Source organism: Fundulus heteroclitus, chromosome 17 (assembly GCF_011125445.2).
Source record: "Fundulus heteroclitus isolate FHET01 chromosome 17, MU-UCD_Fhet_4.1, whole genome shotgun sequence".
NCBI lineage: Eukaryota > Metazoa > Chordata > Actinopteri > Cyprinodontiformes > Fundulidae > Fundulus > Fundulus heteroclitus.
Genome location: NC_046377.1, coordinates 16,658,048 through 16,729,230, shown reverse-complemented (window position 1 = coordinate 16,729,230; position 71,183 = coordinate 16,658,048). Strand labels below are relative to the sequence as shown.

At 38.4% G+C, this 71,183-nt stretch overlaps 4 protein-coding genes across 7 annotated transcripts; 2 read left to right on the top strand and 2 right to left on the bottom strand.

Annotated features, from left to right (window-relative positions):
* Positions 1-22,336: 22,336 nt before the first annotated feature.
* On the top strand, positions 22,337-27,640 carry rad51ap1 (RAD51 associated protein 1). Of its 3 annotated transcripts, XM_021322175.2 has the most exons (10): positions 22,337-22,614; positions 22,698-22,744; positions 23,842-23,977; positions 24,510-24,607; positions 24,684-24,770; positions 24,837-24,965; positions 25,119-25,304; positions 26,931-27,071; positions 27,154-27,301; positions 27,378-27,640. In XM_021322175.2, exons 1-9 carry the CDS (start codon positions 22,592-22,594, stop codon positions 27,279-27,281), a joined length of 975 nt encoding a protein of 324 aa, XP_021177850.2. In that variant the 5' UTR covers positions 22,337-22,591; the 3' UTR covers positions 27,282-27,301; positions 27,378-27,640. The 3 variants fall into 3 exon arrangements, with proteins under 3 accessions (XP_021177850.2, XP_036004770.1, XP_012729226.2); XM_036148877.1 differs by having other exon boundaries at positions 26,934-27,071; positions 27,154-27,640; XM_012873772.3 differs by having other exon boundaries at positions 27,154-27,640.
* Positions 27,641-29,910: 2,270 nt separating this feature from the next.
* Positions 29,911-41,956, top strand: LOC105933991 (probable polypeptide N-acetylgalactosaminyltransferase 8). Its single transcript, XM_012873793.3, has 11 exons — positions 29,911-30,446; positions 30,784-31,027; positions 34,560-34,726; positions 35,909-36,092; positions 36,172-36,369; positions 38,446-38,560; positions 39,684-39,869; positions 40,023-40,160; positions 41,351-41,446; positions 41,521-41,688; positions 41,759-41,956. The coding sequence occupies exons 1-11, from the start codon at positions 30,248-30,250 to the stop codon at positions 41,930-41,932; spliced, it is 1,869 nt and encodes a 622-aa protein (XP_012729247.2). The 5' UTR covers positions 29,911-30,247; the 3' UTR covers positions 41,933-41,956.
* ada2b (adenosine deaminase 2b) lies at positions 41,720-55,597 on the bottom strand. 2 transcript variants are annotated; one of them, XM_021322187.2, is made up of 10 exons: positions 55,376-55,597; positions 54,663-55,033; positions 50,495-50,714; positions 50,200-50,410; positions 49,979-50,106; positions 47,647-47,737; positions 47,438-47,546; positions 45,340-45,497; positions 45,057-45,259; positions 41,720-42,139 (listed from the first exon to the last, which is right to left on the bottom strand). In XM_021322187.2, the coding sequence occupies exons 1-10, from the start codon at positions 55,576-55,578 to the stop codon at positions 42,052-42,054; spliced, it is 1,782 nt and encodes a 593-aa protein (XP_021177862.2). In that variant the 5' UTR covers positions 55,579-55,597; the 3' UTR covers positions 41,720-42,051. The 2 variants fall into 2 exon arrangements, with proteins under 2 accessions (XP_021177862.2, XP_036005051.1); XM_036149158.1 differs by lacking the exon at positions 55,376-55,597 and having other exon boundaries at positions 54,663-55,300.
* On the bottom strand, positions 55,572-67,248 carry atp6v1e1b (ATPase H+ transporting V1 subunit E1b). Its single transcript, XM_036149159.1, has 10 exons — positions 67,105-67,248; positions 66,914-66,975; positions 63,527-63,592; positions 61,016-61,125; positions 60,732-60,798; positions 60,533-60,622; positions 58,395-58,463; positions 58,164-58,258; positions 57,980-58,067; positions 55,572-56,249 (listed from the first exon to the last, which is right to left on the bottom strand). Exons 2-10 carry the CDS (start codon positions 66,944-66,946, stop codon positions 56,187-56,189), a joined length of 681 nt encoding a protein of 226 aa, XP_036005052.1. The 5' UTR covers positions 66,947-66,975; positions 67,105-67,248; the 3' UTR covers positions 55,572-56,186.
* Positions 67,249-71,183: the final 3,935 nt, after the last annotated feature.

Sequence of the window (71,183 nt, the reverse complement as noted above, 5' to 3'; positions counted from 1 at the left end):
CCTACATTGCTTGTGGCAAATTCCAACATTTCCCACACTTTCTGTCAGTCGGACAAATTGGTGGAACGGATGGTAAAATACGTGATTAGCTAGTATGTGGAGGGCCTTTATATTAATACAAACCTTTAAAAAGTTGTGAAAGCCCAGATGATGCATTGCCCTTTTAAGCCTCTGTTAGCAGAATTCACAACATTCGATTTAAATGGAGATGCATATGTGAATGTATTTCAAGGCAACACCTTAAACATAACGCCTCTTTGTGTGACATCAATGGAAAATTCCAACAAATAAGGGAAGATATGTGAAAGATAATTTTGCAGGTCTCCAAAAATTAATTCCTTTGTACAATTTCGAGGTACGTGACGGTGTTCAGTTCAGTTTAGTTCTCTATTGTCCCACATGGGGAAATTTGGTGCACAACAGCAATTAGAGATAATCAAGGTATAATCCACACATGTCAGCACAAAACCACACTCACCCCACTCATCTGTTCAAAAGTATACGCAAGTATAAACAGCAGGAGAATGCTCAAGCTGCTAGGAAAGTGTCGTTATCCACAGTTAAACAAGACCTGCACCAACATTAGTTGAAATGCCACTCAAATACAAAGAAGCCATTACTTGAAAAAGCAGCATAAAAAGCCAGATTGAAGTTCACAAATGCACCAAGGGACAAATGCCCTCATTTTCAGTCCGATTAAACCGAAGTGTTTGGCAATATCAACCATTGCCACATTTGTAGAAACCAAGAGAACACATTGAAGCCTGAGAGCACTAAGCAAATTGTGAAGTACGGGCCATTATGTGGGGTGTTTTGCTTCTGGAGGAACAGGTGCACTTACCCCAAATAGATGGTGTCATGAAAAAAAACCAATGGTATGTGGAAATATTGAAGCAACATCTTCCAGAAGAGGCAGGAACACAGGGTGGCTTAGAAGAGAGTGGGTAGGAGCACACAGGTGGGTTACATCTTGTGTAACTACAACCACAGCTAATGCTATCAGGGAGACAGGTAGGAGAGTACTCGGTATATCTTCTAGAAGGAAAGTTGACAAGGAGACTTGGTGGAGGAACGAGGAAGTACAGGAGTGTATTCGATGAGAGAGATCAACTAAGAAGTGAGACTCTGTGAGGACTCAAGACACCAGGACCAAGGGTAACACCAGGAGTGCAGGAAGATGAAACGTACAGTAAAGGTGGAGGTAGCCAAGACCAAACAAAGGGAACACAGTGACTTCTATGATAGGTTGGACAGTAAGGAGGGAAAGAAATATTTATACAGCTTGGCGAGGCAGAGAGAAAAACATGGAAAGGATGTTCAGCGGGTTAGGCAGATTAAGGATGGAGGTGGAAATGTACTGACAGGTGCAACAAGAGTGATAAGAAGATGGAAGGATTACTTTGAAGAGCTGATGAATGAGGAATATAGGAAAGAAGAAGAAGTAGTGACCATTGTGAATCAGAAAGTAGCAAATATTAGTAAAGATGAAGTAAGACGGCATTACAAAGGACGAAGAGTGGAAAGGCAGTTGGTCCTGATGATATACCTGTAGAGAAATGGTAGTGTCCATTTTTCAACTAGGCTGTTCATTGAAATCTTTGAGAGCCAGAAGATGCCTCTGTGCTGATACCAATTTCCAAGAACAACAGAGATGTGCAGAGTTGTGTTAACTACAGAGGAATAAAGTTGCTGAGTCATATAATGAAGCTATGGGAAAGGGTAGTGGAAGCTAGACTGAGGTCAGAAGGTACCATCTGACAGCAGCAGTATGGTTTCATGCCAAGAAAAAGTACTATAGATGCAGTATTCGCTTTGAGGATGTTGATGGAGAAGTACAGAGAGGGTCAGAGGGAGCTAAATTGTGTTTTTGTAGATCTAGAGTAAGAATATGGCAGGGTGCTGAGAGAGGAGCTGTGATAGTGCATGAGGAGGGATTGTGAGTACATTGGTAGCAGGATGCTAATGCTTGAACAGCCAGACAGGAGGCTGAGAGGAATACCAAAGAGTAAATTTATGGATGGAATAAAACAGGACATAAAGGTAGTTGGTGTGAGACAAAAAGATGTATAAGATAGGGTTAGATTGAGACAGATGACTCGCCCTGTGGTGACACCTGATAGGGAAAAGCCAGAAGAAAAAAAAAAGGTATTAAACTTTAAACCAGAGCATGGAGAATAAATTTAGCAACCTATATAGAGCAAAGTAGTCAGCGTTAAGTAATAGGATACAAAAAGATACAAAGGTCTTTCCTCCACTGTTTTATTTATGTGGGCTTCAAAATGAAATATTAAAACAACAGCTGGGGAGACACACAGATGAGAGGGGATTTCTCTGGCACGAGATCAGAATCACGACCATGAAGAGTCAATAATAATCACCCCCACTGAGCAATAATTCATGATCCTGCAAAGCTGGACAGACATACGCCTGCAGACACAGGGTAACAGTTTATGGTAGCAGCAGTGACGTCTGTTAATGACATAATATTTAGGTCATTAATCAAGGCTATATATGAAAATGTCATCCTAGTGAGAGAAAAAACAACTAGATGTCAACTTAGATGCACCGAGCTGATACAGCTGAACCTTCCAGACCAGTTCAAAGAGTGTGAGATCATCTCATTAAATCTTTTTTTGCCACAAGAAGATTAATGAGAGAGTAGACAAAGTCATTAAAGTGATTAAGCAGCACAGTGTAACTGTAAGCCACTAGGGGGCGCTATACCTGTAACCCCCAGGTTTAGCGCCCATGAAGGCCACTGGCAACACTGCACTGTCGCTATATTAAACAGTCTCCCTCCGTGTTTTGGAATCCGATAGCAGACCAGTTTGGACCAGTAGATTGAAAAGTCACTGAGTTACTTGTAAAGACAAGTCCACATTTACCCCTCTAGATTAAATCCTATATCAAAGAACCAAAAATATGTCTGGTCAGGCAAGTGTCATATGCGTTTGATTTTGTTGTTACGGCAGTCTGAGCAACAAAGTGTGCTGTATGTTGACCTGAAAAATGATTTAATCTATCTCAAATTAAGCTAATACTTTGGTCAAAACTTACATGGTACTGATTTAAATGTAGAAGCATACCGATTGATTCAGTCTATAATGGGGTTTTGTATGTAGTTATTTGAAGTTTTAAATCAAAACAGTGTTTTTTATGTACTTAATTATTTTAAATAGGTTTAAGATGTTTCATTTGTTTTAAAATTAACTGATTCACAGTGAATTGTTTTTACGAAGTAAAAAAAACATTTGCGAAGAGTAAAATTTGATTGAATAAATTAACATATTTATGTTTATGCACGACATAAAGATACAATTGTGTTTACCCCATCCATCCTATTACAGCCAGTGCATAACAAAGTTAATAAATTGCTACAAAACTATAAAGAAATATTCTAGGACTGCACTAAATAACATATATACTGAAAATCTAACTAGATGTTACTAATAAATGGTCCATACAATGTTTTTATATATTTTATAGTAAACGTTCTGCCAACCACAATATCTGTTAATGTGATTTAAAATATTTAGTAAATAAGTAATAAGTATAGTAATAAGTAAATAGGTAAAATCAATCTTAGCAAGACCTGACTTGGAGAAACTAGTCCATGCTTTTATCACAGTTGGTTTTGATTACCGTAATGCACTGTATATAGGCATTAGCAAGACCTTTCTGGCCCGTCTACACCTTATGCAGAACTCTGCTGCTAATTTTTTAACTCAGACCCGTAGACGCGAGCATATTACTCCCATTCTAGCGTCCCTTCACTGGCTCCCTGTGTGCTACAGAATTAATGTTAAGCTTTTGTTATTTGTTTTTAAATGTTTGAACAACCTTGCTCCACCATATTTATGTGAGCTGATTCAGCCTTACTGCCCACCCCGACCTCTTAGATCAGCTGATCAGCTGCTGCTGACGGTCCCTAAATCTAGGCTGAAGCTCAGAGGTGACAGAGCCTTTGCTGTTTCTCCCCATAAGTTATGGAATAACTAACCATTGAGTATCAGACTGGCCTTCTCTTTTTCTCTTTTAAAAATGTGCTTTTATTTACTGGCTTTTAATACACTGTGATCATGTCGTGTCATTTTAATGAACAGCACTTTGGTCACCCATGCGTTTTTTAAAATGTGCTCTAGAAATAAAGCTGATTGATTGATTGGTCTAAATAGTAATAAGAAAAGTAAATTAAGTAAAAAACAATACTATATGTGTTCTTTAGTTGCATTGTTTTGTTTGCTTCTTTGTTTGTTTGTTTCTCAATTAAAGATCTACGGTCAATTACTGGAATGTACTGTAAATGAATTTACCAAAGAAAATCTATCGATCCGCCAATTGATCGTTCTTTGCTTAATAACTCACTCTAAGAAGCCTGATTCAGCATAGTTTCTCAAAGATCTCTCCTCTGGGCTATGGGAGCATTTATGACAAATTTAAAGGCAATCTAAAACAAATAAAAGCTTTATTCAAGTGTTACAATTTCTGGTTATTGGGTAGTTATCTGATGACTGATGCTAAAGGAGCAGGAGCTCGTAAAAGACTAATGTACCACCATGAAAGAAGCTTAGGGTTCAGGTTTGTGCTGAGCCAGCTAATGAATATTTCAGCAGCCAAAAACTGCAGATGGTGTTCCCCCTCTTGCTGTATGAATTTGTGACACAAGAAAACGCAGCCAATCTAGCTGGAGGGTGAAACTAGTAGACACTTAATGATAGTAACCCATATGTGATTTTATTAAATATACATGAAAGAAATCTGCTTCTGTCGTTACCGTTTTTGTCAAAAGTTGAGCTGCAAAAGGAAGACAAAGAGCAGGCTGTGACGGGGGAGGCTTCCCAGTAAAAATACCTCATCAAGGGTACAGCCTGTGCACCTTGCAGAGTAAGATGTGGCTGCTGCTAAATCGGGCCGAGAGTGACTAGGGGGAAAACAGCCAGTCAGAGGTGACTTTAACGGCAGTTACAAAATCCGGCAAATGACACAGCAGATTTTATGCTCAACGCAGTAAGATGCTTTAAAACAAAAGGAAAATAAAAGCTGTCCTTGAACTGACTGAATTAATTTAGCCAATGAAAGTGTAATCCTTCGAAAATAACAAATGCAGCAACTCCAATTTTGTTGAAATCTACATGAACATATCTGCTTTCAGGTTAAGTACTTTATTTTGTTTAAATAAATGCACCTGAAGTCCATTTTGTATGCACAGTCTTACATTATGTTCTGAAAAAGCATTAAAGAAATCATATAAGAAAAAAAAAATAAGATGCAAAAATGACATGCTAACAATAAATTGGTTAAAAAGGTTGATCAGATTACATTTGAAGACTTGCTCCTGACTGAATATGTAGAATTTTTTTTGGATTCTCTTGTGATATATATCTATATATATCTATATCTATCTATCTATCTATCTATCTATCTATCTATCTATCTATCTATCTATCTATCTATATATATATATATATATATATATATATATATATATAAACTAGTGCTGTCAAACGATTAAAAATTTTAATCGCAATTAATCGCATAATGTCGATAGTTAACTCGAGATTAATCGCAAATTAATCGCATATTTTATCCTTTTATTTCTGAAAGTGTAATAGCCTGTTTGGGCATTTTAATATGCAATTTTGCAATAAATGACACTAATAAAATACATGCTTGTACAAAAAATATTTTTATTTTGTTATTTTTCAAGCACTTTTCAGAATTGGAATGAAAACATCCTGGTGCCAAATGTTAAACTCTGGACTATAATGGCTATATGACTAATCATGATACCCTGATGTTTACACAATGTGTAAACAAATGTGTAAATAAATACCTGTTTTCATGCCGATATATATTTTTTTGCCTCTTAAACAAAGATAGACATGGTATTCTGCACCATGTAATCTACTTTCAGCAGTTATCACCGGTTATTGCACCGTAAACTGCAGAAAATACGTGCAGAGTTGCTCTGTCTGCCTTTACTACCGTCGGCTCCTATGGCGGAGGGAGATTTCAGCTGGATACTCAAATGTAGTGCAGGCAGGCCTCTTAATAACCCCTATTTCATCACCTATTTTAGAGCCCAAATAAGCGATTTCACTTTCAGAAACCTGCCCAAAAAAAAAACGCAACCCGTGACTCATGAAATTTAGAAGCGCTTTTAGAAAAAAGCCCAAAGTCGCATGTGTCCGAGGGTAAAAGAAACTTTGCGCTCACGCGCAGCGCGGGTGTGTTTTGCTAGTTTTCTAGCACTCTTGAAACTACGGAAAGCGCCGAGGGTAAAAGAGACACAGTCCGGAGAGCGCGGCGGGGGAAAAAACATTAGGGAACGGTGTGTGTGTTTTGACGCGCGATTAACGGCGACAAAAAAATTGTCGGCGTTAAATGGGTTTACGTTAACGCCGTTAATAACGCGTTTAACTGACAGCACTGATATATATATATATATATATATATATATAAACATACTGTAACAATATAGTCGACACATACCTTCCTTTTCTGACACATGCCCTGTTGCCAAATTGAAGTATTTGGCTCTAACTACCATGTTAACATTTGAATGAATGATGCTGGCAAGCCTGAGAACAACATCTGGACTGTGAAGTACGTCAGTGGCAGCATCATGTTGTGGGGTTTTTACGTGGAAAGTGAAATATACAATTTTCGGTTCCCGTTTTGTGCGTATAAGCGTTATAAATGAAGCCCCTGGTCCGGGTAGCCATGTTCTGTTAAGGTGTGTTCACACCGAACGCTAGCAAGGCAAATGGAGCGACATTTACATGTTATCCCTATGTAAAGGTGTGTTCAGGCGCAAATCAGCTGTCGGCGTTCAAACGACGGGTTTCAAGCAATGAGAATGGCATGAATTGGGTGGTTAGAGCAAAGCGAGACTTTTTGCTCCAGGTCAACAGTCTGAACTTTTCTGTGAATTCATGTGGCGTTAAGGGTTCTCCTTGTCCCTTTATTTAAGCGTGAAAATGTTTCGATGTCATGCTATAATTCTATTGAGCAGTGATTGATTTGCTGACCAAAGACAGATGGACAGGAGCTCTGCAGCAGGGATGGAGCGGCTGTAGTTTGTGTCCTGGAGGGTAAGCCGTCCCCAATGAGGGACAGCAGGTCCTCATGCAGATGGTAGCTACTCGCCGAATCAGGGACGCCGTTTTTTGGCTTTCCACATTACATACAGCCCCGTGACTCACTCGGTAAAATCTATAACCGGCACGATGAGTTGAACAGAGAAGAGGAACCGGCAAGTGGCGAGGCTATCCTCAAATTTACACGGTGAAGCGAGCTGGGTGACATTTCGCCACGTTGTCCGTGCAAAACATTTGGGATAGAGAGAGGCGACAGGCGTCATTCGCATTTAGTGTGTCCATAACTCTCGTAGGGATGCAGCAATATTCCAGAAGAATATTGTGTGAAGAGGTTTGGAAGGATAGCTAAAACATTTGATCCACGTCCTGCAGTTTAAATTCCAACTATACCAAACACTAAATACATTTTTGCAATCTTCTGAATCAGAAGAAATCAAAAATAAAATGTTCCCTTCCATTGCTCTGGCTATGATAAATGACCCAAACAAGAATAATAATGTTATTTTTCTTTTTTCTTTTTTTTTTTTTTTGCATTGTAAATATCAAGTTTAACTGTACAACATCCCACTCGTTGCAAAAGAAATATTTAAATAATGTACGGCAAAGGTTTCCATAGTCTCCATTGATCTTTTTTAAGCTCACTAATTAGACTGTTTCCCCAGAGAGCTGAAAGAAGCGAGAGGTCTGTTAAACCAGCTCTGATCAAACTGTTTTGCAAGCTTAACGCCAGAGCCATGTTACCTTGAAGAGTGCAAGCAAAGCACTCTTAGTGTGAAGATAGCTTCTTAGAAAAGACTTTAAATACTCAGCTGGTTGAATTTATAAGAAAGAAATTAATCTAACGAAAGATAGATCTTGTTATTTTTAACATATCCTCAAAGTTATACTACAGGACTTACCTGTAGTAATAACGTTAAACTTTTTTTTAAATATTCAGAAACCATGAGCATTTATATAAAAAGGAGACATTGATGAATTTACACTTGAGAATCTAACTCCACCCTTAGAGATTTTCTTTAATAAAAGCAATACTCCTACAATTAATCTAGAGCATCTAGAAAAACCCTTAACAAAACAGGAAACTGAACAACTTTAAAGAATCTGCAAAAATAATACATCAATTTTACATCTTTAAAAAAAGATCCTTTTTCACCATTGTTGTTATTAGTATTAAATTAAGTTTTCCTCTAACATTTTAACATGCAAGCATTTCACTTTTCTACAAAAAAGACAAAGACCACATGGACCCTGCATCTTATTCTATTTAATGTAAACAATAAATTATTATGTAGCTTCATCATCATTCCTCAAGATAAAATTAGGTTTGTTAATAATAGACATGTTGCTTTTTTAGTGTTAGAAGATTATTAAATATTATCCATACTCTGAAAAAAGAAAATCTGTGAATTTTACCCTCCTTAGATATGGAAAGAACATTTAACAGGGGATAACAGTCAGATTACTGCTTATCAACCCTGAAAAAGTTTGGATTTGGCTCAATCTCTTATAAAAATTATTATATGGCAAACTGAAAATATGCATTCAGGTTATTTCCCCCTTGCATGCTCATCTAAAAAAGGTTTGCATTGTTACGTTTTATTATGCTATTGAACTCCTGGCTCTTTTATTACATGCAATGAAAAAGCATGTCGGAAAATCAGAACATAAAGTTTCTTTGTGTGCAGACAATCTTTTAATGCTGCTGCTGACTCTGTTGCAGTAATAATGGACATTTTGAAGGAATCTGGGACAATATCGGGATACAAATTGCATTTATCAAAAAGCGTGTTATTTCCAATCAGTCTATGGGTAAATTAAAAAAATGTTCATTTTTCACTCTCAACCATATTTAACTATCTTGAGATAAATATTACTCTGGAATATTGCACGCTCTTTCAGACCAAATCTAAATTATATGAAGAAAACAATCTACCAATCTCATTAGCAGGGCAAATAAATGATATTAGTTTTAAGTCCATTGATAAGTAATCACCCATTTCCTCCATCCATGTCAAACGTCTTTTATCAGTGAAGTTGGGGATTTGGGTATCTAAAAATGTATTAATCTAAAATTAGGCTTTTCCAGGTTTTACACATTACAGTGCAAGTTATATTTGGAAAGTAAATATTTCTTTAAATTTCTGCAGGTCCAAAGCTGTATTAGCAGCCAGTTCCCATCCGTAGCTAATTGACCCCCAAGCTCCACACTGGAAATTATGCTTTGATCCATGTTGAAGGGGTTTAATAGCAAGGATCTATATGTTCTCACAGGAGGACTCAACACCTAAATTAGACCATCTGAAAAGGGCCTGGCAGGAAGAACTAGGAGTGAACATAACTGAGGATCAAATTGTTAAAAGCCCACGCTTCTACTTCTGTATCTAGTATAGCTGGACGTTTGCAGTTCAACGTTCTACACAGATAGCTTTTATCCAAGTTTAAATTGTCACCAATGTTTCCTTCTGTTGATCCTTCTTGTGATGGATGCAGATTTCCAAAATTTAGAAAAAGCAGTTTAATTCAGGTCCAATTTTGTCTCTATTTGGCGTGAGGCCAGTTGCTGTCCAGGACAATACGGTACGACCTTGATGACAGAGACGGATTCTGCTGTGTCCCCCTCACATTTTTGATAAAAGACATACTGGGACGTTTAAGATTTGAGAAAATTAAATCTTTTTTAAGGGGTAAAACTGGATATTTTTGGTCAAACATAGAAAACGTATATACTGTATGTTATTTCAGCAAAATCATATAGTTGATTTGTTTGGTACATTGGTGTATAGGATGACCTGTTGTGTATTTTTTTTTCTCTTCTGCAATTGATTGTGTTTTTTTTTTGTATTTTATAATAAACAGTTTCAATAATGAGAAGTTGTAAAAAACTATAAGAATACATTGATGTTAACTGGAGAACAGAGCTGTGGTTTTAGACTCTAATAAGGCAGATATTTAACCCTTTAGTGTGGTAGGAAGTCTTTCTTTCCTCTCGCTGTAGAAAACAGCCACCTGGGAATCCCAAGGGATTGCCTGATGCTGCATACTAAACCACAACAAACCACTCAATCCAGATAAAAAGCTTGGCATATGTGACTGAGGCCACAAAGAAAAGCTATGCTTATGCGGCCACCATGCTGAAAACTCAGACAGGTTGGTTTATGGCTGTAGGAAGAGATAGAGATCAGAGGAGGTGTCAGCTGCTGAGTCGACTGCCGATTCCTCCGGCTCCTCTTCCCCCTCTCCCAGGAACCCAACACCAATCCGGGCCACCGAGGCCGAGCGGGGGAATGTCAGGAATCCTCTCGGCACATTTGCTCAGCGCTTTGCTCATTCTCACCCCTGTGAGATGAAAATCGTGCCGCTCCGGCCCCGACGACGAGTCCACCTTTCTCCGCAGCGGGCGAGCGGTGCGGCGGGCGAGAGGCGGCAACGAGCGGGAAGATCAAGGCAGATTGGCTGCCGGGTGGAGGAGAGTGTCAGGCATGGCAGACCGCTGAGAGTGAGTCATCTTGGACAGGGCCGCGCTCATTCTGCCAGCACAACAAAGATCAGATCGTTTATTTTTGTCATGGCCCCCCGCCGGATGAAATATAAACCCGTAAGTAGTTGATCAAAGGTTCTGGTGTGGTGCCTATCCTGGAGAGCAACTAATAACAAATGACATTCGGGAAAGATCCAGAAGAATCCAAGACAAGTTGCGTTGGACTGTGACCAGTTTGCCTTTATAATAAAAGTGATTAACAATCTGTAAAACACTCAGGACCTGCAGGTTTTAATTAAATCCTTTAAGGAGCAAACAGATGCACTTTTCCCTAATTTGACATTCAGCCAGGGCCTAAATAAAGACTTTGTTTCAGTTTTATCAGTTGGCTTCATGGTACCCACTTTGGCCCAGATGTCCCCCTCCATCCTGAGGAAGCATGGTTCCACATTTATACCAAAATAAAACATCACAAGGCAATCAATGTAATCAAAAATATGACAGGTTGTAGCTGCAAAAGCAGGAAAGGGAGGGTATCACTAAAAGGCTTTCTGATTGGTGAAAAGTCAGCAACTCTGTAAGCAGATGAGTGGATCCGGTCCACTGATCTCTGTTTATTCACTGGATTGCTGATTCACTGTTGGTAATACACATAGCTGTGAGCCACCAGCTGCCATATTGGTACTCCCTATTTTCCTTCAGTAACTAGGGAATACGTGCGCTACAGCATCGAACAACGATGATTTTCTCAGGTTCAGGGGGGTGGGGGCTGAACATATAAATATATATATATATATATATATATATATATATATATATATATATATATATATATAACATGAAAAATATTTCAGCATGTGACTCTCTCAGTAGTTGATAGTGTTAGTACATCCACTGACTATAAAGTTACCGGTGAACGTTTTCCCTCAGCCAGAAAACTGCTTTGTTGTTACAGCTAAATCCTGTGGGATTCTGTGAGAGTAGGGAGTAGCAAGATGGCGGCCAGTGACTTCAGTTTTTCAGGCCTGTCAGCAATCCAAGTGAATGAATAGAGATCAGTGATCCGGTCACATTCCAACACAAAATACTCATCAGGGACACCTGGTGGACAGGTGTGTAACGACAACACCAAGAGAAATGAACTGGTGTCAAAACGTTACAAATCATTAAAAATAGATTTTTCAGAAATTCAGTGCAAAAAATAGAAGCTCATAGGTTGTAGATTCATTACACATGCATTCTTAGCGTTTATTTCTGCTAATTTAGAAGGCTATGGCATCCAGTCGCTAAAGACCCAAAATTCAATTCAATTACATAAGTTCAATGAAAAATATGTTTTAATGCAGAAATGTGGGCTTACTGAGAAGTATGTCCATCTCCTGTAAAGTGTATGAACTCAGTATTGGTCTGGAGCCCTTTTGCATGAACCATATCAGTCCAGCCTGTCGCTGAAGCCTGTGGCACTGCTGAGGTGTTGAGGAAGCCCAGGTTGCTTCATTGGTGGCTTTCTGTGCTTCTGTGTTGTTGGGGCTGGACTCGTTTTCACAATCCTCTCAAGGCTGTGAGTAACAGCGTTTTCACCACACCTTTTCCTTCCACTTAATTTCACACTAACATGTTTACACAGTCAGCTTCTTTACAAACGACTTATTTTCTGGATAACTGTCAAGTCAGCAATCCTCTCTGTGATTGTGTACACCAAACCCTGGCCACAACATATCATTTCTGTATTAAATTAGCTTAGATTTGTTTTAGGTAAATCTAATTTTATGGGAAATTGAATTTCCTATAAAGATCAATATCAAAACAAATAAAAAGTGTATCGACATATTTTTAATACCAGACAAAGATGATATATTATTTATTAAGGGAAAAGGCCATCCTGTCCCAAATTTAGTGAATCTCCTGTTAAATAATGAATTGAAAGTGATTAAACTTTCTGTATTTCTTGCAGGACTGCTTAGTTCAGTTGTATAGCGAACTCAAGCCTGTTCACTACCAGACATTTAGAGTTGAGAAATCACTTAAATGGATCCTGTATGACTACGTGAAGTATTTGTTAACATGCATGTTTACACATACTTCACATCAACACGTTACACATAGTTAGCCCTATAACTCCAAAATAATCATTTATTATAAATATATTTCTGAGACCTCGACCTCTTCGAGAAAGTCAGTATTTTTCTGAGCATACAATTTACAGCATACAAATCAATATATTTTGCAAATCCTATAAAAAAAATGCAAAAAACATGAGGAAAATGTATTTTTTGTTCCACCGTAAAAATAAAAAAAAGGTTTTCAAGACTTTGCAAAAAGCCAAATATACTGCTGGCACATAATGATATCGCCCTCTGGTGTCACACAGGGGTAGGACACTCTGACTGGCAATAACTCACCGCAATGCAGCATTTGAAAGTTGGCAAATGCTTGGACTTACAGTAAAAGATCAATAACTCTTCACTGAAAGTCCTCCAAAAGTTTTTAAATGTGAAATATTTGGATTTGAAACCCTCAATATAATGGATGGTGATTAAAAAAATATATATATTTGCTTTATAAGATGCAGCATTTCACTCATAAAAATGAAAAAAAAGCTTTGCAATAATCTGCATTGCAGGTAATATTAATTGATATTAAACAGAATTATGCCCGTCATCCTCTACGTGAGATCATTAGCTAATTAATGCAACATTTTATGACGATATTAAAATGAGTTGCTGTTAAAGAGTTAAAGTCTCTAACCTTAAACAAACAGAGAGCCTGTTGCTGTAAGCATTAGGAGGACTCTGGTAGAGATTGCTCTGTTTTGTACAGTCAGATACTTTGCTGCGGCAGCTGATCTTTCAGCATATGAGCCCCGAGTGATATCGCTGCTTCCCAGGCACGATGGGAGCGAAGTCACTGAGGGATCGTGTTCTTGTGGGCCACAGCCAGTGACCTGCCTGTTAAAAGGTTGTCCTAACGAGGCTGCTCCTCAGTTACCCTTCAAGTGTCACCGTGCAGCGCAGCAAACAATGCTGTTTCGAATGGCGTCACAGCGCAGAGTTGGCAATGCTTTGAAGCCCTTTATAGCTTTACCATGTTGTCATCGCTTATAATCATCCGGCCTGGTGACATCTAGGACCGTATATTGCAGGAACCAGCTCAGTGTTCCAGTTTTAGGGAAGACTCTGAGAGCATCAGCACATGACTTTAAACTACTTGTGTTATGTGGTAAGTGATCAAAGTTGGAATCGTGATTAAAGCTTCAGGTATGGATCTTAAGGTCAAGGCTTAATGCTGCTCGGCCTTTCTCCTGACATCACAGCGGACCATTTGTTCCCTTACAATCTTATAAATTTAAAAAAGCTCACTGTGCTTTTACTCAAAGGTTTTAAACCACTCAGGATTTCTCACGCCTTTTCATGAAGTCAGGCTTCTTTTAAAATAGTTTTGATCAGCGGTTCCTCTTTCATTCTGAAAGCCTTATTTTTTATTTATTTATTTATTTTATTTTTTTTACTTTGGTTGAGTCAGAGTCTGAGAATGAGTACTGGAGCTGCAAAAACACAAAGAAATAAAAAAGTGTCACCTGAATGAACTTAAACCTTTTAGCACCACTTGGAAAATATAAAACTGAGGAATGACTCAAAACTTGACAAATGAAGTCTGCTACTTAAGCACACTTTAAATAATGTAACCACTCAGTTAAATGTGCTTTAAATGAGTAGTTGTGCCTCAGCTTATATTTAATATTTGGAAACTTTTACTTTTATCGTCACTGCATCCCTAATTACTTTAAATGTTTAGGTCCTGTTCATTTATGTTTTTAACACTTGCCATTACCACCAAGGCTAGCATCACTTCTGGAGTTGTTTAATAGTTATTTAAAATGTCCGTATTGACACAAAACAAACCTGCAGTCGAAACTTAATATTTGCACACCCTGTATGAAATACAAAATAAATTAAATTAGATTAAATGTCTCCTGTTTCAGGTCAGCTGAGACTACCCACATTTTTTCTATTTGCTAAGTGCCAGAATAATGGGATATAATTACTGTTTCTTCTGTATTTTGTAGACGTTTAAACTCTAAGACTTGGGTCAGATTTTGTTAGCTTCCTTCTGCAAGTCTCTCGCTGTAGTTTTCTGTTACCTTAGCCCATTCCTCCTGACAGAACTGTGCATACAAAATGACAAATAAAGTTGTATAAGTCTAAGAACTGCTGTAACTGGATCAGATTTGTGAGAAAATTGCTCACATAAAGTTTCTATTGGACTGAGATTGAGGCTTTGTGACGGCCCCTCCGCAAAACTGACCTTGTCTTAAGCCAGTTTGTTAATTAATTTGGCTGTGTGCTGAGCATCATTGGCCTATTTGGAAGATCGGTTTAGTTTTCTGGCTCACGTCTTGAGATGTTGCTGTAAAATTTCCACATAGTTTTTTTTTTCTTAATGGTGCCATCTGTTCTGTGGGGTGCGTCGGTCCCTACGGCAGAAAATCACCCGCCGCCTCTGTACTTCCCAGTCAGGATGGTGTTTTCAGGGCTCTCAATCTACCAATGTAACGATGGTCATTATGGACGAACAGTTGTATTTTAGGTTCATTAGAGTACAGGGTATCATGTCTCCTGAATTCTTCCTCTCAGAGCGGCCTTTCAGCCCATGTTGGTGCAGGACTCGTTTCACTGTGGACTTGATTCACTTTCTTCACCAAAACACGTGGGGCACAGAGAACGGCACGATGGCTGGACATCCCAGTGGCGTTTACACTTGCATTTAGTTGTTTTAACGTGTGAATGTGTCACCTTCAGGCATCTGGAGATTGTATCCCAGGATGAACCAGAGTTTTGGATGTCCACAAATCTCTCCCTGACACTTTGCCTCATTTCTTTTTGAATTTCCCAGCATATTACACGAAGAAGCAGCATGCTGAATGTCGGTAATTGGCCTTCCAGCAGCTTCCTCAGCCAGGGTTTAATGATGTGAAGTTTCCATTTTTTCCTTGTAATCCACAAGATGTAAATGTATTTCTCTGACAAAGAGAGGAATGGTTTAGTCACACGTTAACGATGTACAAAATTTAATTTAAAATCACACCACGGAAATTTGCCCAATTCAAATAGCTCACTTTATTCAAATAAACTCCCCAAATCAAATTTTTCTGCCTTTAGTTACCTTTCTATGTAGCTGAAACATGAACTGAACAGAAAGTTCAGCGAAAGCGAGTTCTGCTGCTGGACAACAGACTCCGGAAGCCACTGATTGACAGATTTGTCTGCCCACTCTGGTTCACCGGCTGCTGGTGCAGGGCTGCGGTCGGCCATACTCCACGCCTGAAGGCATCTGGCCTGAGATTACAAAAACAACAACGCCACGCCGGATATCCGAAGCACTACAAGCTCATTAGGGCGCCCTCAGGTTGAGGCTGGTAAATAACCCCACGCCCCAACCAGAGAGCTTTCACTTTAAGGTGGCATTTTGTCTTCAAGAGGAGCTAAAAATATACCCAGCTCAAGATTTAATAACATTCTTTATGCACAGGGGCAGTACATAGTATTTTTATTGCCTTACTTAAAAAAAAAGTGCATTTTATATCTGTAAGAGTTGAAAATGTCCGTTTATTGCGCAACGTCAATGTCACAGAGTACATTTCTATCCTTCCAGGAATGTAAATAACAACACTGACGTCTCCGCCTGCGGAACAACCAAACATGGACACCTGCACTGCTCCTAGAGAGCCTCACACAAACTACCACTCTGAGACGGTACACACAGCATAATGATGGCATTCACATCAGCGGTTGAGGAGGAAGACAGCCTCCTGACCACTTCCAACAAACAAGCTCAATTTAAGACCACTGATGAGCTCACAAAAGCCAAGTAGGCTAGTAAACCAAGCTGCTTGTCTTTTCAAGACAAATTAGTGCCTGCCTGGTTGAATAAACATTTATTGTAGGGGAAGAATCGAAATAAAACCTTTGTCCTATCATTTAATACAACTAAAATACGCTACTGAAGGGTTCCTTCCCAACCCAAAGTGTTTGATAATAGTCCAATAGGAGTATTTGGTTATATATTATGGCTAATCCAGATGCATAGCCTTTGCAGCTACACAAAAATAAATATATCAGATTATACAGTAAAATACATTATGTTTGCGAACACTGTATGTATTTATATCCTGTTTCAGCTCAGTTAGGTTTACCAAATATAAATAGTTTGCTAAATAAATAGTAAGAGAGCATTTTATTTTGACTTTCTTCAGGGTCAGAGGTTAATATACTAATGTCAAAACGGTTTTAGAAAGTCCATCGTGTCATAGATCCAATCTGTATAATCTGATTGAATTTGACTTTGGAAAGTGCGATGAGATGATATGTATCATGAATTAGCGCTATAGGAATAAAATTGAATTGAATCATAGCTGTCACGGCAAATTAACATGTGTCGGTGGAAAATGTTTAAATCAACAAGACATTATTCAAAAAGCTACTTAAAGCGACCAGATTAGAGTTTCCAAAAACACTCGGGAAAGATTCCTCGCTGTATTGTGAGTGAGACAGGAGACAACAGTAACAGTGGTCTTCTTGAAGATTTATTTTCTACCTTGTAACGAAGATGACTTTTCCACATCGGGTGACTTTTCAACTCCCCTAAAGATAATTTAATCGACATTAACGACTGAAAAGGGTTTAAAAAAATTACAAGAAAGGAGCCTTTTCTGCGTTAACAAGACACCTTTCTGCCTTTTACACGGATGTCTTTATGTAGGCGTCCTTTCAAAATGTGAAAAAGTTGGCTTCGCCTCACTGTGAGCAAAAATCTCTTGTGTGTATCTTAAAGAAAATTACTTTTTATTTTTTCAACGACATTTTGGCATAAGAAGATTATTTTTCCAGGATGTAAAGATCCCTTTTAAATCCACTTTTAATGGCTCAACAGTAATCATAGAAAACATCTGTCCAAGATGTTTTTTCTACATTGAGCATAATTAGCCTTTCTCTTAAAGACATCTTCGTATACATATCTTTTTGTGCTATAATTGATATACTTAATTTTTCACATTTCTGTTTAGCTATTTATAGGTGGAAGCAAATTAATGCTTTTAAGGCGAATGCAAACAGTGGATTTAAGCTACACTAATTTATATTAACAAAATTTAATGTGTGATATTTAAAGACAGATGTCACTTGCAAAAATGTTTTTAGCTCACAGAAACTCATAAAGTATAATAGTTATAATTGAAGCGGGTATGTCTGCTGTTAGGGAAAACATAATTTAAGATTAGTAGTCTAAATGTAAATCGTTTTTTCAGCTGTTAAGGTTTGTTGTTGAGACTTGCCACCTCATGATTACCTTATTCCGGCAGCCGAGTCTCCCGTCCTCATTGCAGCACAATGTAAACAGAATGTAAACATCTATATGTGTGATCAGAAGTGTAATGTTGTAACCGCAGTGTTTGCATGACTCGCAGGGATATTTCAGTCGCAGCTGTAGGCAGCGCTGGAGGAGTTTAGGAATGTGCGACCACAAGACCTTTTGGCCCCAGCCTGCTTGTCTTCCTCCCTTGTCTGGGTCCGAAGACATGGACCATCGTGTCCCCGAGCGTCTGCCTCAGGTCCACTGTGTGACAAACCACAGCTGACAGCCACCCACTCACAAAGTAGAAAATGACAACCTTTGGTACAGCAGCTGCTGTCTTGGAATGGCTGTAAAAATGGAGAGATTTTATTTTCGACCCACTTCAGAGGGAGCAGGGATCGTTTCCGGTGCGAGAGTGGGCGACTGGGCAGCTGAGGACGTGTCAAACTCATGTCAATCAGCTGGTAGCCGGACTGTGTAGTCGACCCACACTGCCACCTGCTGGATAAGCTGTGTCAGAACACTGCAATGACCTTTAACCTGGTTATATGGTAGTTCACTGCTATTGTTTTCATGCGCGCCGGACTGGTAGGCAAAAGGCGAACACAATGGCGGACGCAAACAGAGAAACTGACGAGTTCTCCACGTATTTTTCTTCTTTAGATAACGTATCACAAGATCGTTTTAAGAGTAGGTTGATGGTTGATGGTATCATATTGCCAGATCCACACAGCAAAATCCTGAAGGGACGGAGCGAGTCTGTGAAATGCTGGCCAAGTGTTCCATATACAGCTGCCTTATAAACACGCAGGCCAGTACAGACGAGAGAGCATTAAAAACCATGAAATCACTGGACGGCTAAAATTATTTTATATCGGGAAAAAGGCGCCAGCAACGCCCGCGGCGCCATGAGGGAATAAGCGGGTCAGAAAATGGATGGATGGATGTTGTTCACACGTTTGTGCAACAGCACAAAGCGGCATCGGACACAGGCCGCGTCTCAGCAGAGAGGAAGACCCGCCCGGTAGGATTAAAAAAACATTGTTTACTACGGATTTATTTTGGTGTTTTTGTCTTGTTAAAATGGGTGGGGGTGTCGGCGACATTGCAGCGTAAACACAGACGTACTAGCGCCCGTGAACCGGGGCGTAATGGAGCCGCTGTCTGGAGCAGCCGCTTCTCCGGCCTGTGTAGCGATCGCCACCTCCCCTCCGCCGCTATTTAAGCAGATCAATGACTAGAGCAGAATTAAGTTGTATTTACCGGAGATGAAGTGTTGACTGCAAATTCTGTCGTAGTATGATGGCTCCCCCAGTCCATTGGGAGTGTCTGCCTGCGCTCTTTTCATTGAAAATATCCATTTCTTTCTTCGTCCTTCCTCCTTCGGTAAACGACAGAAACGTACATCCGACAATTTGGAATGCCTCTCTGTGCAACCGGGAGCACAACAAGTCGTAGGCATTGCTTAGATTCCAAAAATAAACTAACTAAAAGTACGCTCTAAATCACCCGTTTTGTCATGTAGTAGACGAGAACAGTACTGTTTTTTGCCTACCCGCAGGACCCGGATGTAGCGCTGACGTCACGCGTGAACTACCCTATTGTTAGACGGGGTCAATGCTTAAGAGGAAACCTGAGGCTCTGTCCGAATACCCTTAATAATAAATAGCTCCTGGCTCCTGTTCTGTACCCTTTCATGAGGTCACCAGTTAGAAGTCTGTCTTGGGGAGGAAATGAGCTTCGGATGCCTTTAACAACGACATCATTACGTGACGGAGACGCACACGGATGATGCGAGTCAAATCCGGGCCTACAGCCTTCAGAAAATTAAGTACAAATGCGCGCGCTCTTCTCTCTGGTCATTTTTGTTGATTTCCGTGAGGTGATACGTCACGCAAAGCATTGTGGGATACCTTGTAGCTCCTTGGCGCAGGTAAGCGACGTTGCGAGGTTCTAAGGCTAAACTAGTCGAGGGAGGAAGCATATAGGGTCCTTTTCCTACCTCATTCATGGCGGGTTTACCGGTTCAATCTTCCGCTCTGACCGTCTCAGTTGTTGTGTCTGAAGTCAGAGGGCCTGGTGGCGCAGATGTATGGCAGCCTTGCTTCTGTCAGTGTGCCCCATGGCTACTAGCATAGCTCTCCACCATCAATGTGTGAATGTGTGAATGACTGACTGTAGTGTTAAGCGCTTTGAGGTCACTGGACTTGATAAAGTACAACTACAAGTCATTCACCATTTCTGACTGCACTATTTGGACAGGACTTATCATGACGACTGCTGACACACTTCCGCTTTGGCTGAAGAGTCCTTACTCAATGAAAGGTTTTCGGATGGATCCTGACACTATAAAACATCCACAAACCATGACCCATTCACCTCCATGCTTCACAGTTGATGTCCCTATTCTAAAATAGCTTAATTCCTTTTTCATAAACATGTCCTCAGTTATAGTGTCCAGATATTTCAGTTTTATCGGTCCACAGAATAGTATTCCAGTAGTCCTGGTCTTTGTCCACACTCCCAAATGTTAGCCTTGTCCTAATGATTTTCTTACAAAGCACGCAAGGTGGATCCTGTGATAACATTCAAAGGTTTTGTGGGTCTTCTTTTAGCATATTGCAGTCTGCTTTTAGGGTGAACCTGCCGGATCTGGGCATGCTCAGTATTTTTCAGACAGTGTTTTAAAGCTGCTGCAGTCATCTTTCTCATGGCCCCAGACATCTCTTTAGGTCTTATCATGGTGTTCACTTTCACTTTCGCTGTCAGGAGAACAGCAGACTAAATCTGAGAGGTTTAAACAGGGAAAACCTACTTTAAAATGCTGAATTACAATCTACTAATCATGTGCATCTAAAATTGAATGTGGGGATTCCCTAACTTATTCCTTACAAGAAATTGCATTATTTAAAGTCGCAATTTACAGAGCAAATTAAAAACCTCTTTTCCTCAGTTTGTTTTCTAGGTTTCCATTAATTGAATTTTTTTGGAGTAAATAGGCACTAGCCACCTGCGCAGCCCTGCACAGATAAGCAGGTGTAGACAATGGGTGGATGTCCAAATATGGTAGAAATCTGCACAGGCTTATAATAGAATATCCTTAATTTTGTCACACAACTTTTTCAGGTAATGTTAAAATGTTTTCAGGAAATTATCCTTATTTGTTTTTTTTTCTTTGGTTTCCCAGACACCTCCACATGTGAGCTTGAGCAAACATAGGTTTGGCAGCATGGCATTGCAAGTTTGGGATGAGTCATTTCTAGACTTTATTGAGCATGGGGTGTCTCGACACATCCTTATTTAAATGCTCAAGAGTTTATTCTAAACAGCAGAAAAACTGCAAAGTTGAAAAAGGCATTGTTGTACATCATTTTAGTTTGAAGTTAACTTGAATACATATAAGGTTTCTGTTGGAATCCACTTTCTGCTAAATATTAGTGAAACCGTCTGCACAATACTAATGGTTTGGGTTTTAAAAATAAAGCACAGTTTATGTAGTACAATATCCCGACCTTTCTCAGTCTTGCCATTGTTCTTTTACCAACCTATCCAATGAAAATAATATAAATTCTTTTAGTCACCTAAAAAACAAAACAAACAACTGACTGAAATATACTTGTTTTCTTTACATCTTAAGTTGTTTGAAGGCATAAAATGGAGCTACCAAATAGGAAAACCTAAAATAGCAGTATAACGTATAAATATTACAATATCTATTGCAAATAACCAACATCTTCCATACATTTTTCTGTCTTTTCCATCATCATGCTGTCCTTATCAAGCTCGCCATTTTGGTTACTCAAACCCATATAAGGTGTCGAGATATAGCATGAATGCAGGATATCTCCTTATTTATATCCTGTCAAATATTCCATTCAGGCAAGCCTTTTTACGATTGCTGTAATGCACATAATGAAGTTGCACTGACAATTTATGATGTGCTGTCTTGTCAGAAACAATCCAGACTTTATTTTATTTTATTTATTTGTTTTACCTAGCATTTAATATGTTCATTACAGAATATTCATGTCAGTTGTGACACGTTTAGGTTTCAAACAATAAAAGGTTTATTCTGTAATATATTTTTTGAATGAAAGAAGCCAGTAATATTAATAAAGGACGATGCCTCGTTTCTCCAGTTTGCATGTTTACCTACCCAATATGGCGGCGTCGCTGACGTTCGGAATAACCATTTAACGCCTTCACGTACGTCACACTAATCGAACAAGCATATTCGGCACTTTGCTGCAGGTAATATAAAATATTTTTGGCTGCTTTTTTTATTAGTCGTAATTCATACGTTTTGTTTTGTTTACAAAAAATATTTATACAGCTGTGGTTGTTTAAAAGCAACCCCCCTCAAAAAACAAAAACGTAGAAACCAGAGTTTCGTCTGATTCGTCAACAAAACGTAACTTCCGGTGTTGTTCGGCGGGCTGGATGAAAGCAGGAAAGCGACGTTTAGCGAGCTAAAGATTTGCTCAACTAAAGCTGATTTTTTATTATTATTGTAAATTAAACAAGCGTTTTCAGTAAATTTGCGCCAGCCTCTTTGACACATTTATCACCGGCTTGCTGCGACTACAGCTGCTAGTTTTTCATAAACCCGCCGTTAATTTCTGCTGAACAAAAACCGAAATTTAGCTTCTTATTTACTCCGGACATGGACCGACCGTGCAGACGAGTGTAAGCTTTTATCAAAGTTTATCTGATTATACGTGAATCCTTTTAAACAGCTGCAGATGATAACTTGTTTGTTGTTTATACAGGAAGACGAAGGTTGTGAACTACTGTGAAAACAAAGACTTGGAAGATGGTGAGTTAAATAATTAACCTGCGCTTTGCTTCCTTTACTAAATATTTATCCACGCGTTACTAAACTTATTTATTTTTTAAAAGAACAGTTTATTGATGTATTTTTTTTTATATCCGGCAGATTAATTCAGTTTTAAACTCTGGACAACTTTGCAAATCTGGATTAAAATTAGCCAACCAAGTGGTAGTGAAGTGGCTGTAGATGAATTTTTGTCTGGTAAACCATTCCTCTGTTGATTGGTTTATATATTTAAACATGATCCTGTCATGTTTAAATATATAGAGGCCACCAGATTTTTATATACCTTGTTCTGGTTGTTCCTACGTTTATGCCAGTTTTGTTAAGGCATTACGCTGCTGCTGAGCTGTTTCTGTGTCTGTAAGGAGCTGTAGCCGGACCCGCCTCTTTATAGATAAGATAAGATAAGATAGTCTTTATTGATCTCACATTGGAGTAAACAGACAGTAAAACATGTTAACCAAGGAGAAATACTACCAAGTAATTTGTGTTTCCGGTAGCTGGATACTCTCTCTGGGTTCCGTGTTATTTAAGAATCAAATCAGTTTTGGTTAAATATTTCTCTACTTGGAGTAAATTATATTGTTATCATGATATTTACATACATTATCACTTATCGTATGTTTTCCTAATACTGCGAAGTTGGTTTGTCTCTTAAGCTTAGGAATATTTGTCTGATGGTTCTTTATTTCTGCTCTGTGTCAGAAAATGTAACGCATTTCTTTCCGACTTGAACTGTTCTCTTTCTTTCCTACTTTAAGGAATTGGTAGGAAAAATGTGACTCTATTAAAACATATTTGAACCCCAAGGAAACTAGAAGTCATAGATTACTGCTTAAAATGTCCTAGATTCTTTGATCAACCTAAAAATGTAAAGTTTTAAATTAAAACGGTTCACTTACATTTATTTTAAACAGGGTTTTAAGAGGAACCAGCAGGCTAGGGAACAATGATTTTTGTTTAAAAGCTATAATTTTTTGCTAAAGCTGTTGGTGTCACGTGGAAAAGCACGTTGCTCTTTTGCCAAAATCTGACTTTAATATCAGCTTTTGTGTGTTCCTGCTCTCGTTCTCGGACAGATGAGGATTTTGCCTGTTCGAAGGCACCGCCCAGCAAAAAGCCCAGAGAGGAAATGGGACAAGAAAAGAAGAAATCTGCAGGCAGGTCCTCCAGTCAAGAGACGACCCCCAAATCTGTGCAGAGCGAGAAGATCAGGTGGGCATGAGGCGACTAAATCTGCTTCGCTGTCTGCTTGTGGAAGGATCAGTGAATGTACCTGAAAATGGCAGAGGCTACACAACTTAAGACAAATAGGAGGAATGTAAGAAACAAAGCAGCCTGTTTTAGATTCCGGCTGCACAGACAATCAGATAAAGTAAAGCAGCCCAGATTTACCGATTCTACCGCTAGGATCGTTTTACTACAACAATGTAACGTTAAAGCCTTTCTTTACCTCCCTTATGCCTCCATGTTGTTCTAACTCTGACTGGAGAGTTGATAGTCTCAGCTACACTGGATTAGCAAACAAGACATTTTCACATTTTCATCATTTGATAATTTGATTTTAAAAATTCCTCCCAGGTGCTGCCGTGTAAAGACTTGCAGTAAAGTCTCTCATGTCGATTTGATGGAGCCAAAACCACACATAGATTCTCACAATAACCAGTTTACTGCTGCACTAAGGTGATGTAGTATGTTTGATTTGCTTCCAGGTTGTTAAAGTGATTTTTTTTTTATCTCTCTCCAGAAAACCTCTAGATGAAAAGTTGTATGAAAGAGATCTAGATGCAGCCATCACCCTTTCTTTACTCAACAACTCAGGCGGATTAATGGAGTCTCCCACCAGTAAGGAGGAGCTGCTGCATGGAATATGTAAATTTTACGCTTTACGATCTTCTAACTTTGTTTCTTTTCCCTGCAGATGTTAAAGTTCAGAACCCCATGGATGAAAACACAGATCCAGCTTCTTTGCTCTTGTCCAACTGCTGTGTGGATGGAGCACTTTTAGGTAATTATCTTGCTTTTGTTTTGTTTTTAAATGTGTTTTTTTTTTAACAACTACATTTTTTTCCAGGCCTTGACGAAATAACATCTGAGAAAGCATCAACAGCTTCTGACAGACAGAGGAAGACTTCGACTAAAGCGCCTGAGGAGCAGAGAAAAAAGGACGAAGACGAAGACTACAAACCCAAACTGATGCCAGGTTGTCTTTTTTTTATTATTATTATTCCTTTATTTAACCAGGAAAAACTTTTCCTGGTTAAATAAAGGAATAATAATGCCAGGTTATCTGTCGCACCATCAGCGCGTGTGTCAGCATGCTGTCGTTGTCGCTGCAATGACTGTGGTTCTCCAGATTCAGAGAGCGACGAGGATTTCAGCGAGCCCGACGAGAGCGACGATGAGGAGTTCACGGTGAAGAAAGCCAGCAAAGCTAAACGGAAGGAGAAAGTTCCCAAGAAGGACAAACCCAAACCCAGTCCTGCCCCCAGGAAAGAGAAGAAACGATCCAAGCCGTCACACTCTAAACCAAACGCAGCAGGTTTGTTGTTTTCTACGTCGGCTTCCTCTCTACAGGACTCCTTCGCAGTCTGGAAATTAATTTCAGGCTTTTCCAGATCTGGAAATTAGTGTTTCCAGACTTCAATCCCATTTTCTACCTGCTCTGTCCTTCAATCTGTCTTCCCCTTGTTTCTCTCCTTTATCTTCTAACTTTATTCCTTCCTTCCTTGTACCCTCACTTCTTTCCCTCCTTGTGTCCACCCCCCATAATTCTGCCTTTGCTTCCTTATGTGCTACCTCCATTTCTTGCTTCTTTCCCTCTTTTCTAGTTTTCCTTGTGTCCTTTCCATCTTTACTTCCTTATTTACAACCTTCCTTTCTTTTCTTTTAACTTGTACCCCGTTCTCCCCTTTCTCCTCTAACCTTCTTTGTTGTCTTTCCTTGTGACCTTCATTCCTTCTTTTTGTTTTAACCTTCCTTCTTCACTTGTATCCTTCCTAGCCTCTTTCTTGAGTCTTTTTTTCTTGCATTGTGTCCTGCCTCGTTTCCTTCTCTGCGTCCTTCCTTTCTTCCTCCAATGTGTCCATCCATCCATCCATCCATCCATCCATCCAGTTTCTTGTCTTCCCTGGTTCCAAATAGAAATTCCTTCCACTATAGAAATACAGGACTGTCTCAGAAAATTAGAATATTGTGATAAAGTTCTTTATTTTCTGTAATGCAATTAAAAAACATGAAGTGTCATACATTCTGGATTCATTACAAATCAACTGAAATATCTCAAGCCTTTTATTGTTTTAATATAGCTGATTATGGCGTACAGCTGAAGAAAACTCAAAAATCTCAAAATATTAGAATATTTCCTCAGACCAAGTAAAAAATAAAATTATAACAGCAAAACAAAATCAAACATTTGAAAATGTCCATTAATGCACTCAGTACTTGGTTGGGAATCCCTTTGCACAGATTACTGCATCAATGCGGCGTGGCATGGAGGCAATCAGCCTGTGGCATTGCTGAGGTGTTATGGATGCCCAGGATGCTTCAATAGCGGCCTTTAGCTCATTTGCATTGTTGGCTCTGGTGTCTTTCAGCTTCTTCTTCACAATACCCCACAAATTCTCTACGGGGTTCAGGTCAGGGGAATTGGCAGGCCAATCAAGGACAGTAATGCCATGGTCAGTACACCAGTTACTGTGAGAATCTTATGTCGTCTCTTAACCACTACCATACTTGTGATTTAGTTTACTGAACCAAGCTGAGAGTTTTTCAAGGCTCAGGAAACCCTGCAGTGTTTCGAGTTAATTAGACGATTCAAGTGAACAGTTGAATAGCCTACTAGTATACTTTTTCACGATATTCTAATATTTTGAGATAGGATATCTGGGTTTCTTAAGCTGTAAGCCATAATCAGCGATATTAAAGCAATAAAAGGCTTGCGATATTTCAGTTGATTTGTAATGAATCCAGAATGTATGAGGTTTTTAATTGCATTACAGAAAATAAAGAACTTTATTACAATATTCTAATTTTTTGAGACAGTCCTGTATATTCCATAAATTCAACCTTTGTGTATCGTAGTCTAAACGGTGAGTTTTGGTAAGTTGAAAATGTGCAGACTCCTGGCTTTTTAGAGTTACTTCATAGATAGAACTTAATGTTCCAGCAGTGTCCCCCCCGGGCAGAAGCCCCCCTGCAGCCAAACCGGCTCCCAGCAGCTCGGCCTCATCCTCCCCGGCTTCCACCGTGAAGCCTGTGAGCTCTCTGAGTCCAGCAGGGGGCAGACTACCCAAGTGGACCCCACCAGGTAGGACCTGACTGATCACATCTCTGCTGCTTCTCTGGTTCCAGACAGTAAATGTCATATTCCTGATGTGTTTGTCGTGCAGCTCAGATCGGGAAAAGCCCCACCTCCTCCCAGACTCCGGCTGTGAAGTCTCCCAGCGCCGGGCTGAGACTAGGACTGTCCCGCCTGGTCCGGGTCAAACCTCTCCACCCGAGCGTTGCCAGCCACTAACAGATAACCTGTCACTGCTGGTGTGTTATGTGTGTATATTTTCAATCAGATCCTCACATGTGTTAACTTCTTTCAACCCAAACTTGATGATTGCAGTGTAGATGTTTTACCCTGGTAAAGAAAATCATCGCCGTAGATCAGCAGCTCCTCGTTGGATCTGAAGTCTTGACTTTATTGTCCAACTCATGTTTCATTTTTTTTATATTGTAATAAGTCCCTAAAAACTGTTCTTTGGTTTTAGATTTCATTGTTTCCTTGTTTTTCTTTCCTTTCTCTTTGAAAACATTTTACTCCTCTTTGTAATGCTTGTATATTCTGTACATAATCATAAAATAAAGAGAAAAAGCGTTCATTGCAGATATTATTTCCACACTGGCTTTTTTTTTTTTTACATCAAATCCTCACATCTTAAATACTTTTTAATAATGAAATAAAATTCCAGCTTTGAAACTGTCGTATGTGAGGAAGAGGACGGATGTATTTGTACAAACTTGTATTAAAAAGAAAAACTTCCAGGTTATTGTTTAAATTTTATGTAATTTTATCACAAAATTCTCCCAGTTTTGTGTGGATCCATGTGTAAAATACGCTCTTACACTGTCTGTAAATGTATGCAATATAATTTAGGTTGTTTACATGTATGGTTAAATATGGAAAAAGTGATTACTGTATAATGTTTGTATCAGCAGTGTTGACACCCAATTTAATAGTCTAAACGGTGTCCAAACTTTCTGGCTATTGGGCAGAAATTGTTAAATTGAAAGCACCCGAGAGCCAAAAAAAAAAAAGAATAACAATAACCAAAAATACTGAAAATATGATACATTTAAGAAAAGATATTAAACTGTATTTAGCCTATTTTAATAAATTATTTCCAATCACTTTTAATGCACCCAAAGTCTGCTTTTCAGTAAAAGTCGCACTATTTACTATGAAATTAAAGCAAATGTAAATAGTGCGCTTATTACAAGACAAAATGTAAGATTTTAACTTGTCTATAATAAATTTACACTGCAAAAACGGAACTAGAAATAAGTAAAATGTTCTTAAAATTAGTGTATTTATCCTTGATTTGAGAAGGTAAATAAGATGATTTGCCAATGGAATGAGATTTTTGCACTTAAAACAGGAACAATTCATCTCCATCATCTTATTTCAAGTGCAGGATGTCTAATTATCTTATTTTGGGTGTCAAAATACTCACTCCATTGGCAGATAATCTTATTTACCTGCCCAAATTAAGAATAAATAGACTAACTTTAAGAACATTTTACTTATTTTTAGATCCGTTTTTGCACCACTTTTTGCAAAGTTTCCATCTGCAAAAAGCCATCAGCGCAGGTCGGCCAAGTTTTTCCTGAAAATCAGTTGGCCTCACAAAATCAGTACAGGGGCCACACTTTGGACACCCCTGGTCTAAATGAATCCATCCGACAGTAAAACCATCTATTTGTCCATCCAATCCTAAAATGAAACATCCTTTTTGTTCTTCATCTATTAATGTCTTGAGCCATCTGTCAATCTGTTTGTCCATTTGATGAGACTTTTTTTGTCCATCCATTGGTTGGTGGGTCCATCTGACGGTACATTTACCAGCCATTGGTCCATTTAGTTGGACATGCATGTCTCCATCCTTACATTCATCTTTGTTCTTTCAAATTGTTTATGAAATATTCCAAATAACCATTTTATAATGACTGTTCTGATTAAAGGAGATATTGCTTCTTTTGATTCTGGTTGTGGTTAACTAGAATCAGTGAAAGGTTCTTTTGAAAAACATGAAATGTATATTTATGTATTTGTTGCATACATTGTGGACTAGTGTTGATTTGGAAGGTATGTGGGTTATAATGCACTGCAAAAATGGAACTAAAAATAAGTAAAATTTTCTTAAAGTGAGTGTATCTGTCCTTGATTTGAGCGGGTAAATAAGATGATCTGCCAATGGAATGAGATTTTTGCACTTAAAATAGGAACAAATCATCTCCATCATCTTATTTCAAGTGCAGGATGTCTAATTATCTTATTTTAGGCGTTCAAAATACTCATTCCATTGGCAGTTAATCTTATTTAAAGATCAAATCTTGGACAAAAACACATTTTTCGGCTTCCCAAAAAACGTGGTTACACTCAGCCAATTTATGGTTTCTGAATATAAATTAGAAAAATCTGAAGAAAAACAAAAAAAGCAATTTCTTCCAATAAAGTGGATGTTACACGGCTCCGGAACAAGTGTGACAAAGTGTAAGCAAAGAGCTCAGGTTGTAGTGGTTGTTGAATATTTCAGACCAGCTAAGTGGTATAAAACCCACTTTGGTTGATAGTAGTCATCGCCCACTTAATTAATTAACCCAGAAGAAATAAATATCCCCCTTTTTTTCCTCCAGATAATTGCTACTTTCCCTCTCTGTCAACAAAGTCAATCTCAATAAACATCTTAATTTTCAGAGCACTGTTTCATCTCAGTTTTTCTTTTTGATACTTTAGCAGCAGGATGCCTCAGGTTTAACTGGACAGAAGGAAAACATGGCATGGATCAGAAAAATTGAATTATTTGCTTTAACGGAACATACCTCCGCCTCACAGCTCAGTTAAGCTTAAAATGCATTTAATGAAACCTGCCTTTTAAGTTAAGACGTTTATTGTATTTGCTGGAACAGCAGAAGCGAGCTCATGCTGGAGTTTCCCTTCACTCCTGCTCCCTGCAGACTCCTGCTGGTTTTCACTCTGCCCCTGGGCTTAATGGTGAACACCTTGCAGGTGTGATGGGATGAAAACAAGCAGAACTGAAAGCTCTGCATATGGTGCAAGACCTGAAAAAGCTACACGGTGCATTAAACCCTGTGTTTCCAAATGCATTTCTGGGGGTGGAGACAGAGAGAGGCGTAAGATTATCCAGACTGAGGAAAAAAAAACTTCTCTAGAGCAGAAATCACAACAGCCTCTGCAGCAGCAGCTCTGTCAGGATGAGGTCCGGCTGGTTCAAAGGTCTCCTGGTGGTTTTGGTTGTGGCTTCAGCTTTGGTATACCTCAGCACCATAAAGACTGGGTTCCACACCCACTCGGAGAGGCTCCAGAGGGCCCCCCACAGTGACAACGAGTCCCTCAGCAGTCGGGCAATGAGCAGGAGGATGGAGAGGATGGAAGAAAACATCAGCAGGCTGTGTGAGGCAACTTTTTCTGCTCAGAATGCAACCAGCTGTGCATATTTATCTGTTTTAAAGCTGTAAATTTGTGTGTCTTAAACTTTAGCAGGCTTAATGAAGACAAAGCATTGGTTAAATTGAATTACCCTTCAGCTGAGCGCAATGTTTTAGCTGGCTGATCTGCAGATTTAAAGAAAAAACTAAAGAAAAAAAACATAGGTGGCATTAATCTGACCCTGGTAAACAAACTTGGATGTATTTCTAAACCACATCAGTTTAAGTCAAGATTATTAGTTGTAAAGGCAGTAAAAAAAACTGAATAAGCGTTGATTTTTTTTTTTTTTTTCCACCCACAGTGAGCCTGATGAAGAAGTATGACAAGAAGGAGCAGGAGGCAGAGAAGGGGGGCAAAGCGAAGGAGAAGAAGAAGCTGGTGAGGAAGTTGTACCCAAACTCCCATCTGTTCAGCAAGTGGGGCGACGGGCTGTCAGAGGAGGAGCAGAAGGAGGCCGAGGACTTGTTCCAGCGGTACGGATACAACGTCTTCCTCAGTGACCGGCTGCCTCTGAACCGAGAGATTCCTGACACCAGGCCCTCGAGGTGAGCGCCTCATCCTCCTGGATCCACCAAAAGCCGGCACACCTTTCCCACACACAGGTGTAATCGCAGGGACTGCTTAAAATACCCTCCGCAGACGAGGTGTAGCTGTTTCCAAGAATGAATCTAGATGCTTAGGAGATTTTATTGGATCATTTTGGGCTTTGGGAGGTTTAGGCCTGTCTGTCTTGACTTATTTCCTGCTAGCCTTGTACCTGTGGTAATGTTGAAAAGTCATTGAGAAAATGCCAATCAGAGAGTTTAAACGGTGCATGAATTAATTTTAAAATAGTCACAAACATTACAAATATATGCTCTTTTTAGATAAATTAGGTATGACATTCAATCTGGTGAAACCAGATATTTCCTAAAAAAGACACAGTCAGCTTTACTTTTTTGGGTACGTTTGCATTTGCTAAATGGCATAATACCAAACATTTTACAGCTTTTTTTTTTTTCAAAGTCAGATGTTTACATGAAAATTTTGAAGACAAGTATGTCATAAACAATTGGGTAAAGGCCAATTATATCACTGCTTTGTAAGTTTCTGATGAGTTAATTCACAATAATCAAGTAATTGTATTTGAAGCCACCATCTTATGCTTCCATATCAACAAAAATCAGCACAATCCTGGTTAATGTCTGACTTCAGTTACCAAATGCTTTAAATGTCATGATCTGTTCAAGTCAAACTGTTAGCAACTATTATTATTATTATTATTATTATTATTATTATTATTATTATTATTCAAAGCACGGCTTATGTCATGTGCGCAGCTTAAACAAAGCGCATTGTTACTCTTGTTTTACGCTGATGTTCGGTGAAAGTTGTGCTCTACTGACTGCAGCGCCCCCTGTCTGTTTTACATAGCAGTTGCATGTACTCCGCTGCAGTTCCCTTCCTAAACAGTAGGCGTCACTCCTGAGAAACTAACGCCTCTGTAACGGCAGCTGGAGAAGAGCGGAAATGGCTCTGTGCGCAATATGGCTTCTGTCAACGTCCAGCTGATACGTGTTATGTTGAGCACTTCCGGTGTTATAATCCTACAGTGAACTTTTAGCAGGCGAGCGTTGGCGTTGTTAGTGTTTAAGGTTCAACAAAGGCGTTTAACTTATCAAAAGTTAGGAGTTTCAGGGCTTTACTGCTGTGTACTTCGCTGTACCAATTTGTCGCTCTGCAATCGGAATGTAAGTTTCCGTTCGTTCCTGGTTGATAATGCTGTGCGTCTGCAGTGGCTTCCTAAAATACGATGCAACAAAGTTCACAACCACAAAAGGCACCCGAGAATGTAGCTGGCATTCCTTACCAGCAGATGTAGTGGAGACTCCTGGAGGATTGAGGAGCCTGAAGGAAGGGGCTATAGCTGTTTCTTTCTGGATGCTGGTGAAGATTCTCAGTCATCCAGGTCATGGTCATTCCAAAAAAAGTAAAAAACAAAGCAACTGGACTTGTTTTCCGTAGTTGAAGACGTTTCGCTTCCTCTCCAGGAAGAGGAGTGGACCAGTTTCGGTTCAATCTGCTGGCTTAATGTCTTTAACGACCGCCCATTACTAAGGGATGGACCCGTTTCGGTTGAATTTGCATGTTATCTAAGCCATTACAAGGCATTTGTTTGGCAGTGGTATAAAGCTTGTTACTCCACATTACTCCAGACTTTTTGAAAGTCTTCCTGGAGAGGAAGTGAAACGTCTTCAACTACGGAAAACAAGTCCAGTTGCTTTGTTTTTTACTTTTTTTTGGAAGTTCTTTCTGGGTGGAACAACAACTCATTGCCCCCTCCTAGGCTCAGTGTGTGGCAACGTTGCCCTGCTGCAGACCCAGCAGAGGACCCAGACACTGAGATAGATGTCACCGTGGCTCCACATCATGGCTATTGTCTCTGTGACGACGGCACAAATTGCCAACGAGTTGGTAAATGAACCTGAGGAGCTGCACAGAATCATTGAACAGCTCCAAGTCCAGGCTGAGGAGCTGCAGCTGCGGAGCCGCTTTGGTTTGCAGCGCATTGCAGGCTCCGTTACCTCTGAGAGCTCAGTCTGATGCCATCTACAGTGTAACCAAACAAATTTACCCTAGAATGGGGTAAATTTGGAAACAAATTACAAATTTAGCCCCAGAAATTATTTGTGTCCATCCATCCATCCATTGTCTTTAGCTTATCCTAGATCGAGTCTGGGGACAACAGGCTCAGGAGGGAAACTACAGACACAAGACACCTCTGCCACATAGTACTAGTGTTGCGCCGATGCCATTTTTTGGCCCCGATAGGATACCCGATACCTCTGTGCAGTATTGGCCGATACCATCTGTTTGAAATTGATGCGTGTGTGTATATATGAAGAACTGCATACTACTTAGGGTAGTAGAACTTTTTATTGCCTACCTGGAATGACCTGACAATAGTTGAATAAACGTTTGGCTCTCAAAGACCAAAATAGTGCAACATTTGTGAAGTTATAACATGTATAATACTAGTCGGGAGAGAGAAGGCTGTGTTCAAGTGACATACAAACATCAAAATAGTATCGGTGCCTATTTGTTGGTACTCGCCGATACCACCATTTTAGTGCTGGATCGGAGCCCCGTCCGATACTGGTATCGGTATCGGTGCAACACTACATAGTACACATAAAATCCTCAAATTGCACAATTTCATAGAATGATTTTTCTTAAAAATGATTCTCTGCATTGAAACAAGCCAGTTGAGTTGGTCCCACTGGATCCGGGGAAGACCCAGAACTTGCTGAATGGACTATATCCAGGAAGGTCTTTGGATGTCACTGGGGGAGAGGCATGTCAGGGGTTCCCTGTTCCCCTGATACCTGATCTCAGATAAGCGACAATGATGGATAATTATCTTTAAAACCTTCAGTCATGAGTTCCCTCTAGTCAAACTTCAGGACATGTGCCTAGTTTAGCCATTTTTATTTAGCACAGTTTCTTAATTATACAAGTAATAAAGAGCAAGGGGAAGTTCAGCCAGCAAAGTGTTCAGAAAGTGTTTTAACAAAATATTAGGATTGGCTCTTTTTTTTTTATTATACAGCTTTAGCTAACAATTCAGTTTCTTTGCGTAGCAGTAATATAAAAAAATCTATTTTCAATGCATCATACAACAGAGAATGCAATCCTTCCAGGAAAGCTGAACTGGGGTTAATCAGATTTGCTACAGTTGTTTGGTTTGTACGCAAGGAGTCTGAATGTTGTAACAACTTTAGGTGGAGCATCAAAATGGATTTGGAGACCTTCTGCCGTTGAGATTGCGCAAATAATCCCAAGTCAAGATGTGGCATGCTGAAGATGACTGAGTGCTGTAACTTAATAATAAGGTGCTTCTTCAGAGTATTAGTTTAAGAGTGCAGACATGAGCAACATGCTTATTGCCATTACTAGATTTGTTTTCACACAAAGCTGGAAAATAAGCCTTAAGATTTATATTGGTCTGTTTTCTATGTCATTTATCTTTCATCAATGTTTTGAATTGGCCTTTTTTTCTGCAGGTTCCTAAAACCTATGTTTTACTTTTTTTGGCAGATGTGCAGAGAAGCGGTATCCGGAGGATCTGCCGTCCCTCAGCGTGATCTTGATCTATCTGGATGAAGCCCTTTCTGTCATTAAGAGAGCCATCCGTAGCATCATTGACAAGACGCCTGCTCGGCTGCTGCGAGAAATTATACTGGTGGACGATCACAGCTCCAACGGTATGTTCAGTGTCAAATAAGATTCATAATACATTTGTGTTTTTGAAAATTATTGTCTTGTTAAGGTTTCATCTGAAAGTCCTGCGGGGGTCAAGGTGGGAACTTCTATTTTACAGATTCAATGGTGTCTGTGATATTAGCTTTTGTAGAACCAACAGCTGCCTTCAGCACAGCGAATCATATCCTGGTTTTGCACTTGGAGTATTTTGAAGGCATTTGTGGCAATTCACTATATCTTGTTCTTCTAAATGATTCCAGACCCCCATGAGCTCCATTGTTATATGGGATCCCACTGGGCTTAATCCTCGGACCTCTACAGTTGTCTCTGTACTTTTACTCGTTGGCTGAACTGTTAGCAGTAGAGAGCATTTTGTGTTTTCTAAGCAGATGATGTCCAGGTTTATGTACCTTAAAGTAGCAATAAGTAAGATATTTACTGTAAAATCATCCTACATCCAGTAATTTTTCATCTGGGATGGTAGTAACATTCCCTATAAAGCGGTCCTCTCCATCAACGTCTTCGTCACGTTTTTCTCCTTTAAAAATTAGAGGTCCGTAGCAGAACTACTTCGGTCCAGAGTGTAGCCACTGTTTACTTCCTGATTCCTGAGCCAATCATATGAGAGCCCCCAGGGTTCCCAAAACAGAGTGCAGCATTTGGTATTTTATTTTGGCAAAAGCAGCTTTCAAACATGGAAGCAAGTAAGAGAAGCGGACCAGAAATGGACAGACACATTATATAGCTGCCCTGTGGAAGTAAAAAAAAAATCATTGGAGTTTCTCAGCAGCAACAGACCGTTTTAGAAACGGCAGGCTCTGTGTGTGTTGTTCAGATTCTAACCACTAGGTGTCATTATTACTTACTGTTCCTTTTGAAAAGTGGCGGGTTTGGTTATTCCTCACAAGCGTTAGGTGCTTGTTTTGAGCAAGTAAAGTAACCTTTTGATAGCTCTACATTTCTTTAAATCATTTTATTGAAAATAAATTTGTGAAATGTCTTTTGATGTGCTGTGGAATTAGTTTTTATTTGTGGTTTTTCACAATTTTACATTTTTTACATGGTAGTTGGGCCCTTTCTCTTTTTACACCTCTGGATATTTTTGATCTCTATCAAGTTCCCAGAGGTGTGAACAGACTGAATCTACTACTCGGATGGTTTATACCATTTTTATCTGGCTGCAGATGATTTAACGGGCAAACTGGACGAGTACATTAGCTCCATCCACGAGGAACGGCCCGGCCTGGTGAAGAAGATTCGTCACTCGGAGCAGCTCGGTCTAACCCAGGCCCGGCTGTCAGGGTGGAAAGCAGCTGTGGGCGATGTGGTGGCCATCCTGGATGCACACATAGAGGTTCATGTGCAGTGGTTAGTTGAACGCCAGACAATCCTGATGCTTTATATCTCATTTATAACGGTCCAGTGAAACGGCATTGTGTGTGCGCAGGGCTGAGCCTCTGCTGGCTCGGATTAAGGAGGACCGCACGGTGATATTGACACCGGTTTTTGACAAAGTCGGCTTTGACGACTTGGTCCTGGTTCCGTATGTAACCAGTGCCCATGGCTTTGACTGGGCCCTGTGGTGCATGTACGAAAGCTTCAGACCGGAGTGGTACGCTTTGGAGGATGAGTCCCAACCTGGCAAGTAAGTCGCTTCACAAAAATGCATTAATATCTGGCTCTGAAGTACTTTTTTGTGCCTCATCTTCATTTTAGAAAAACGAAAAGTGCCGTGGATTGGTTTAAAAATGCAGTAAAGGGTTTTTAATCTCTTGTCAGTAGAGGTTCCTGCACAGTCTGGAGAAGTATTTATTTTTGTCGATAGATTTGCACAAATGTTGACTTTATTTCCTTCCCGCTAATGGGTGGTTTTTCTTTCCACTGTCGCTTCATGCTTGCTCAGTATGAGGGATTGCAGCAAAGCCATGGACAATGCAGACGACTCTCCCTGTAGCTCTACGCTTCTCCAGGAGTGAATGCTGCTTGTCGGGACTTTGATGCAATCAACTGGTTCCCTTATATAGGAAATTTTTGACCAATCTGTATAATCTGATTGATTTTGACTTTGTAAAGTGCCTCAAGATGACATGTTTCATGAATTGGCGCTATAAACATAAAATAGAATTGAATTCTCTCCAAATCTACCTGCTGGGACTTTTGCCGTCTTTTACAGCTTATATTGCAGGAAACAATGAATTGTGTTGTTTTAAACCAGCAACTTATGATTAGTTCTGACCTTTTTATTCATGGGATTTGTTAACGTTTTGGCATGTTTCTAATTTACAGTAATGAGATTATAGCGAGATTCTCACACTTTGTCCTCCATTATTTCACTGTCAACGGTGGCTCGTTCACCACAGCAGGTTGGACAACCAGCTCAGTGTTGAGCTTAATTGCTGTAAAATGTTGTTGCTATGCAGCAGTTTGTGTTGTGGTGAAGGACGGCGGGGTCACGGTATACAAACAGGGTAAAGAAACGCACACAAAGCAGTACTGACAGAGCCTGCTGCAGGACATTATGTCCCTAACACTGATGGCTTGTCTGTAGTTATTTTATTATCCAGCTCTTACTGACTTGGTTACAAAAGCATTAGCTTGGGAAATATTTTCCATTAAACCTGTTAAAATCAGACTGGTGCAATTATCAGACAAAAGTGACGTGACAGTTTAGAGCGCTGTTGAAACAACTAGCATCAGAATATTAGCAATTAGTGAAAATTGGACCGCTGCTCAGCTGAACAAATCTTCTTGAAAGGTAAAATCAGAATCAGTCAAATTCAGTAAATTAGGCTCATTTGTCAGCTTGAAAGTACCTTCAGAAAAAAACAACCTTTAAATAAGTATTAAACATACTTTTTATTAAGCCCATATTTACATTGGTTTGATGTAATGCTTTAATCTTAAATGTTGTTTTTTCTTTAATATGTAAGCAAAAACATTCTGCATTAACTTAAATAGGGGCTTTTAAATATCAGAGTAATTAATCTATATAATACGTTTAAATTATTTAATTAGGTTACTGAAACAAATTGACTTTATAACAATTTCTTTCAAAGCACATGACAAAATGCTCCAGGATATATGGATCTGAATGAGCGGCACAAAACTCCCTCCTTAGTTCAAATTAAATTAATTTTAGTTTTATTATTGAAAATGAGGAAAAGGCAGATCTGAGCATTGTTGGCATTAGACTGAAGAAACATGTTTTCTGACAATTAAACCTGAAGGCAACATGTAAATGTAAAATAAAATACGCCCCACAGTAGATCCCTGAGGAACTCCTCATGGGGAGAAACTCCTGTCAGACCTGAACTACTCCAGTGAAGCGACTTTGACCAATTTAGAGCTTATATTGTTCAAAAATACATATATATTCAGATTGTTCAATGCTTCAAGGGAAATTTTTTTGCCCTTTATATGAAAATCCTTATTATTTTAGAGTAAATTGTCTCTGTCTTTATTTAAAGTAGCAAAAGTATTCCAGGGTGATTTATTACGTCCTTTAATTGTTGTGGACTTCAGGAGGAAATCACTTCCTTAATACATTAGCATTTATTCTTAAAATCATTTCAAGACCATAAAAGTCCCCTGAAAACCGTCTTTACCACCTATAATTTCATCCACTATGTCGCCCCAGCCAGCAGACGGGGCCTTTAAGGTTGTGCTGATTTATTAGTGGTTGTTGGTCGATGGTGAATGTTTTGTCTTGTGGTTCCACCAGGAGTCCGTCCGTCATGGGCATAATGGTGGCCGACCGCAAGTTCTTCGGAGAGATCGGAAGCCTCGACGGCGGCATGAAGATTTACGGCGGCGAAAACGTGGAGCTCGGCATCCGGGTGAGATTCCAATGAGTTCAGGACCAAAACGAAATGCAGTGAGGAGGTTTTCTGTTTTTAGGACCCATCAGAACTGGTCTGTGGTGAAATGTGACCATTTAGTGTCTCCAGGTCACTTCCGTCAGAAAAAACAGAAATGGTCATTTTCTCAGCAAATTTTCTATTATTTCCTTAAACAAATAGGCATTAAATAATAAGGGCTAAATAAAACATGAGGGGTAAAAACTGATCAGCAATTTTTTTTTTCTGCCACATTAAAAATTAAAATATGGAACCAGAACAGTTTAATACATTTAAATGTAAACAAATAAATGTGATTGATTACCCTCTATTTTAAATATACATAAATATTTGTTATCACTTTATTTCATTGGTTGTTTCTACAATAATTGTTTCTAATTTATGCTCGGAAAAAGTGAACCAGTTGTCCATTTTATGTCAACATTACATTTCCAGTTAACACAAACTAGATGTTTGCTGGATTAATTTGTTCTAGTAAATATTTAAAAGATGTAGTAGTATTAAAACGTGTATAAAAGCTTTTTATTTATACTACTTTTGTCAAAATAATTCTAGTAGTGTAAGGGTAAAAAAAGCTTTTGCATTATTGAATAACTTTATTTAACATACCTGTATGTTAAATATTACAAAATATTTGCATATCTGTATTGTTTTTACAATAGGTATAAAACTCTGTTTTCCCTGTTGATTTTAACTTATTTTAAATATTGTAGTATATTAATGTATACAGGAACAAAAAACATAAATATAAAATTAAAATTAATTTATTATATCATATTCACATTAAAGATCTATTTATTTACTTTTAATATTTAAATATGGTGGATATTTAGTTGCCAAAGTATTTATCTATTGTGTAATTATTTACTTTGTGTAAATCTGTTTCATTTTCTGATGCAAGGTTAAAAAGATTCTTAATTTCTTCTGTTTTTAAGATGGATAATACATGCTGGTTGTGAAAAATTTAGTTTTATCTTCATTTTGGTGTGAGAGAATTTGAGTTTTCTGGTAACAAATTTAAATTTGGTGTAGCTTTATTCACAAAAACAGTAACTTTCCTTTACGGTTACGTCACAGTTTAAGGTGGTTTGTGTTTGGGCAGGTGTGGCTGTGTGGCGGCAGCATAGAGGTGATACCCTGCTCAAAGATCGCCCACATCGAACGCTTTCATAAGCCTTATGCTCCAGATCTGAGCACCACGGTGAGGCGTAACGCCCTGAGGGCGGCCGAGGTGTGGATGGACGACTATAAATACAACGTGGCAGTAGCCTGGAACCTCCCCATCGAGGTAAGACCTCTCCTCACATTGCCTCCAACATGAGTTCAGTCTTTTGTCATGAAAAATAACCTCATTAGGTTTTATGAAAGGCTGCAGACCCTGTTGATCATCCAGAAAATTGCCTCATGTGATCTTATTTAATGTTTTTTTTTTTTTTTTCAGAATCATGGGATAGACATCGGAGATGTTTCCGAGAGGAAGAAGCTGAGAGAGGGGCTGAAGTGTCGGCCCTTCCAGTGGTACCTGGACAACGTGTACCCCATGCTGGAACCACTGCAGGACCTGCTTGGTTATGGAGCCGTGAGTCAAGATGTGCATCTTTCTTTTAGGAATCGTTGTGGACTTTAGGAGGAAATCACTTCCTTAATGCATTAGCATTTATTCTTAAAATCATTTCAAAACCATAAAAGTCCCCTGAAAAGCGTCTAGAATTGGGCTAGTATTGAGCTTCTATTCATTCTATTTGACTGTATGTTAATACTAATTAATGTATGACTGAGTTAAGTTTAAAGTTTTAAATATTTCTGAAGTGGGATTGTGTGGAGTTGTCCTCAGCAGTCGGTATCTTATCTGCAGCAGTAACAAATAAGTCTAGTGTAAGGTTAAAAAAAAACAAAAAAACTTTTGCATTATTGATGCAAAATACAAAAATATTTGCTTGTATGTTTTATGTGGATTTCTTAACACAGCTGCTGTATGTTAAAGTAGAAATATAGGGCAGAAATCTGTAAGCAACTTTACCTTGTATTCAATCTTTTTTTATTTAGATCTTATCATAAGACCACAAAGCGGTGCATAAGTGTGAACTGAAAGGAAAATAATTTTCCTTTCTGATTATTTTTGTTAAAGATCTACTGTAGGAAATATGTTGTCATCGTTAAAGAAACGCTCTTTTGTCTATTTTGAGATTTAAAAAAAAGAGGATGGAAGAAATGTTCTTTTTTTTGTAGATATTGATGTGAAAAATTTTACTTAAAATTAAATATTACTGGCAGTTTTAGCATTATTCTGTTGTAAAAATGAAAGGCAATTATTCTGAGAAAAAACTGCATTTATTATTTTTAAATACCATAATAAAAATCTAATTTGTAACCAAAGTTATTCAGAGCCACAGGTTGCAGACCCCTGGTCTATACCATACTGCCTCAGGATTAGTTACTCTCTGCCTTTTTATGAATTATGTTCAACATTTCTACAACAAAGATGTCAAGGGTTACTAAAAGATCATTTGATTGACAAAGTAAAAAAAAAATCTATTCATATCAATATTGGGCTAAGTTTGATCCAGATAATGTAATAAACGCACATTACATCCTGGCTCTAATTTCAAGTGAAGATTCAGACAGCTACCTGCAGGTGAGACACTGACTACTCAGTTTCTCCCTTAATTCCACTGCAACATTTTTCCCTATAAGGATAAAAGTGCATGTGCAATTAATTAATTTGTAGGAAGTAAACCGAAGGATGTAACATGGAGTTTGTGTTGGCAGCTGACTAACGATCTCCAGCCGGATCAGTGCGTGGATCAGGGCCCGACGCCCGGCTTCACCCCCATCCTGTTTGGATGCCACTTCTTCTCCCCTCAGGTATCGTTCAAAAGCTGACAGCATTCAGACAGACGTTGGTTCCTGGTTTAATTGTTTCTTTTTCTGCGTCACAGCACTGTTATTACCACACTGATGGACAACTCTACATCGGCGGCATCAAATCCCACAAATACAACAGCAACAACTGTCTGGTGGATCCAGGCTCGGGAGTTTTACCGGGACTGTATCAGTGCAAAATGGCCCAGCAGAAGAAATTACACATGTTTTGGGACTTTAAACAGGTAAAAAAAAATAAAGATGCAACAGAGAGGATGGTTTGCCTGGAGGGAAGTTAAATGATTTTATTCACAGGGAGGACAGATCCAGAACAGAGACACCAAGAGATGTTTGGAAGTTGCATTAGGAGGGCTGTACTTCAAGCTCGTTCTTCAGCAGTGCAGCGGCCAGCGATGGACGATACAACATGTCATCGACAGCGATACGGCGCATAAAATGCACATTGTTTCAGAGAACCAGGTACTGTGAATGCTGACCTGCAAGTGCTTCATTAAACTTGGGCTTAAAGACGGAAAGTCCGCTGTTGCGACATCCTACTTTCTTCAGTTTGTGGTTCAAGTCAAACAGGATCGTTTCTGATTGGACGGTCATGAATTATCGCCGACGAAGGCGTCCCATTTGTTCTGCCACATGGCGACAGCGCTGTCCTTAAGGTGAGCCGGCAGGGAGCTGAACCTGAAACGAGAAGGTACAGCGGTAGACTGAAGCGTTTATTCTTTTCTGTATTAATCGTGAAACTTTAGATGCCGATATGCTGGTTTACGTTCTTGAGTGCGTATTCAGTTCTGAACACAGTTGAAGTAGCAGGTTAATACAGTCAGAAATATCCCACTAAATGGACCATAAATCACAGGTCTTTTATGTTTAACCTATTTATTTTTCCACTCCTCTCTCTCCAGCTGATTCTTGATGACTTTGCTCTTCTGTGTTGGGCAATGCGTTTGAGTTGCTGCTGCTTAATGTCTCAGATTTAGAGGACCTCGCCACAAACGGACGGTCCGACACAGAATCAGCCGCTCAGTTTCATAAAAGAGACCCGTGTTGGTTTGAGAGGAGTGGAAGATGTTAAAACATGAAAAACACTGAACAGAGGAGGTGGCTCATCTTTCTAACACCCCAGGCAATTCACATACCGTATTTTTCGGACTATAAGGCACACCTAAAATCCTTAATTTTTCTCAAAAAATGATGGTGTGCCTTTAAATATGATTATTGTTGCGCTTACTGACTGATTTATGTGGTACAATAAGCCCAGTTAAAATGTATGACTTTGGTTAGCGACAAACCCACTCTGCCTCATTACGGTACACTGCATCACTACCTGATAGGACCCCTGAGCTGTCTACAAGACTGCCTGACTGTAATGTCTGAACTAGAAGAGCATTCATGTAAGGCAGCCCGCGCCTGGAGTACGCGCTAGCAACAATAAACCTAGTAAATTTAATACAAGATAAAAGTTCAGTTTATTTTGGCCTTATGTTAGAAACAGGAGAGAGAGAGCGGAGTTAAGGAGGAAACAACGTTGCAAAGCAACAATGGCTAAATTAGATTGAAATTTGAGACACATATACGCTCGTGTTTGGCAGAGAACAAACATCCTGTTCACTTCCGGAAGTATCTCAAAATAAGAGTCTTTGAATAGATAATGTAGTTGTGACAATCTAACATATGCCAAAAAATATGCGATTTCTAATCAAATATGGTCAGTACACATACTTATACATTATGTACCCATGAGGGAAGTTCTCTCTACAGATAATGCAGCTGTGGAGCGTACTTTACAGGGTCTGGTGTAAAATTACGCTTTTCAAAACATGTCCGTAAGTATTATGTAGTCTGTGTATTTCCTCTATAAGGAGACCAGATTTGATTCGTCTAATGAAAACTGGGGACTGATCTGATTTTGCTAAGCACAGAATCGCTGCCTGGGGGGTTGGTTGGGTTTTGTCTGAACTTCAAAGCTCTTCTACGTCGGGACAGCGGCAGGACTGGGTAAATGCCTCTGGTTGCGCTAAACATTTTTACTCCATGATACACCTAGTCACCGTACTGGAGGGACAGAGTAATATTACACACTTGGGAAGAATATATAATGTGCCTTTATAGTCTGAAAAATACAGTTGGAGTCAAGCAATCCCAACCCAAACATTGAGCTGAACTGCGGGTAGGACCAGTGACTATTTGTCCATTTAATCTGTTCACATAATAAACTTGTTACTTCCAACCATGTTCAGTTCCCTTCAACCAAAGCACGTTAGATTATTTATATACCTGCTCACCTTTAGACTCTTAATAATATCAACGGGTTTCAGTCTCTGGTGGTTCGGTTGTTTAAGCTCTAAAGTATTTTGTTACACTTACATTCAGGCATTTTAGGGCTGAACCATTTGTTTAATAAAAATAAAAATCACAACTAAGGCCAATAGAGGCTTATTTAAAGGCATACTATGCAACATTTTTCAGTTAATTAATGTGTTCCATACCGTTTTGGATGATTAAATGAGTCATTTCAGGTCGAACAAAGGTTTTCTCGGCCGCCCTGGTGGTCTGTGGGGGAAATACCGTACTTGCAATTGCAAGAGCCCTCGGCACGCACTCACAGGCTCAGAAGTCTGGTGCGAGTCGGTCTCGCTTTACGGCGAGAACTCCATGTGTTTTTGCCCTGCCATTCACTATATGCACGCGCGAAAGCAACAACAAAGAACCGTGTGTTAACGTCAAATAAACATGCAAGCATATCGAGTTTTATTATTATTATTATTTTATTTTTTTTCTTTTATGTTGGCGAGACGCTACCGCGGCGAGGCGGCGGCTGCGGTTCGGCGAGGCGGTGGCGGTAGCGTCTCGCCAACATAATAATAAAACTGGCGATACGGCCGCCTCGCCAAGATAGCGCTGCGGGAAGCTTGATGTTCATACCTTCACTGTGTTAGTCAATGTTTGTACTGCCGTTTTTTTTCCACTTTTCGTTGCGTTCGCCTGTCTGCTAAGCTCAAAACAACCACGCCTGGCTTGACGGAGAAACCAGAACAGCTGAGCATCTTTACGACAGTGCACTTTTACTTTCGCCCTCTGGGGGGAGCCTCGCTGGAAAATCAACCCCGGTTGCATAGTATACCTTTAACCAAACCTCATTGCCGAGCTGGGAAATAATAAATTACATTTATTTTCCCAGTAGCTGGATAGTCTGTGGTCTCTATGAACCCAAAGTAATGTCACAACTTACATGTTTTCCTAATATTGTGCAGCACTAAGCAAACTCTAGGGCTGCAAGTTATCAGCTTTATAGAAAACATGACTCCAGATAAGTCGCCGTCTATCAGCTACTGGAAGGAATCTTGACATCAGGGTTTTATTGACTTTAAAAACCTTCTAAAATATTGAATATATGGTAACACACGCCCATATTTACATGTATTTTGTTCTATTTATGATGTACACTTGAAAATAAAGACTGGATTAAAAAGTTTTCTGGTGTATTAACTTTAAAGTGTCTTGGTTGAATCACAGGAGAGAGTAAATTAACTATGCCTGTATTACTATGCAATGAAAAGTATAAAACTATTTTAATTGGTGCTAGCAGGGATCTGACCTGATGGAGTTGACCGCCAGCTCTTTCAGCGTGCCCAGGTTCGCCTTCAGGCCTCCGATGCCCACGAAGGCTTCGTAAAAGTCGTAGGAGAGTCCGCTGGTGCCGAACAGAGACGGGTCATCTGAGCTGATCACCAGCGGGTGGCCCTCCGACATCAGCGTGGCCGCCGGGTGGTTCCTCAGATCCGACACCAGCTTCAGCACCTGCACGCCAGAGGCATCGCATTTCAAACACACAAAAGCAAACACCTTGTCCTGGTTATTAAACGGCTTTGACACAATACCTGGTTGGAGATGGGGCAAAGCTCCACAGCTACGTTCCTTTTCCTAGAAAGCTCCTTTGCGAGAGGATGGTGCGCCAGAGCGTAGCCGTGGCCGATCCGAGTGGTGTTGAAGAGAAGAGCATCCAGAATATTTTGGTCTACATCGGTGCCCTCATCATCTGCACACAAAGATACAAGAGGGAAATAAATCTTGACTTTTTCATGTCTGGATGTAGCAAACTGATCTGGCTCTAAATGAGTCCAGAAAATAAAGCCAAGAAACAGAAATTTCACTGCAGTGACAATAAAATACTTTTGACTTTGTAAGATTTAAAGCCATAGTTGGTAATCCTGTTCAGAAACGGTTTGTTATACTGGGTAAAATCGTTCTTCCATCCTGAAATGCATGTGTCAATACATACATTCAGAAAAAGGAGGTTTAAAAAAAAAACATCTGTGGGAGCTGCAGGCCTGTAAAACTGACTAATCTCTGCTGTTTTGTTCCTGCTCCCATACCTCTGTCCCTCAAGTTCTGGTGGTTTCGCCTCTAGTGGTTGTCCCACATGCGCTCAACAAAAAGTCAGAACAATTAATAGCATTTGCAATATATCTTGTTTTAAATAGTCCCTGTTTACAAACATCTTTATCTACAGGTCATATTCGTTGCTTGTGGTTAATGCAGAGAAAAGTCAAAATTAAATTGCAATTATGGTTTAAATCTAATAAAATCGCAATTTTTATTTTTGGCAAAATCGTACAGCCCTATCACGTAATGGCAGTATGCTCCTTCCTTGTTAGTTTCTGCTTGCTGGCGGCGCACTTCTAGCGTTTATGTATCCGGTTAGCTTAGCGGCTAGGTTAGCAGTTAGCCGTTCATTGTAGCTCAGCTGCTCTCACTGTAGACTTTGAACATGGCTGAGAGTCACAAGAAGAAAACTGTGTACACGTTTTTTTTTTAAACATGTCCTGTCTGGCAGTGTAGCATTAAGAATTCTTGTCTTAACGCCAAAGAGAGTCCGACAGATTTTACTTTCACAAGTGGAGCGTTACTGCTTACGCTATAGTGCGCCGCTTGATTTTTATATGCAAATAACTTTTAGATTTTATTCTGGGAATATTTAACATTCAAGTACACGTTTATGAGAAGGAGAGGAAGGCCTCAGTAAAAAGAAATAAGAGCAGAGTGGATTTTGGAGACTTTTTTTTCACGCGGTCCCCCTGAGGAGCAGGTAGGACGGACTTGTGCATCGCAGTTTTTCAAAAAAAGGGACATGGAGAAACTTCCGGGGCAAAAATTCGCCGACTCTACATTTAAGGGTGGAGCCAATCATATGCAGAGGATTTTAAAAGATGGCAGCATGTCAGTTTACAAAGTTGAGATGAGACCAATATACCAACGTCATGACATACAAACATATTAAAACAGGTCACTTTGCACTCATTGAGTCAACAAATAAACATATTTAGACTAAACCAGCGGTCTCAAAATTATCCTAAAACTTTTTCCTTGCCCAACATATCTGAATCAAATGTCTAAATGACATTACTCTGCTAAAGAGCAAACGTCAGGTGGGTTTAATAATTAGTTTTTTCTCTGTTAAAGAGTTTTTTAAACACAGATCTGCAACAATCTTGAAGAACCATGAATGTAATGAAATTATGTTCGTTAGCTGGCTTTATTCAGTCTGAGGATTTTTTTTTCTGTTCTGAATGATAGATTAAATATGAAAAGTTAGACAAATTATCCCTTTCTTTACTCATATCAACATGAAAACTATCTGTTTAGAGTTTACTTTTACATCTGACTATTTCCATAATGCGTAAGGATTTAATTTGCAATGAAGTGGGAACATAAAAGGGGCCGACAATCCTAAACAGCAACAGATCTACAACACAATTGCTAAAAGACAGAATGTAGTAATGGACCAAAGTCAAAGACCTGAGCCTGACTGAAAAGCTGTTTGGACCTTATTAGTGTCCAGATAGTGATGAAGAAATAGCTAAAACTCCTCAACAAAGACAGGAAACAATCAAAGTGATCCTAAAAGTCCACTTTTGTTTCCCCTTTGTGCAGCCGAGATCATGTTTGTAAAACATATCAGGGTTTAGATCCACTCACCCGTCTCCCCTGCATGAAAGAAGTATGGCAGCGATGCGCCCAGTTCTGCAGGAAGGGAAAGTGCTTCTCTGAAGTACCACAGCGTCCCCCCACTGTTCTCCCTGCCAACCTACAAACCGTACAGACAAGCCACATTATGAAGAGGTGAAGCTGATCAATACAGGTTTAACCAACAGGACCCACATTTTTATGATCAGATGCAGTCCTACCATGTCAAAACCTGCAACCACATCTGGGAAGTCCTTTTTCAGCTGGATGGCCTCGGTCACAGCAGCTCTGACCTCAGACACACTCAGAGCCCTGAAGACAAGCAGACAAAACAAATAGAGTTCATACTTAGCATTAGTATTTGATAACAGACACAAATGTGAACAAACTGGGAATAAAAAGGCACCTAGAAAAAGAAATGTCCATGCTTCATGACTTTTTAAAATCACTGATGAATTGATCCAAATCAGGCCCCAAAAAAAAAATGTAATAGCTGCTTCTCATGCTGCACCACCTGACTAAGTTTTACTAAAAACTAGCTCAGTCATTAAATCTTTTCAGATATCTAAAGTATAGCCCAACAACATGAATGTATGGCAATATTCAGGAGAGAAACATTTTTCCAACAGTTTCAAATAAGTTAGGAGCTTTGTTTTAGGATTGTTGTTTTTATCTCAAATGGGCCAGAATCAGGGAAGCCTGATGAAATTGTAGGTGTACACTGCAAAAATTGACCTAAAAATAAGTAAAATTTTCTTAAAGTGAGTGTAGCTGTCCATGATTTGAGCGGGTAAATAAGATTATCTGCCAATGGAATGACATTTTTGCACTTAAAATCGGACCAATTCATCTCCATCATCTTATTTCAAGTGCAGGATTTCTAATTATCTTATTTTAGGGGTCAAAATACTCATTGCATTGGCAGATAATATTATTTACCTGCTCAAATCTTGGACAAAAACACAAACATTTGACTTATTTTTTGGTCAATTTTTGCAGGTCAATTTTTGCAGTGTATCATATTATAACATTAACTGTATGGGTCTTTTTTCATGTTGCAACATTATTAAAAAAAACAATAACATTGTATAAACTTTGAACATCTTTGCAATGTCTGACAAATCTTTCTGTTCACTGCAAATAGGTAAAATGCGTTTATGGATCACCTTTCAAGGCACAAAATCACCAAATGCTGTACAATACATAAAATGTCTTATTAATAAAACAACTACTTTAAATAGAAGACGTTTATCTACCTATTAAAAAGCTCAACAGAGCCCTGAAGCTCCTGTTAAAAATGTTTTATCACCTTTAGTTTTTAGTCTTAAGCCTGATCGACTATAAAAATAAACGTTGACTATGGTCTGTCCCAGAATATCATATAGATACAAATTTTTGCACAAAAAATGTTTTTAAGAAAGCTGAAAAGTGAAGCCCAAACCATCATCCTGCCACCATCACAACATCCCAAACGACAAATACCTGTTTAACACATAACATGCTAACTGAGGTATGTAGCTTTTCAGATGGGATGCCTGGTTGCATGATCTAACTTTGGGGTCAACTTGCAGGGACTTTCACTCCTAGAAGGATCCTACTGTCCAAAGTTAGTTTCAGAGCATCTCCAGAATCTCCTCGCCCCCTTTCCGTGAAGTTTCTGAACTTTTAGCATTAATCTGCGGAGGATACCAGAGAAACAATGACATGGCAAATTGATTTGCTTTAAATGATGGCTTCACATCTTTTGGAAATGGCCTGAAAACCATTTACAGATGGATGTGCAACAGCAAACACTTCTCTAAGGTCACTGCTGTAATCTTTCCATCCTGGCATTGTGTTAAATTGTTATTATCATCTTCCCCCGAACAACAACCGGCCAACCTCCTCTAACTTTTATAGAAGTTCTCACATATGCTGATGATCACTTGATTATATTTCACTGCTACTTTCACTATTATCTACTCATCAAAAGCAAAGTTTGAACACCCTTTTTTTTTTTTAACAAATGAAGATCATGTGAAATTATAACTTTGGGTTAGATTTAAATACATTTAGACACAGTAAAGATGCTTTATATATACACACCAGAAGAATTAGAGGGACTGAACTAGATTTTATAGCAGTAAATTGGCTACTTTTTGACTTTGAATAAACAGAAATAAGAAGAAACTTAGCTTCAGTTTTGTGAAAAAAAAAGAGAAAAATAAAGTCACCCTGCATCATATTTGAGTAAAATCTGTCTTCACAGCATTTCATTAAATATGAGTGTTGCTAAAGCCAAGAAATCTCAAACTTTGCCTCAGCTAGACAGAGACAAGCTTTTTTTTTTTTATAGCTGCTATTTCTGCTTCAATCATGAGATGATAAATTCAATTTTAGTTGAATATAATAAATTGTTACAATAAAGTGTGGAAATCGAGGCACATCGTTTCCACTTTATTCAATTTGTATGTTTTTTTTGTCCAAGTTATTTGAAACGCAGCTCCGGTCTATAACGGCACATCTATAGCATTTAACCATACTACACTTATTTAGATTTGAATAATATTTTACCTGTGGACAGAAATTATGACGCGAGCTCCGAAAAACTCTGGATGGGTTTCTTTGAACTTTGATGTGACCTCCTTGAACATCTTCAGAGTCCAGGTCTTGTCGTGAATGGCTCCATCAAGCTCGTACGTCTGCGTCGGTCAGAGAAGAAACGGAGAAACGTCACCGCTGCTGAAAACTGTTTTAAGACGAGCTCAAATGGATCGTGTGGGAGGAACACACACCCTCGACAGACCACTCCTCAGCTCCAGATACATGATGTTGTCTTTGTGAAGCTCCTCTAAGCCCTGGTAGATGTAGTCCCTCAGAACAGGAGCGTGGGTGACCAACCCTGCAGCTGCGATGAAGGCCTTCTCAAACTTCTCCCACACGACATCCTGGTTTGGATATTCACCGTCAGGATCCTCTGTGAACAGCGTTAGGTGCTGCATTAAGCTGAAAAACACCAGAGGGAAGGGCATTTCTGTTCACGTTCCACCCCTGAACCTGTAAACACGGTGAGGTTTAATCTCCGCTAACCTGTTGTCAAACCCTACATTGTCCTCTATGCGGGCTCTCAGCGACTCCAGCAGCTGCCAGTAGAAGCAGTCCCATCGAGGGAACGGCTGCCGGTTGGAGAACAGGAAACGCACCGAGTTGTCCCAGGTGAAGCAGATGTAGCAGTGGGGTCTGTAGGTGACGTTTTTGACCAGCCACTCGGCGCTCACCAGGGACGAGCTGTGGATGTGGAGCGCTGCGCCTGTGGGCCGAACAGGAGCTCAACATGAAAATATTTACTCATAAAGTTCAGTATTTTGGAGACCTTTAAATGTGTCCAAGTAAAAAAAAAACTGACAAAAATGTCCTAAAAATGTTCATTATAATTTATTTATTAATCCTAGGGCTGGGCGATAAATGGATTTAATCGATTAATTCGAATTTACAATTCTTTAAGATTTCATTTTTGGAAAATCTGGATTTTATTTTGCCAATACACTCATTGGGTTTCCATGAAGAGAACAGCATGTGATGCTGGATATACGTTTAGGCAAATGTATTGTCAAAATATTGTTAAGTGGAAACTTTTTTTTACCCTAATAAAAAAAAGTTTTATTATGGAGTTTTTAATACGAGGTACGAAATGCTTGACATAAAAGCAAGGTTTTAAAATAATTTCTTTAATTTCTTTCTATGAAACAAAAAGAAGGAAAAAAAAAAATCGATTAATCGGATTTGGTATGATAAAATCGGAGGTTTATTTTTTAATCCATATCGCCCAGCCCTAATTAATCCTATTATTACTTTATAACAAAATATTTACAGTTTTAAACCCTTTAAAGTGTAGTTTTAGTAAGTAAAACTGGGAATGACATCTTAACCATGTTCCAGCAGAAAGTTGCACAACCAGTGCTCAGAATAAAGCAATTAGCAATGTAAGCTAACAGTGTGTTTCTGTTGATTTTATATATTTAAATCACTGAAAATGTTCATTAACAGGTTATACTTCACTATATAGGATTTACTGATACATAAACTGGTAGAAGTGCAAATAAACAGTTTATTACTGCAGCGTGCTACATTTTAAACGCACGGTAGCCATATTGAATTTTGAGTTCAGGGTAGGTGAGCCACTTTTGACTTTCCTACTTGGAATATGACTTGAGGACAAAATTAATAATTATTGTTTTTATTATTTTTAAACTTAGAAATGTTGACTCCTGTGCAAACCTGGAATGCACAATTACATAGCATACTTCAAATTTCCAGGACAAGGCTCCAAAAGAATAAAAAATTATATTATTTTTGTCAGAAAAAGCACGCAAAAAACAAAACAAAACAAAAAAACAAGAAAAATACTTCCCTGTCTATCATTTTAAATGTCATTACGGCTGTATTTTCAAACTTTGGTATTAACTAAGATTAGGGCTAGGCAATAAATCGATTAATTAAAATTTACAATTAAGATTTTATTTCTGTTAAATCTGGATTTTACTTAGCCAATACACTCATTCAGCTTCCATGAATAGAATATCATGCAATGCAGAACATATGTTAAAATATTGTATCAAAATATTGCAAAGATGATTTTTTTTACCATAAGAGGAGGCATTTTAATTGACTCTTTATTGATTTTTTAAGCTAGTTTGACGTTACACAAGTGAAGGCAGTTTTTAGGTCATTGAGTAAAACCACCAGCAGCAAACATTTAGTTATATTTTTATTGTTTCCAACGGCAGGGCCGCCATCTTATTTTACAAGCATGTTTCACAGCTTGTATTTAGTCCCATTTTGAATTAAAGTCAACTCTAACACAAAATGCTTGAAATAAAAGAATTTTTTAACAAAAAATAAATAAATATTAATTGGATTTGGTATAATAAAATCTGAGATTTTTTGATTTTTTTTTAAAGCCACATAACCCAGCCCTAACTGACATGGTACTTGTTATAGAACTTTTTTTTTACCCTTTACAACAAAGTTCACAGTGAAAGAGAGACTATTATTACATGAGTTCTTGAACGCTGCAGCTAAAGGTGTCACACAGCTGCAGTTTCATTCAACAATCTCAAATAAAAGTGCGTAGGAATGGGACTGTAGGCTTATCTTTAATGTTTCAACACTTTTCAACCCATTTGTAACCATAAACTGGGATCTTGGAACAATATTTGCCGCCGTCAACGTGCAAGATGTGTCTTACTTTGCAGAGCTGTGTCCTATTTACCCACTGAGATGCAGCCTAAAAATTAGAGACGGCTTAAGTTATTAAACATCCTGAATCTCATTTTATCCTCCATCGGCAAAATGATTAAAAAGTGAGCTATATAAAAAAAAGGACATCATTAAATGACAAATGATTCTTACTGCATGGTTATCTTGCACCTCAGTGTGTTCTGATGTGTTAAAGCCCTGAATAAAACCCTCAGACCAAATTGTAGACTTAATTTAAATGATGATGATTAGCCTTTAATTTAGACAAGCTTTTAGTTTTAATTACTTTAAATTCATGGTTTGCTTTATATGCACTTAGTAATTTTATTCTGTGAAAGTTACGATGGTACATAGACTTTACATGCCATCATAGAAAATGTGTTTAATTCGTAATTTTATTTCTTATTTGTAGTTGTGTTACGTCCCTTTGCAGTGATTTTAAGCCGATAACAGGAATTATGGACTTTGATTTGTGTGTTTTTGCTACCATATCATGCGGGGTCGCTGACATACAGCACCCTCCCTGGTAGAGATATGCAGAAAACTTTAAAATAAATATTTTATGTGCAGAGGCATTAAAACATCTAGGAAAGTATTATTTAAGTACATTTATTAACTGGTAATGAAAAATGCAAAATAGGAAATAATTGATTTAAAGACATTCTCTCTAAAATAAATGCAACATAAATTATACTTTCCATAATAAAATGTTTTTTTCTAGAGAAACTTTAAAATTGTTAATCTATGACTTACTTTTTTCCAAGGGTTTTAAATATGTCTTTTGCCCCTAAGATGCCATTAAAATAATGCAGGTGTAGCTAAAATATCTATTCAACAAAAACCTGCACATAATTACAATCAGGGCAATCATAAAACGAAGGAAAACATCCACAGATGTGAAAAACAAGACAGAACAAGGGTCAAATTTAACTTACCGTACCACAGGAATGAAGATAAAAGGTAAAAAAGAAAAAGAAAAAAGGTTTTCAAAGCTCACTGTTAGAGAAACGCAGTCAAGTGTGCCACCTTAGGCTCATCAAATCTCCCAGAAAACCATCCAAATGTCACAAAGTTGTTTCAGACGTGGCAAGAAAAACCCTTTTTTGTCCTACAATCACAAACGTAAATGTGTGGCGTTTGTTTGACTCATCTAGTTTATATGAAGCCGTGGCTTTGGGGAAATCAGATGCAACATTTTAACAAAGAATGTGGAGGCATAGAGCTAAATAAACATTTTATTCTTTGAGTTTCTACTAATAACTGTGTATATTTTGCCCAGTTTTAAGTACGACGCAGGTTCTGTGATGCTGTGGGCCGGTTTCTCTTAAAAGACCCTGAAAACGTGTTAAAATGATCTAGGAAACATCAGTAGGTCAGTCTCCCCCATTAAACCAGAAGTGGTTTTCTCACAGGTCTTTCAGCAGAACAACGATCCAAAATGAACACACAATGGTCACATGATCCACCTTCTTCGTCGGCTCTCTCAGTCTCTAACCTAAAACTTATACCAAACCTGTCAGATGAGCATCGAGCAGAGAGGAAGACCTGTTCTGTCCTCCTCCTCTCTTTTACTCCATTAGCAAAAGTGGGTTTTATATTGTTAAATAACATAAGGCTAGACAGATTTATTCAGAAATAATCCCGGCAGTTTACAAAAAAAAACAAACCTGAATTAGTCTCAGATCTTGTTTATCTTAACGCGTATCCATTAGATTAGATTAGATTCAACTTTATTGTCATTACACAGGTGCAAGGCAACAAAATGCAGTTTAGGTCTAACCAGAAGTGCAATAGCAGCAAGTGCAGGATAAACAATTGTTCCATATGTACAGGACATGGGTTTTTACTGAATAAATATAGAGATGGATACTATTATAAACAGAATTTTACTGATAGATTTGTCTTATGAGTATAAGATATAGATAACTAGTATTGTGAACTAAATTTACAGCTGGATATGTACCGAATATAATACATACAGGTGTGTGTTTACCATCACCTTTAGGCATCTTCTGCAGCAGTTTGTAGATCGAGCTCTTCTCGATGAGCGGCTTGGCCTTGAAGAAGTGCACGGCCGGAGGAAACCGCGCGGCCGCCATCTCCCGCTCCTTCAACCCGTGCAGGTGAGCGTCCAGCTTCCGCTCGGCGGCCGTGAGCGTCAGCAGGCCTCCCGTCTGCCGGGACACCTCCTGGCGCATCAGCAGGTCCCTGCGAGCGGGGTCCGGCATGCCGTCGCATTCCCTCACAAACCACAGCAGGGTGAGCAGAGTCGGGCCGACTGATTTCACCATGTCCCTTCTACCCCACCGGAGAGGGGCGGCCGTCCTACTGAAACATGCCGCAGCTCTCCGGACGAGCAGATTTGATGCACTTTGGTGCCGGAGAGAGAAAAACAAAAACAAAGTGAGCGATGCATGACAGCTGCAAGGCTTGGTTGATTCAATCTGAGCTCATAAAACTATAAAATATATAAAGCAGATGAGATAAATAAGTATGTTTATATAAAACTTTGATGAATAAAAGCAGAAAAGCGACTAAATCAGCGGTTATTGGAAGCAGATTCATAAAAATCAAGCTTGATTTATTCTAACTAAAAGCTAATTTAAAAGTTCACCAACAACAAATATCACAACATTTTAAAAAAAAAACCTCTGGCTCCATCTTAGAGGGTAAAAACGAAGCTCTCAAAGCAAAACAAACGCAGCTACTCACAAGCCAACAGCAGCTCTCGGTGTCCTCCGCTTGTTTTCCCCGCAGAGACGGACTGCGGCGGCTGAGCATGTCGGCGAAATCCTCGCAGCGGCTGCATAATTGGAGCATTTTTGTCTGACTAATACCATGTGATAAACTAATGAAGGAGGCATGAATGGGCAGGGATGAGTCAAAAAGAGGAGCACACAGGAAGGGCTAATCATTCAGATATCTTTATGTTGTTTTTTTTTTTTTACATTTACCCGGTTTAACATGTTCAAGTTGGACACAATCACACACACAAACAACAAAAAAAAAAAACAATTGAATCTGGAAACCTCATATACAAACAATGCGCCTTCTGGAGTCAGACGCAGAAGAGCGTACACTTGGTGTAACAACAATAAATTAACTCGGTAAGGTCGTGTACGGTGTTTGGTTTTGTTTCCAGGATACCATTTATTTGTCTGTGATTGGTTGGAGCAGACACCCATTAGCTACACAATGACTCATGCAGCTTTTAATGTGCTGAGGAGGTTTATGAGATGAGGAGAGACCGTGACACAGAAGCTGTTTTTGTCATGAAGACTGAACCAATTAGAGGACAACCTGTTAAAAACCGACCAATCACCCCGAGACCACTGAGCTTTAGCCCGTCCCTACAGCTGAGCAGAGCGCCCCCCCCCAGCGGGAGATAAACAGCAATACGTCACACAAACAACACGTCTTTTGTGCATCGGGAATTTGGTTTCACAGACAAAAGGAATGATATCTTCCGTATGACATGTAAAAAATAAAAAGGAGCATTTCTTCTCAAACACAGCGAAAGACCTCAGTCCAAAAACTTGCGGTTCGGGTTGGCGCCGAAGAGAGCCACTCGGATTTCAGGCATCATCTGCAAACAAGGTTAAGAAATCAGATGGAAACTACGGCTTGAACAGACAACACACACATATATGATCAGAAAACATCATCTTTTTTGTTACATTGCTCATCTTCACCATCAGAGTGATTCAATCCACTCACAAAAATAAAAACAGCTAAATGAAAATGCTACGAGAAAGAAATTTTATAGCATATTTTTCAGACTATAAGTCGCACTTTTTTCATACTTTGCCCGATCCTGCGACCTATAGTCAGGTGTGACTTATATATCCAATTTAAATGGTAAAATATACTGACCAACATGAACCAAGGAGCAAACATTACCATCTATAGCCTCAAGAGGGCGCTCTAGGCTTGGGAAAACTAAATGCTATTTCTGTCCCACTTAAAAATTAATTACATTAACTTATAAACAACAAAGACTGAACACATGTTTGTAACGTGGTTTTGCTGTTTCATTCTGCATTCATGCAGCAGGACGTTGCGTGGTGCAGCTCAAAGTGCGCTGACCACAACAGAACTAGGGCTGCAAGAAGGAATCGATTAAATAAATAAATAAATAAATAAAAATAGACAATAAAAAGCTTCGGCAACAAATTTCCTCATCGATTCCTATGTTGAGCGATTAATGCGTCACTCAGCATGTCGCAAAGCCGTCTAGATCATCTGCAGACTGTCATCAATGCTGACTGACGATGAGCGATGTAAACGAGGGGGAGGCGGTATTTTTAAACTGTGCTTTTTTTCCAGAACGCGGCTCGAGCCAGGCTTATAATGCGCTGGCGGAAAAAAGCTGCTATTAAAACATCTAACAGCTGTTTTGTCTCTTCAAAGAAAAAAAAAAGAAAAAAAAAAAAAAAACACCCTTGGAAATAAAATATGTAGAAGGTCAAATGTAGCATGTAGTATTTACATAAAATGCAGCTTGTGCTGAAATGGTCTGTGAAATGGGCTGGAAGTTTATTTAATTGTCAGAAGTGGTGTTTTTGCTCTGGTTGCATCGTTATGCCCGATTATTTCCCCCTAGGTGCACTAGAATAAAGGTGAGATTCAACCAAACAGCTTCACTTCCGTTGTGTTAAATCTCTGTTCATATGGACAACGTTGACTATTAAATGATTGAGTTACAATCAACACACATTTCTTTATTGGAAGCTAAATTATTTATTACCTAATATTACAGTAACAGAACACCCAAGTAGCAACTTTTTTTATGCGCTTATTTGCTTTGTCAGTCGAAACGGAAATAAACTATTTTTTGTCCTATTCATCGATTAATCGTAAAAATAATCGACTGATTAATTGTTGTTAGATCAATTAAAATAATCTTCAGTTGCAGCTCTAGACAGAACCCTGTTACTGGGCTGTCCATGAAGCTAACAACAGCTAGCTGTTAGCTGTTAGCTTAGCACGTAGCAAGGCTAAGCCAGCATGAACTTCCCCGGTTGGAGTTGCTGGCTTGTTATGCTAATTTACCCCATTCAACGTCCCAGGTCTGTTCCATGTTATTCAGCTGGTTGTAGATGCAGTTGTGTAATTGAATAAATTGCCTTTTTTTCCCCTCACTCTGCTGCTTTTTATTTTAGCTTTGGTGTCAGAAAGGTCAGATCAGGAACTTAAGTTGTAGCTTTAAGGATTATTTGTTGTTTGATTCACAATATTAATAATATAAATTTTTAGTTCATCACATTTATAAATGCAAAGGCTGGGGGGAACGGGATATAAATGTCTATTTCCTACCTGCTGAGCCATAAGGTCCAGTCTGCTCTCCAGGGTGTTGGAAACTTTAATTTTCCCGTTTCCGTTATAGATCTCAATACCTCCGGACCTGCAGGGACAGAAACGTCAAAACAATAATCATAATAAACAATAATCTTCAGGGGAACATTTTGGTCGATGTTCCAGGAGGAGGCCTGCAGCTTACAAATCTGGAGAGAGGAAGTTGTCCTGGTCAATCCGGACCTCTAGGTTGCTCTTCACGGCTGCCTTATAAATGGGGATGCTCTTCTGGATGGATGCCTTAAAAAAACAGAAGACAAGCTTTTCAATTAGAGGCAAAAGAGACAAAAATTTAAAGATGATACAAATAAATGTTGGGAAAACTGGATAAGAAACATTTTCCTGAATCTAAAAAAATGGAACAACATTTCCTCACCTGCACCATCTGAACGTCCTGTTTACGACAGCGGATGGTCACTTTGGGCTCCAGCAGCTGATAAAATCCCTGATGTGAAAAGATTATGAAAAGAAATCAAGTTTTCATGTCTTCGTGTGTTTTATTGGCAAACAGTTTTCTATGATCAGACCAGAACTTGAATAAAGAATGATAACTGCTGCAAGTGCCCTACAATGATCTGTCTTTGTGAAGAAGACCTGATCGTAGCACAGAAAGCAGCCGAAACACTTCACACTAAATATTATGACGTTCCAAGCAAATTATTTATATAGCAGGAAAACAACTTCCTGTATGTTTTTTCTGCTCAAATGATCAACCTGAATTATTTCTCAATGCTTGACACAGATGATACATTTGACATTAGTAAATGTTTTTGGGGTTTTTGTAATCGCTGAGTGTCAAACATTTCCAAAGAAATTTCTTTGACCTTCTCGGGTGAAGAAAAAACTTTAGATATAGAAGTCAGGCCTTATTCCAACAAACATTTGCAACAAATCTAGACAGAAGAGACTGAGCTAGGGCTGGGTTATATGACTTAAAAATAAAATCTACAATTTTATTATACCAAATACGATTAATAGATTTTTTTAAACTCCTTTTCGTTTCACAAAAAGAAATTCATGATTTAAAAAAATTGCTTTTATGTCAAGCATTTCGTCTGGGAGTTGACCTGAATAACTAAACACAAGCTGTGAAACATGCTTCTAGAACAAGATGGCGGCCTTGCCTTTATAAACAATGAAAATATAACAAAATGTTTGCTGCTAGTTGTTTTACACAATGAGCTTAGAACAGGCTTCGCTTGTGTAACTTCAAACTAACTTAAAGTCATGTCAGTCCAGATTTGATTTAAAAAAAATTTGTTAAAAGCTCTCAATTCTTCTCCAGAAAACAACCAACTTGGAAATTATCCAACCACAATAGATGCTCATTGTTGGAGTTGACTGGAAAACTTCCAGAAACTTCCACAGACCAGTTTTTTTTAGTCAAGATTTTGCTAAAACATTTCCCCCTTTATTTAAAATCCACTGTTAACAGCCAACCTTTACAAGTTTCAAAATCCAGATTTACTACCATTTATTTGGCACCAATTGTTTCCAATTTCCGTAAACTCTCATGTAAAGTTTAAAACTTTTAACACTCCAAAGAATTTGCAATCCTGTTCATAGTTAAATAAAAAAGTACAAAAAAAAGAAATGAAAGGATGCTTTTCTTTGTTGTCTCTAAAAAAGGTAGTTACTAAAGGAGGGGTTAGTATAAAAATGGCCTCAGATTGCTTCATTAAACTGATTTGTTGGTTAAAACGTGGTTCAGAGAGAAGCTATTTAAGTTTAATGATCTACACTCAGCTTCCCAATTTCTGCTAAAACAATTACGGCTATAAATGGCAAGTGACCAAAGAAAAAGGAAAAAGGCTGCCTGAGATCAGGAGGCGTGGCATAAAGGCCAGACTCCCACCACTGCTGTTTGGCATCAAGGTGAGACCCAATAGGAGCTCATAACTTCATAATCTGACAAATTTAATTAAATTTTATGTCTCACTGACACTCTGCATGTCAGAAACATGCACACAAAATAACCCGAGGGCTTAGTGGACATGATTTATGCATCAGGGGACCCAGGTTGGAGAAAACCTGCAGTTTGCAGCAGATTTTTGGCTGCAACAATAGCTCCACTTTTAGGAGAAGCTGCAGCCGATTGTTGTTCAATTAGTACGCCACGAGTTAACCAGCCTCACATGCTCTGAACGGGTGAACTTTAAAAAACACTGATGGGTCAGACTCAATCTGAGAAGTCTACAAAATGTCTGAATCCCACAACAGATAAGACACCATATGATCAATGTTCAGAATAACACAATTAAAGTTAACTTGTTGCATTTTCAAGGAAGTTCCCAGTTAATCTAATATGTGGGCGAATACCCAACAGATCTGTGTCTGCGACTAGACGAAACCAACAGAATATACATTATTATTTTAATTTATCAAATTAAATGAAAAAAAAATGAGGCATTTCCTGCAGCTAATTGGTAAAAATGAGCCATTAATCATTGCATTAAAATGTAAAATGTTACTGATAAGAGGGGCGGGTTCAGGAAGCAAGGAGTGCAAACAAACCTGCAGGAGCAAGCCGTCCATCAGGGATGAATACCTGGCTGGATCTTTAGCGATGTTAGCAAGCCGCTGGCGAGCCTCGTTCAGCATGTCCTAAGGGGATAACCGTGGACGTAGATAAGAGATTTCATTATCTCCACTGAACGCGCGTCTCATGTGACTGTAACAATGACAGCGGGATTTACGAAGTACAGGGGCTTACCGAGATCATATCATCACGGGCCTTCAGCACCTTCAGCCGGGCCTGGTTCATCAGGTTTGACATTTGACTGTTAGACAAATAACAGACACATTGGAGCTGCTTAGCTTTCTAAATGGGACTATATTTACCCGTGCAGGCCTGGTGAAAGAGCACCGCAGGGTGAAGCGGTTAAACACAATTACAGGAACACGGCTCCGCGTAACAGCAGCCGCTTTGTTCTTAAAACGGCTGAAGTGAGAAATAATAGGAGTTGATGTGTCCTGTGATGTTTCGCCACGACTCACATTTTCTTCTGCTGTTCAATCTGCTTCTCTTTCTTCTCGTAGTACTCCATGATCTTCAGCCTCTGGGTCTGGACCAGACGGCCCTTCTCAATGTTAAACTCCTCCTCCGCCTGCAGGGACAAACGGTCGGGAAATAAAAATCCTCTCCCATGTGCTATTCTTGGTGTTATTTTTGACCAAGACGTGTCATTTAAATCCCATATTAAACAGGTTTCCAGGATTTTCTTTTTTCACCTCAGGAACATTTCCAAAATTAGAAACATTCTATCTAGGGGTGATGCTGAAAAACTAGTCCATGCATTTGTTACTTCAAGGCTGGGCTATTGTAATTCTTTACTATCAGGAAGTCCACAAAATGCAGTTCAAAGTCTTCAGCTGATCCAAAATGCTGCATCAAGAGTTCTGATGAAAATCAACAAGAGGGATCATATTTCTCTAATTTTAGCTTCCCTTCATTGGCTTCCTGTTAAATCAAGAATAGAATTTAAAATTCTTCTTCTAACGTATAAAGCCCTTAATAATCAAACTCCATCATATATCAGAGCTCTGATTACCCCGTATGTTCCTAACAGAGCACTTTGCTCTCAGACTGCAGGTCTGCTGGTGGTTCATAGAGTCTCTAAAAGTAGAATGGGAGGCAGATCCTTTAGCTATCAGGCTCCTCTCCTGTGGAACCAACTCCCAGTTTTGGTCCGTGAGGCAGACACCCTGTCTACTTTTAAGACTAATCTTAAAACTTTCCTTTTTGACAAAGCTTATAGTCAGAGTGGCTCATGTTACTCTGAGCTATCTCTATAGTTATGCTGCTATAGGCTTAGGCTACTGGAGGACATCAGGACATATTTTTCTCACTCTGCTGAGTTCTCCTACTGTTCTCCAATTTGCATTGTTTGTTGTTATTTCAGCTTTTAACTTTTTGCTTTCTCTCTTTTTTCTGCATAGTAGGTACACCTGGTCTAGCGTTGTTAGCTGAGACATCATCCAGAGATGACGGCTCACCCGCTACTACCATCTAATGTAGAAAGGATTCCTGGTTCAATGTGTGCTTCTGTGCTTTCTGTGTCTCTGCTCTGTCTTCCGTAACCCCAGTCGGTCGAGGCAGATGACCGTTCATTCTGAGCCTGGTTCTGCTGGAGGTTTTCCTTCCCGTTAATGGGGAGTTTTTCTTCCCACTGTCGCTTCATGCTTGCTCAGTATGAGGGATTGCTGCAAAGCCATGTACAATGCAGACTGTCCACTGTGGCTCTACGCTTCTTCAGGAGGAGTGAATGTTGCTTGGAGAGACTTGATGCAACCTGCTGGGTTTCCTTAGAGAGGAAACGTTTTAACCAATCTGTATAATCTGATTGAATTTGACTTTGGAAAGTGCCTTGAGATGACATGTATTATGAATTGGCGCTATATAAAAAAATTTAATTGAATTTAATTATTCTTTTTCCGTACTCATCCAGATCTGGAAACTCCTTAAAAGCAACTTCCAAACTTTCCCAGATTAGACAGGAACGCTGGGAATATTATGATTCATTCGAGTTTTAATTTGTAAGACATTCATAGTCTTAAATATGGAAACCTTAAAAATTGTTTTTGAAGGCAAGGTTGAAATTACTTGAGATACACAAAACTGTTTTTAAACAAATATAAACGCCTAGACAACTATTACTATACTACTCCGACTACTACTAATACCACAAAGATTAAATACAAATATATTGTGAGAAATGTAAAACAAATAAGTGTGAAAAATACTCTCATTCTTAGTAAAGACAAAAAAAAGATAATTAAAAATGATCATTGTTGGAAAACTGAAAAGCTAAAAAAGTTAAATTAAACTTTAATCTTTTATAAAGCAAAACCTAAGATGTATTAGTAAAAAGCAGTCAGTAATCCTTAAAGGTTTTTTTTTTATCAAAATTACCTCCATAAAACAGTTATAGATATATTTTGCAAACAAGATCCAATTTCCCTTCCAACTATTTAGATTATTTACATTAAAATAATGAATTAAACCAGAATTATATGTAATTAAAACTAAATCAATAGTATAATTCAAACGTTTATACACATTCATGTTTCAGCAGCGCTTATATGGTGCCTTTAGCGCCCCTAGTGGTGAGTCTCATCTATTGAAGAGAAAATGTGAGAAATAGTTGTTTAACAGATATCAGGTCATCATATAATTTATTCACAGTAGTACAATTAAAGGTCATGGTAAAAAAAAAAAAAAAAATTAAGCCTCAATCAAAGGCAAGGTTTTGATCTGGTTTTCCTATCATTTCCTGTCTGAATTATAGACCAACAGAGGAATAAAGCCGATGGATTTCCTGGTTTCACAATAATAAAAAACCCTGCAGGCCCCAATGTGAAAACTCATGTCTTACAAATCGTATCCAGAACATTATCAGCAGAATAAAAATATATTCTATAGAATGAGAAATGTTTATATAAAGCAATAATCTTAATCAAACTAGCATTTATAGCCAGCAGTGTGTGATGATGACTGTGTGTTCATACCTTTGCATCAATTTCCTCTGCCTTCTCATTGGCCTCCTGCTCTATGAAGGCCATCATATGTTTAATCTGTGGAGAAAGACGAAAAAAAAATTACTTTTTACAAGAACAAAATTTATATTATCGTGCATTAGGCCAAAAATTAGACACAGCTTTGTTTTGTTTTCAAAGAAATGTTATTGCTAATCTGAAGCACCTTTAAAGACTGTACATTTCCAAGATAGTTTTTTTTATATATATATATATATATATATATAAAACAGTACGGACCCTGGAAGAAGTCTAGTAGTAAAACTATTAAGTCAGACAATTTAGATATTATTGGTAATAACAGTTTATTGTGCAAAACAGGATTTGTCTGTAATCATTGTTATGTTTTCTCCATTTTCCCAAACTGTTCGTCTTCAAATTTAAAGCACAAAAAGGGGAACACCTCATTAATGTTCAGTGTGGATTATCTAGATTGAATAAAATCACATTAAATAACATTTATTCTGTAATTCAGGTGTGAAGTGACTCCGCTGACAGCATTTATCACATTAGTGAGGACCGTTTTGGTTCATTTTGTTGCAGGTCAAAGCAGAAAACCACCAAAGTCATTTAGATCTATAGGACCTAAATAAGAGTATTTACTCTTAGAATGAATAACGAAATAGAAATTGTTTGAAATTTAAGCCGAACCCTGACTATCTGGAGTACAGCCTGGGTGCGACAGTGACCCACAGGAGTTGAAATTATTTATCTAACCTTTACAGAACCAGGTGAGACGATTGAGAATAAGTCCTAATTTACAACGTCAATCTTCATAAACTAGTAGGAAGACATGTGCAGCACTGTCTAACGGGAATCCCTTATCCTTTTTATTTTATGTTTTGAAAAACTAGATGCTTTAAACTGGTTTTCATCAATCGGTTTTCAAACTGCCTGAATTTTTTTTTAAATATGTTTTTCTGCTCTTTCACAGATACTCATTTACATTATTTATCAAATAACTTGACCCAAGATTAATTTAGGCACAAAAAGAGGGCTAAGGCCAAGTGGCAGAGCTGTGTTGATACATAAAACATAAAAAATAAATTAATTATTTAAGTTCTTTAACACTAGCAGTATATCACAAAATAAAAAAAATGCAAAAGTCTGAAAGACAAATTATTGTGGCACCAACAGGATGATTTTATTGAAGATATTTCAGCAGGAATATTAAGTATCTCTAAGGTCCTGTGTCAGGTTGCATGAGACCATTTATGTTCCTACTCCTTAAGTTATGACATTTTGATGCCTGACACTTCTCTGTTAGTCTACTTTCTTTAATTATTTGAACACACACACACACAGGACAAGTAGTGATAGGTAATATACGTCATCAGTTTACTATACTATTTACTATTTGAAAAACAAATAAACAAACACTTTTAGAGACATACAATGCCTCACAAAGTATTCAAACAAGTCAGGGTTATTCTCTGTAGAATGCATTTCTTATCCAGAAGTTACATCTGCAAATTATTACCAGCTTTGCAAATCTAGAGCCTTTATTTTCTGACCATTCGTCTTTGTAAAATATCTTGTGTGAAGGTGAATCTCTGCCCCAGTCTCAAGTCTTTCTAACAGACTTTCTTCCAGCAATGTAATGTATTTAGCATTGTCCATCTTCCAATCAAATCTTACCAGGTTTCTCGTCCCTGTGGAAGAGAAGACTCCTAACAGCATGATGCTGCCACCACCGTGGGTTCAGGATGATAGTTTTGGCCACATTTTTTTCTTGCATGTCAGTCAAAAGGTTTATACTGAGATTAAATTACTTTCAATTTAGTAACTTAGGTTTAAATTGAACATACTGTGCTGGATTTTATTTAGGAGTATCCGATAAAGAACAGAAAGAATACAAAAAATGCGTCACACTTTTTAGATTTTTAGAACAATTTTGAAAATAAAGCATCAAGCTTATTTCACTACACAATTATGCATTGTTCTGTATTGGTCTATTAAAAAAGCAAACAAAAAAAATCCAAGTAAAAAATGTGGAAGAAAACTTTAAGAAGAACAATTTAGCACAATATGTAAGTTTTGTTTAATTTGAGGCTTTTTAAAATATCTTGTTATGGTTGGAGGTAGATGTATGGATTGATGGTATGAATTAAACTCACCAAAGCACAACATTACAGTCAAGAATAGGGCTGAACATTTTTGGAAAATAATCTAATCATCTTAATATTGCGATTTAATGCGATACACCACCCCAGTTTAATTTATCATGTCTTTTTAAACGTACACAAAACAACAAATCAATTTGTTTCCATGCCGTACGGATTAGTTGCTATAAGACCCACAGCATTTAAACTTGGAGCAGAAATGATTGCGTTCTGCCTACGAAATATTTCAACCAAAATTGCAACTTTGACTTTTCTCTGCATTAACCACAAGCAACAAAAATGGCCTCTAAACAAAGATGTTTGTAAACAAGGACTATTTAAAACAAGAACTTTTGATGTTTCTATTAATCGGAATATTATTCAAGAGAACAGCTTTTAGTTGATTTGGACATCAATCATTGTTGAACATAAAGAGCAACCAACAAGCAAGTCTATGTATTAAACTGATTGACCAGAACTTAATGCTATATATGATTATATAAACTCTAAAACAAGTAATAAAGTTAGATTATCCTACTGCTGCAACCCTCTTGCTTCCATGTGGAGCAAACCCACTTTAAACATATTACTGGCACCTAAAGGAAGCGTCTGTTTCCTTAATTGTGACATAGCCAAAAATTGCAGACATCTGCGATTTGGAAATTGCGTTTTTTAAAATCGCGATTATATTGAAAATGCAATTAATTGTTTAGCCCTATTCAAGAATTGTTAATAAGATGGACTAAAAAGCAGCTAAAGTCCAATAAAAATCCCTGGAAAGAAATTCAGAAAACTAGAAACAATGTTCCGGACCTCGTCACCATAAAGTTTGGTTGCTTAGAGGTAAAACAGAAGGTTTGGATATTTGCAGAGGGAGGATAATGCAGCCATGTTTCATGCTCAGACCCCTCCTGCAGCTCCTGAATGTTATTTTCCATCTCAGTCACTCCAGGTTCCTCCTCGGGCCCGTGGCGTGTGTTCATCATGTGATCGTCAGGAAATATGACCTCAATAACTGCTCTACGACCTCAGCTTCAGATCACTGCCAAACACAAAGCTGCTCTTCCGACCAGTGACAGCCATATAAACACTGGAGAGAAGGTGTAACCCCGTCAATGTCACCCTTCTTACAGACGGAGAACAGCTCCTAGACATATGCCTTCTCCTTTTTTTTGTGCTTTCTTCATTTGCAGCAGGAGAAATAACTAACAATATGAGCGTTAATGGAGCAAAGATGAGTGTTTGAACACTGTGTTACCTGCTTCTGAACGTCGGCATCGCTGAGCGCCATGGTCGCTGCTGTTAAAGGTCCACGGAGGCCTGCAGGTGGGGGAGACAAACGAACACTGTTTAAAAAATAATAAGCTACAAGCGACGACACACCACTGCCATTACATATATTAATGTTTTAATTTAAAAAAAGAAGGGTTTAAAATGCTTAAAATGTACCTGATGTTGACAGAGAAGACGGTTTGAATTAATCTCCGCAGTCGTGACTCGTAAAGATGTCCACGGCAGATCAGCTGACCAGCGGGAATCACCTGACCTTCGCTTCTGCTTCATGGGCGGGAGCGACCGGCTCAGAGGCTCACTACCGCCCCCTGCCGGACCGGAGAGGGAGGCGTTAAACAGGCGGACATTCGGGTATTGGAACCTTTTCTGACCAGGAAATCGTCACATTTTCAACGTGAAAAATATGACAAAGTCATTTAGAGACTCAAGCTTACAATTTAAAGCCTCAAAGACCTAACAATAATATAAACAGTAATAACTAATTCATATTTATAAGATACAATGTCGTAGATATGAGCCACAAGGTTAGATTTCTCATCTTTAAAGTGGTATTAATGAAATTTGAGAGTCCTAGATATAGGATTCAGTATATATGACATGTATAACACTAATTTTAGCTTTACAACTATGGAGAAATCAGCGTACTTAATTAATTGATCCCTGGGGATCAATTCTTGTAATACAGCTGCACCTGTTCAAAGAAAGTGAATATATATATATATATATATATATATATATATATATATATATATATATATATATATATATATATATATATATATATGAAATAGCAAAATTCACCACACCTAACAAAAAAATTATGTATGTATTGCAAGTAGTGAAATTGAAAATAGAATTAAAAATAAGTGAACAATGTTATTTGATTGATTGAATGGATAATCTGGAGATAGTGGTGATTAAAATTATTGCAAAGATAATTTAACAAAGACATTGCACCAATCCCACCATAGGAGGTGTCAAACCTTAAGGTCAAACCCTTTATTTATTTTTTTATTTAAAAGAAAAAAAATATTTTATCTTGCATTTAACATTCTACATGTAACAAGCATTTTTAAGTTAAAACTTGTAACCTAATATATTGTCTGTAAAAAAAAAAAAAAACTGGTTAAAACCTTCAAGTGACCTTGAGTGTTTTGAAAGGCGCTTGAAATAAAATGTATTATTATTATTATTAGCATTTTATATAAACTTATTTATTCAACTGAATAAACAGAAATATTGAAAACCTGCTCTTACAGGGAAAAACAATCTATAGATCCTAATTAACTAGTTGTAAAGTTTTTATTATCCATATAATTTACACATATTTATATAAAAAAGACATAACCAAATAATGTCACATTTAAATATAATAATAATGAAATAAGTCACTATCCAAAGCATCATTCAGGGTTTGGCTTTATTGAATTTGTTTTATTTCTACTTGCTTTATATTTGCAATATATTGAAACAAAGCTGTAATAGTTTTACAGAAACGCATTCTTAAAGTTCATATCATTTTATGTCGAGACAATAGCTACTTCAAAGAGAATAAACACAGGAAGTTGTGAATAAAGAGGAAGTGCAAAGCCGATGACCCTAAAACATAGCAGTGATGTACACTATTTGCTAAAGATATGATCAAAGGTGTTGAACCTCTCCAAAGACAGATTGTTTTACTGCAGCAGAGATACAGGGAAGCTTGCTTTAGGAAATGCAAACTCTGTGTTGGTGCAGGACAAACTGTTCATGGCACGCCTGATTGTTTTCCCCTAAGCCGCCAGCAGGGGGAGCTAGACGCTGGAAAGTTTGGTTTTAGAAATAGCTCTTCTCCCTGTCTGACATGCATTTTCCACTCATGTCACAGTGTCACCAGCACCTGCTGAGCTCTCTAATCTGTTTGGACAGCCAGCGTAAAACTCCACAGACTGTTTATGTGAGTAAAGCACTAACCCACCGAGATCTCCTGACCTCCTTACAGGCCCCAAATGCAAAGATCAAAGATTGATTGGAAGGTCAGAGCCAACCTTTTATCCCCATTTTCAGCGCTTACCAACCTCACCGTCCATGCTTTCCCAGTCGGGATGATCGGTAAAGTCACGATTGACTCCTCTGCTGCCAACTGTTATGTCATGGATTTGTGAGGTGGGTGAGTGAGAGAGGGAGAGACACTTGTGCGCAGCTTGTCCACCTTGTTATTCCCTTACCGGCACCAGAATGCTTTTCTGCCGATCTGCTGATCTGTGGCTTTGTCTCTGAATGCACGTCACCCTTTGACCTGCTCCTCATCTAGCAACTCTTCCACAGAGGACTGAGGTATTCCTGCTTTTCTTATAAATCCTTGTTTGAGTTGCATTAAATATCCATGGATTGCTGAGTCCAGAGTTAAACTGCTTGTTTTGGGAGGGCTTGTCATGTGCAGCCAGGGTTCAACACAAACGAGAAGCAAAAAGGTATCTTTCACTTGACATTGAAAGCTGACCTTCTCTAACCTGCTGCATGTTAGCACAGAAAGCTCGACCTAGATCTCATTATTTAATTCAACATAATCTGCTGTTGATGTAAAGGAGCAGTCGGAAAACCACATACCCATTAGGGCAGTAAATAAAGGTCTGTTTCTGATGAGGACGAGGCTTACTGTCTGACTGACCTTAATGTGTAGATCAGCCTAGTTGCTGCTAAAGTCTGCTCAGGCCTACAGGACAGGAAACACCTTACAGTGGAGTTAATTTTCCAACTTACTGATTAAATAAAAGTCATACTCTAGATAACTGCAAGATAGATTTCAAGGAAAAGTAGAATAAACTTTCCTGAACTAACAAAAACACACGTGACCATTGATCTGGAAGGTGTCCCTCTAACTGGTATTAGTTCAGTGTCAGAAAGTTTCAGAAAAACAACAAAAAACTAGTGCATAAGAGACCCAAAAAATAGTGTTTGCTTTTACCTTTGATGCCATCTGTGAGTGACACGCGCTGTGTTTGAAGAAATAGCAGCAAAAATATTTCTTTGGACACTTTTACGTCAACAACCTTCATGATTTTAGGTCAGACGGACATTCAAAATTTTATTTTTGTACAAAAACATAACATAACCAAGGCAAGCCCAGTGTTACAGATAAAAAGCAGTATGGATGAATATTTGTGAGAAAGATAGAAAGGTGAGAAAAGTAAAACAAAATAATAATCAGACTAAACACTAAAAAAATCTACTATCAGATGAACAGTAAAACACTGGAAATGGGCTAAATCCCTGTTTATTTGGCACCCTTAATGAAAATATTATGTATATATTAGCATTTTTGAGCTTATTTGTGTACGTTAGTCACATTTCTTATTTATTTTAACCCACTTTTACAGATATACAAAAAGTAGAAAACTGAGACCTGTTTTGTGACCAAAACATTTACTAGAAATAACTAGAAGTAACTTAGTAACTTAAAATAAAATCTTTTAATTCAACAAGAATTATAAAAATTTCAGCTTAATTGTTGTCTTAACTCCATTCATAGTTTAGTATAATTCAATTCAAATTAGTTAATTTAAAGTTAATTTATTTGTCTGTATCCAGTTTGGATAAATATAACTTTATATATAACATTTTTATATAAAAATTGGTTGCAAATATATGAACATAAATTAATTAATAAATTAAATAAAAATACATGAGACAACAGCTTTACCTGCTCAGATTTAATTTTATTCAAAAGGTTTCAGATCCTATTTTGTTTAATTTTATGTTGACTGGATTATGTTGACAGTCTAAACTTCTACTCAACTGAATTAGGTTTTAATCTAATTATCTAATTGTTTTTAATTCAAACCTAATCTTAAATCTTATCTGAAACTGATTAAATATTAACCTATTTTAATTTAATTTAATTCTACATACATTTGATTAAAGTCACCCAATGGAGCCAAATAAGTGCCAAATGACACGATTCAATTCAATTACTAACTTAATAAACAGTTTAATTTAACTATAGTTAAACTGACTTTAAATGAATTTGTTTAAGTTCAACCTGAATTGAGTTGAACTGAATCATAAATGTGTTAAATTAAACTTAAAGTAATTCAATTAAAGAAAAATGTAATGTACCTTAGTTTGACTCCATTCATCTTTAACCTAAATTCAATACAGTTCAACTTAATTCAGCTTTAATTGAGCTAAACGAATATCCAACCACTTCGATTTAATTTAGATCAACTTGAATTTAGTATGAATTTAGGGGGAAG

Coding starts and splice junctions, on each gene's coding strand:
- rad51ap1 (XM_021322175.2), top strand. CDS start 22,592: ATGGACCGACCGTGCAGACGAGT. Junction 22,615..22,697: donor GACCGACCGTGCAGACGAGT/GTAAGCTTTTAT, acceptor TTGTTTATACAG/GAAGACGAAGGTTGTGAACT. Junction 22,745..23,841: donor AAACAAAGACTTGGAAGATG/GTGAGTTAAATA, acceptor GTTCTCGGACAG/ATGAGGATTTTGCCTGTTCG.
- LOC105933991 (XM_012873793.3), top strand. CDS start 30,248: ATGAGGTCCGGCTGGTTCAAAGGTCTCCTGGTGGTTTTGGTTGTGGCT. Junction 36,370..38,445: donor GATGAGTCCCAACCTGGCAA/GTAAGTCGCTTC, acceptor TGGTTCCACCAG/GAGTCCGTCCGTCATGGGCA. Junction 41,689..41,758: donor TGTTTTGGGACTTTAAACAG/GTAAAAAAAAAT, acceptor TTTTATTCACAG/GGAGGACAGATCCAGAACAG.
- ada2b (XM_021322187.2), bottom strand. CDS start 55,578: ATGATTAGCCCTTCCTGTGTGCTCCTCTTTTTGACTCATCCCTGCCCA. Junction 50,411..50,494: donor AATGTAGGGTTTGACAACAG/GTTAGCGGAGAT, acceptor GGTGTTTTTCAG/CTTAATGCAGCACCTAACGC. Junction 42,140..45,056: donor CTGGCGGTCAACTCCATCAG/GTCAGATCCCTG, acceptor TTCTCGTTTCAG/GTTCAGCTCCCTGCCGGCTC.
- atp6v1e1b (XM_036149159.1), bottom strand. CDS start 66,946: ATGGCGCTCAGCGATGCCGACGTTCAGAAGCAG. Junction 60,799..61,015: donor ATTGAACAGCAGAAGAAAAT/GTGAGTCGTGGC, acceptor TTTGTCTAACAG/TCAAATGTCAAACCTGATGA. Junction 58,464..60,532: donor TGGACGGCTTGCTCCTGCAG/GTTTGTTTGCAC, acceptor TTTTCACATCAG/GGATTTTATCAGCTGCTGGA.